This window comes from Cornus florida, unplaced genomic scaffold (genome assembly GCF_030987335.1).
Source record: "Cornus florida cultivar Cherokee Brave unplaced genomic scaffold, ASM3098733v1 CherokeeBrave_3.0.0_Hap2_Chr06, whole genome shotgun sequence".
In the NCBI taxonomy this organism is placed as follows: Eukaryota; Viridiplantae; Streptophyta; class Magnoliopsida; order Cornales; family Cornaceae; genus Cornus; species Cornus florida.
In genome coordinates this window covers 17,100,725-17,172,813 of record NW_026775576.1, presented here as the reverse complement: position 1 = coordinate 17,172,813, position 72,089 = coordinate 17,100,725, and the positions used below count along the sequence as shown (strand labels likewise).

The 72,089-nt window shown below is 37.6% G+C and overlaps 1 protein-coding gene, 1 long non-coding RNA gene and 1 pseudogene across 2 annotated transcripts; all 3 read left to right on the top strand.

Moving 5' to 3' along the window:
• The first annotated feature begins 16,283 nt into the window (after positions 1–16,283).
• LOC132311131 (ubinuclein-1-like) lies at positions 16,284–54,556 on the top strand (annotated as a pseudogene).
• Positions 23,488–28,039, top strand: LOC132311133 (uncharacterized). Its single transcript, XR_009482863.1, has 2 exons — positions 23,488–26,395; positions 26,491–28,039. It is a non-coding gene; the product is annotated as an uncharacterized LOC132311133 (long non-coding RNA).
• A 449-nt stretch (positions 54,557–55,005) lies between the features above and the next one.
• LOC132311132 (uncharacterized) lies at positions 55,006–56,700 on the top strand. The gene is made up of 5 exons (XM_059808873.1): positions 55,006–55,327; positions 55,406–55,442; positions 55,591–55,633; positions 55,974–56,064; positions 56,243–56,700. Exons 1-5 carry the CDS (start codon positions 55,016–55,018, stop codon positions 56,318–56,320), a joined length of 561 nt encoding a protein of 186 aa, XP_059664856.1. The 5' UTR covers positions 55,006–55,015; the 3' UTR covers positions 56,321–56,700.
• Positions 56,701–72,089: the final 15,389 nt, after the last annotated feature.

Genomic DNA, 72,089 nt, shown 5'->3' with positions numbered 1-72,089 from the left:
AAGAAAAGAGCAAAGGGGAAGTAGAATGAAGCAAAGTGTGGAAATCAGCAAGTTCGATTGATCTCAACATCACTTTGATCAATCGAAGAAACATTGATCTGGACACTTCAAGATGGATCCAAGCCATTGTCCTTATTTAAAAGATTCCACAATGTTTGATCGATCCAACCATTCTTCGATCGATCGAACACATTTGATCTTATCCACACCTACCACCCCACCTACCACTTTTGTCTCTTTCCCAAAATATCTGAGAGATTTGTCTTTATTCAAAAAGGCGCTGCCAAGGATGGATCGATCTCTGCAGCATTCGATGGATCTCAGCACAATTCGATCGATCTCAACATAGTTCGATCAATCAAACTTCCTCAAGTCCGAAAAAAAATAAGTTCCAGCTTATTAAAAGTTGACTCATGGTGCAATCATTGCAAGGACCCTAGAGCACGAATCCAGACCATTGGGTGTGACACTTGACCTACCTATATAAGGATTTTGAGCCTCTTTTATAAGGGGAGATACATAACTTATACATATCTCATATATCATCTCATAGAGTTAGAAACATTCTTAGAAACATTCTTAGAGAGGAAGAAAAGAGAGAAGGAGAAGCTAGAGACACATCTTTGGGAATTATTCCATTCTTCTAGGGTTTCCATTAAGAAGGAGGTCATTCCTACCATGGAGATAGCCCTTGAGGGTTGGATGACTACTTCAATGAGTGGCTAAACATCTTCTTGGGGCTAAAGTTAGCCCTAAGCATGCCTTTTAAACTCTAATGCTTTGTATTTTGAGGGGATTTGTGTTATAATCTTGCTTTGACACTTATTTTTATATGAATCTTGTTTATTCAATGATTTTTGTGGTTTAATACTTCAATTGATCATTTCATTCTATCCATATGTCTATGTATGCTAGAATAGATGTTCATGTGTTTATCTCTAGCTTTTGTGTTATTGATGTATGTCTATGTGTGTTGATGCTATGAATCTGGAGATTGTCATGGCATAGTGCTTAATAGAATACTATTGTAGTTTATTTGATGGTTCATACTCATGTCTTGATGGATTGTGCCTCTCCTTTAGTTTCTTTAGTTTAATTTTCATGTCCTTAGCTTAGTTGTAATATAGTTGCCTTAGTTGTTAGATGGGAGGACAATCCATGCTTGTTGTTTGATGTTCCATGCTTATGAATGCAAGTAGTATTATTCTCTAACCATGTGATGTATTTGGATTCTGAGCTTAAAGGAAGGATTAATGGCTTAGTTTGATGTATGCTATTCACTAGGTTGCTTAGACAATATATGCTTAATTGGTTATCCATACTTGTTGAAACAATCAATCACACACTCTCAAATTGCAACACATGTTTTCCCTCATTAATTATGCATTGAATGTCTAGAATGGTGATGTTTAGTGGTGACCTCTAAACCCCATGACCTCACTCTCTTGTTTTCTCTAAACTTCATTTAATTTGCTTATTCTACATTGAACTTGTTTAATTTAATTTGTAGTCTACTCAACCAAGCACACCATCTCTTGATCACTCGACCTACTAACCCTATACATTATTTCCATTACAAGTACGCCTAAAAATCCCTTGGGACGATCCCTACTCACCCTAGCTATCTTTTTAGTTAGAGGTAATAGTGGCATTTATAAATTTAAAACTTGGCCTGTAATGACCCAGGTTTTTATTCTACCCGGTGAGTCAGTGATGAACCGTAGATTGACCCAAAAACGGATCCAGATGCGGAAACAAGAAACAAGACAATGGTCTCCCAAGGCATAACACACCTCTAAGGCACTAAGATGACCCTCCGTGAGGTCAAGGAACTCAATGGAAACAAAAATGTGGGAGCAAAGGCTAAACCTAAGTTTCTAGAGATGCGAACCATCCCTAAGACACCAAAGTGACTTTCCATGAAGGCACGGATTTCAAGGAAATAACCGGAAGTGAATTAGAATGAAAAGGGTCAAATGATACCCTATGGCACCAATGACACCCAAGGGAACAAGATCTAATTCAAACTAGATCACGTACACCATTAAATGGCTTGAACAAGATCAACAAGGTCAAGTGGGAATGAATAAAACAAAGTTAACCTGTCTTGGCAACAAACCAAACAAGGCCCATAAGGCAGCTCCATTTTAGTCGACTGAAATGGAGCTTCGGTCTACCGAAATGAGCCAGGGAAAAAAAAAGAATGAGCTTTCAGTTCGGTCAACCGAAATGACAAACCGGTCAACCGGTTTGTGGCTCTGAGACGAGAAAGGTGCTTCGGTCGATCGAAGTAGAGAACTGGTCGACTGAAATGAGCCTCAATAGTGAAATTGGCTACTGGAATTGGAGTTTTTGCTGAACAATTGAAATCCGAAAGGGGTTCGGTCGACCGGAAGCCTTCAGTTCGGTCGAAGAATTGCTGTAATGGTAAGCCCTGGACTCGGAACGCTCTTGTGGGTGGAAAGGGTAGCACTAGTCTCGCAGAATCTGTGTAATGAGGGGAGCAAATGGAAGATACTTAGCCCGTTTGGGCTTTGCCTTACTAATGTAGTCTGTATAAAGCTTCATCATGACACTCTAGTAGAGTGCCGGAATGGAGAACCCACTACCCGGTGTAAAAAGCATATAAGGCTGCCAGGAAGTCAGAACACCGCTGGATCTTCATTACTTGTTCAAATGCTCTCAATCTAATATATGTCAATGAACATATCAAGGGGTAATATTCTATCATGCCACATGTTTAAACCAAGTTATAATTCACCGGGAAAATGAAATCTCATACAAGAAAAATAAATAATAAAACTCTAGATTTGATATCAAAGCAAGTAAACAAGTTGTATATGCATCAATAGCAATATAACAAGAAAATAAATTATAACACCCCCTACCTCCATTTGAGATGAAGAAAATAAATTATAGCATGCAATCTCAAATTCCCACCGAAAGAAAAATGCTCCGAATCCGACGATACTCCTAGGTTATGTCGGGGACAACGAGAGGAACATTAAACACAAGGAGGTACCATGAAATCCAAACTTGAACTTGAAACCCGAATTGAAAAATGGTCAGAAATAGGTTCTAATAAAGGGGAAAGATGCGCGTCGTCAAGGCAAGCAATAAACACTAAGGCACGACGATGTTTCGCTCGAGGGAAGTGGCAGGAAAAGGAAGAAGAAGCATGGTCGACCCTTGACTGCCATGGCTGCCGGCCAAGAGAGAGGAGGGAGAGAGAAAAATCTGATATTTTCTCTTTAAGTCCCTTACTTATAGAAAAACCCTAAAAGTGCCCCGAAAGGGCCCCGCCGGGTCTGAAAAAGTGATTTTTGAGTAGACGCGCTCAAATGATGAAACTCTGTGAACAAAAAAATTCAAAATGAGAAAATTTGAATAACGTAAGAAACGGCGTCAAAAATCGAGTCCCGAGCTGAGAGATATGCCCTAAACAAGTTCAGCAGCAACTAGTGTCAGAAACCCTAAAACTGGAGAAAAACGACCAGAAGGAAATTCTAAGAGTATATGACTTGACGAAATGTGAAAATGAATCCTGTACGAGGATCCAGGCTCAAAACAAGGTATTTTGCAATAACTTTCATTAATTGCACAATGACCCTTACAAAAAGGGTTAACTGCAAAACTGCCCCAGAATGAAAATATCTTCCAAAAGATATTTTCTTAGATACCCCTAAAATAAAATATCTTCAAAAGATATTTATGAAAAACACCCCTAGAAAAGTAAAAGATTCCGAAGAATTGTGCATCTATGCCCCTATGTACACCGAGAGTAACCAGAGTACTATTCTGCAAAATTGAAGATACGTATTTTCTGAAAACCACTCAAGATGAAGGCACGTGAAGTTAAAAACCAACTCCGAGCATGAAAAGTGAGGTTATGCCAAAAACTGATAAACGGAGATAAGACGAAAAAGAGAAAAGGACGAAATAGTGCATAGTGTCCGAAAAGTGAAAATGTGGAAATGACTCGGTCCTCAAAGGAAGTTGTCAATACACATGAAAGAGTCTCTGAAACCATTTTCGAGCACTCGAGACGACACTATGTGACAAGAAACAAAACTCGAAAAAGAAAACTAAACGGAAAAAAAAATATCCGTAAAATTTCAGAAAAAATAAAGGGAGGGAAATGACCGGGTCATTACATGGCCACACTATTTTATTGCAAATTTGGGTGCAACCGACAGCATCACACCAATACCACCAAAGCTAAGAAATAAATTGCACCATCTATTACATAAACCTTTTCTTTTCTTTTCTTATTCCGAATAAGCTCTAAACAACTCAATCTTATTTAATACTCTTATTAATTTAGTAGTAAAACTTTTACAATTATGAATTTGTTCAATAATTAATTGTAGACGTGTTGAAACATTTTTTACTAGCAATTTGGCAATTTTGTCATTTTATGCTTTTTATTTGTTAAAGTAATTATTTTTAATAGTATAACAAATATTTTTTTTGATGCAAGATTCTACCATGATTGAGAACAGCGTCATATCTGAAAGAGAAGAGGGATCGACTTAAGTGTATGCAACAATCAAGTTAATACTATATTGGGAAAGCAAAAGAAGAGGAAAGATCCTTAGCCAGGATTTGTGTCATGCCTTTTTGAATTGACTTCTTATAGGAGTATGGCTGAGCCAAGAGAAATATAACACTCTCAACTAACTTTTATATTAATTTTCATTGGCTGGACATACTAATGGTAATTCTATTAACAATGTTGTGACATGCTCAACGCACCTAATATATCCTATTTTTATAGGGAATAACATTCAATTATTCCCTTTAAAACGTTATTTATTATCCTCTTATTGTAACCCATCCAACCTCTTAGTTTTCATGACAGTCTTATTGGGTAAAAATTGGGTATCAATTTCTTTTTTAAAATGATAATATTTTATTTATTTTTATTTTCTTGAGACAATTTCTTAAATGTCATAACGTAAATAATAGAATTTAAAAAAAAAAAAAATTTAGATCCTTTCCTGCCTTTTTTATCTTCTGCATTCTTTGGAATAAAATCAAGCGGTTTAAAAATGGCTACATTGTCTTATATATAATTTTAACAGCAACAAAATTCTAACTGCATCAGGGCATGTTTATAATTATAATGTATTCAAATTATCATGTGGTTGATTTTAAGCCTTCAGATTGAGTTTCACAAAATGGTGGAGAGAGATCTTCAGGAGAGGATCCTTGTTCTTTAATAAAATGACTACAATTTTTTAAAGGGTAACACTGACCTTATTTGAGTTTTGGGCAACTTACATACGGGTAGTGTAATACCCCTAATTTTAAAAGGATAGTCTCGGTATTTATTATTTGTTTTAATTGCATTTTTTATTATTTAATTGATTATTTGGCTAATTGCTTATGTGTTTAATTGATTTAAGTGTTATTAATTTATTGGCTATTTGTCTATGTATTATTTGTTTAATTAAATTGTGTGCGTAAATGATGTGAATTAATTGTAATTTTATTTGGTAGATTAAATGGTTATTTTATTTTATTTTTATTTTAAAAAGATGGATATGGTTTGTAGTAATGGACCAACCAATTGTGTCATATGAATTACTTATAATGGGTACGGATATTTACTCACGGATAGTTTTACATATATATATGGGTATATATGTATATAAGATTATTATATTTATTAGTATTAAAATAGTAAATATTAATAAATATAGTCAGTTTTTATATATATAGTTATAAAATATACAGTATACTCATATATATGTATATCACGTACGGATTTAAATATTATATATATATATATATATGTATGTATGTATATATGTATTCTATTATGTTTTTAATTTTTCTTGTTGTCAGACTTGTATTATAATTGGGATTAGGGTTAAATTTCAGAGCCTATATATATTCATTATAAGTCTGAGGAGGAGGCTATGATATATTATATACGTAATATGTTATATACATAGAGAGAGTTATACAAAAAGTGTTGAGAGAAAAACGTGAGGAGAGAAAGGAAGGGCTCGACCAAGGATTAAGGCCGGACCAAGAAGGAAGGAAGAGAGGCTGGCTTGTGGGTTGAACCAAGAGCAGTAGTAGGGTCTTGACGGCAGTCACGGAGTCGTTGAAATAAGACGAAGAAGGAGGTTTAAGGTTTTAATTCGAAATCCTTAAAGACAAGTTCTTCTCCTACTCTCTCCCTTTGATTTGTGTTTCTATACATGCCTAGAAGATTTCAGGATACTTAAATAATATAATTAAACAATTATGCATGTTTGAATTGGATTAGAACAGATGATTTCATAGTTTTAGTCACCTGTTTTTGTTTTGTTTATTATTAGATTTATGTTACATGATTTGTTGTTTAAGTTTGATCTTTACATGTTAGGGCATCTAAAATAAATTATTATGGGAGTATGGGACTTAGATCAAAGGTTAGAATTTTTATTAATGGAGGTTGGACGGAAAAACAAAGGAGTTACAGTAAGAAGTAGTTGACTATATTGAAGGGCATAGTAGACTATGCATAGTCGACTATATTGAAGGGCACATTGAAGTTGTAGTCGACTATGTACAATAGACTATCTTGAAGGCACAGAAGATTACGCACAGTCAACTATGTTGAGGGCACAGTCGACTATGTTGAGAGTAGTTTTAGTTGTGATTTGGGTTTCTTGGTTATTTTGCCAAAAATGCTTATTGTTCCATTTTAATTGCTTTAAATGATTTAAATGGACATATTAAATACCAGAATGCATAATTCACATTAATATGCTAAGGATTGGAACAATATGAAATTAAATTTGCAAGTTGTTAATGGTTAAGGAAGATTTAATTGCTGATTATTTTAACAATTTATATAGTAGTATATGATTTTAATCATGCATTGGCAGTATAATATAATCATGTACTATTTCTGATTTTATTATGCTAGGGATTAATCAGTATGAAATTCTAATTGAATTTGTATGTTGATAATGGAGGATTTAATTGCTTAAAATTGTTCTAACAATTTAAATGGAGGTTATATGATTTTAATCATATATTCATTTGTTGGTTGCATAATATGATTCTTTATATCTTATTATTGTTATACTTATTCCTGGATTTATTGATGTATTGTTTTATTTCTTTCATCAATAATTGGATTGTATGAATATAATGCACCGATATGGAACGGTGACATTCTAGGAATGGATTAACTTATCAGTTAAGTCCTACCTATTTTTATAAAAGGAATGGATTAGCCAAGAGAATGTTAAGTCCTACCTATATTCAAGTCTGGTCAACTGAGTAAGTTGAATGGCTTATAGAGGATTACTTATAGAGGATTAATTTTAGAGGATTATTTTTTACTGGATAGGATGGTTACTGGATTTTATATATATAATTATGGTGCCGTGATATGAGCTTGAGTCTCAGGATCATGGGTAGGGTGCGTATATTGCCTAGGATGGATAAATGAATATAGTAGACATCTGGGTGCCCTGGTAGGTCTAGGTACTCATGCCCACTTTATGTGCGATTTGTATGTTACCTTTTATTCAGGTTGAGACAGACCTATAGCCCAATGAGTGTCCTATAGTGTGTATCTATATATATACGGACTACTAGTTATTGTTGGATTGACTAGGATGTATACGTTTATCGGATCTCTGCTTGGAATGTAGTAGAGTAGAACTTGTTTGTGGGTCTGACCTACCATTATTTTTCAGGTGTTCGTTAGGAGTAGAGGTTGTTCGTGCTGAGCAGGGATCAGTCTACTTCATTCATCCGATTCTACATAGGAGATTTATTATGTTTCAGTTTTCTGTTATAGACAGTTATCGCTGTCATTCATTCAGTTGGGATTTTCTAGGGTCCACATAGTATGGATTCCCGAGTTGTATTTAATTGGAGGATTGGATGTATCAGAATATTTTATTATTTAATAAAAATTTATTCTACGAATTTTATTAATGGATCATCATTTTAGTTTCGTTCAGCAATTTATCTATTCTTAGTTATCATATTTGTATTATGTATTCGATTATTATCGATTTGTTTTTGATATCTTCGGGTATTCAAGCGTGGGCATGGCGAACCCGCATTCGGGAATCCGGGGGTATCACAGGTAGACTGTTCAATATTTATTATTTTGACCTTTCCTAAACCCATTCTTCAGTGGTCGAAAGCGACTTTGAGTATAAATGATGAATGCAAATTTCTGAAATATGTTGTTGTTCTTTTACACTTCGTGCAAAAATAATAAAAACCTACAAATACTTGACAAAAATGGTATAGGATGAGCAGGGTCGAACCACTCTCAAGTTAGATTCTGAACTCAAAGTTAAAACCAAAATTTATTGAATTAAAAATAAAATTTTAAAACAATTTCTTGAACTTTTGAATAATGAAATTAAATAAAACAAATAAAAATAAGATGAAACAATTTTTTTGATCAAATAATGGACAAAGTCTCGAGGGATGAGAATTCACCACCGCGGATCCATATAAACAAATTTCTTTTATTCTTGTCAATTTTTCTATTATAAGCAATTCACTTCATCAATCTAATTACTACTTAGAAAGATTAAGGAAAATATAAAGTTAAATAACACTTATTTATATATCGAGAGAACATTTTTTTTATTTAATCTGGTATATCTTTAGTAAATAGAAGTAGACATTCTCCAAATTATCATTAATTGACAAACATGAAGAATCCTCCCTTTATGTTTTTTATCAATCTAAAAACAAATAATAGAAGAATAAAAAACATGTTCTAAAGAGAAAATAAATCAAGACATGAAAGAAATTCAATTACATGTCAGCCATGGTAGCTTCATTTTTCTCTCGAGATGAGGTGTTTAAGCTAAAATATTAATAATAAAATAAGAGAGGTCATATTTGCACTCCACTTTTATACAATTGCACTCCAGTTTTATAGGAAATGACACCTCTAACCCTAACTTCAAAAATTAATTAATAATTATTTTTTACAAATACCACACTTACCTTTTCCAGTTATGGTAAGATATTTTTATCTCCCACTCTTTCCTTACTTTTCCCTAATAACATTTTTAGTATCTTGCGTTTATTTGTTAACTCATTTTTATTATTATTATTATTATTATTATTATTTTATCTTGCTTCTCGCTTTTCTAAACTTTTTATCTATTTTGTTATGAGTTTAAAGGTGTTCTGACCATGTTTTCTTTTTCCCTTTTCGATTTTTTCGTCATTTTTAAATTTATTTTATCATTATTAATTATTTAATCATTTGATTTATTCTTTTTCTTGTGACCTGAGGGTTTTGTTTGACCCGCGATAGGTTTTAGTGCTCGAAAATGATTTTCGATACCACGTGCATTATGTTATTCTGTCTTTTACTGGCCGCGTAGGTTTTCATTTTATATGAAAAGCATGTTCGTATATTTATATTTTTGTAGGGGTATGGATACATAGTTTCTTTGGAAACATTTTCATTTTTTTGGGTGTTTTGTGTAATTATGTTTTTGAGATATTTTATCTTAGGGACTTTTGTGCAATTACTTTTGCTAGATATTTAGGGGAAGGACTAAGTTGCACTTAGGGGAAAGAGTGACAAATGGCACTCTCCCATTGGACCATGTGTTGACTTTCCATTGGATACACTTGGATGTTTAGGATGGTGACAAGTGTAAAGCCTTGATCAAACCTTATAAGGAGGCCTAGATGGATGACAAGTGGAGGGTGTGGATGTGTGCGTGTGAGAGAGGTAGTGTTGGTGTGTGTGTGGTTGGCCAACAAATACTAGGGTTAGTGGGAAGGTTAGAGAATTTTTCACAATTCCTCTCAAGGCTCCATTTAAGCCAAACAGAACCTATTTTGGCACTTTCGGATTTTGAACCCCTTGCCTTGGGATTTTGATCTTGGGCCTTGACGTTCATATTTTCCTCTCTTCTTGATCTAGAACATCTTTTCTCAGTTTCTCCATTGGAGGTTGTTTGCCTTAATTTCCAGAGGGGTGAATCTCATGTAGGCAGTTTGAGGAATCCCGAGAGCCTCTTTGCCATTTTCAGTTTTTGGACCCTTTACCTTGGGAGTTTGATCATGGAATTTGAAGATCGTATCTTTCTCTCTCCTTGATCTATAACACCTTTTTCCATTTTTCCATTTTGACCTTGTTTGTATGGGATTCCAGATGAGTGAATCTCAGGTTGCCAGTATGGGGAATCCTAGGAACTGTTTTGCCATTTTTGAAATTCAACCTCTTTGCTTGAGGAATTGGGTCTCCAACATTGAAGATCATATCTTCCTCTCTTCATTATCTAGAAGACCAATATTTTAGTTTTGCATTTTAAGCTTGTTTGCCTCGGATTCTAAATGGACAATCCTCTAGTGAGGTAGGGGTTGTAGTATGTTTGTACTCTTGTAGTTTAATTTGTATTCGAGGTTTTATATATATTGAATGCATGCTTGCTGAATTATAGGAGTGCATATAGATGTAAATTTGATGTCCTTGACTTAGGGTTTAATGATTCAAAGTATGTGGAATATATATATCTTGTTATAAGTAAATTGTTTCATTTACTAGTTTACAAATTCTAGAGATTCTTGTTATGATAATGAATTTTTGTAGAGTACTGTTGATATTTACCTTGTGAGCATATTACTATATTGTTGAAGACTTAGTAATTGTGGCTTTTTATGATGATAAATTGATTTAGCATGATAGGAAATATCATTGTCCTATGTGGCTTATATATACACCTTGTATAAAATGTATTGTTCATTTAGTTATTTACTTGATTCTAGAATATTTATCTTGTTGCGATAATGAACTCATGTGGAATGTATACTAATGTTTACCTTGGAAGCTTATTACTAAATTGTGGAAAATTTAGTATTTATGGCTTAAATGAGGGTAACTTGATTTAGTTGGTATATAGTATCTTGTATTGTGTAGCACATTCACATGTTGATACTTGACATTTTGTATGCCATTTTAGAATTGAAATCCTATGACATGGATTGTGTGGTTTCACTCTACTTGTGCATGGAATGTGGTTTCGTGCATTATATAATTCAGTATGAATTATGAATTTGTTGATTTTGGAAAGCTTGTAAGGACATTGAAAAATGTGATGGCTAGGGTTTGGCTCTAGTATGGGAAAAAAGTTCTCCCTATGTCATAAATGTGCATTAGGTAGAACCTTGTGGGTCGTAATTACCCGAAACAACTTGCTTGGTCTAGAGACCACATATCCTAATTTGTTCACCTACTTGATTTCACATTCAATTCCAAGTTGTTAATCATGGATTACTTGTAGCTTGTGATTTGGTGCGTGAAGTTTCATTTATGTTTAGTACACTTGTGCCTAGTGTGCTTGTGCATTGTATAATTCATTTCAATATTTTTTGGTATACTTGTACCTTATATACTTGTTCCATATACATTTTGTTTCAATATTGTTAGTATACTTGAGCTTGTATATTTGTATATGGTGTATTTTGTTTCGATTTTGTTTAGTATACTTGTTCATTGTATACTTGCGCATTGTGTATTTCATTTCAATTGCTAGTTGTAGCTTGAGATGATCCCTTAGTTCACCTTGCAACTTAAACGTTAGGTGGAATGATCCATTGTATTCGTCTATATTGAACGTGCAAGACATTTAAAACTTTAAGGTATACGTATGCTCTTCTTCTTACGAGTAACTTTGGTTGTTCACCCTAGTTGTTTAGTATATTTTCAAGTGAAGCAACCTAGTTTTGGGATGCACAACATCCTTTGGTTGGCTTGGTAGCATTGGAGTATTTTCGTGTATTTTTACAAGTATGCAAGTGTTAGCATGTCTTGACCTCTTTTTGATGTTGTAATATTTAGCTTAGTAGAAGCATGTTTAGCTTCTTTTGATTTGTGTAATACTTGTTTTGACACTTTCTTATGATGTATTTAACATGTATGTAATGAGGCCAAGGGCCATTTACTTTTATGTAATGGAATGTATGCAAATCTTCAGCTTGTTTTATCTTCTATGACATAATTTCTGTTGGGGGCATTTTTATCATTTTGTATTGTTTTTCAACTTTAGTTTGGACCATGGTTGATTAGAAAACATGTTTTTTAGGCGGGGCGGGGGGGGGGGGGGGGGGGGGGGTTACTTTACAAACCTTTTCCAAAAAACTTCATTTAAGCCTTGAAAATTGCATTTTCTAATAGCTTAGGTCCTGTTTGGGTCATAACCGGACGACCGATTTCCCATTTCGGATGACCGAAGCACTTAACTTCATTTCGGCTGAGTCTTCCCCTCATTTCAATTTGCTGAAGTGGTTGGGTTCATTTTGGTCGATCGAAATGTTATTTCGGTCAACCTAAATGCCTCAGACTCACCTGCCTTTTAGTTTCTGTATCAATTTTGTCTCACTGACTTCGAACGGCCATATCTTTCTTATTCCTAATCTAAATGGGGTCATTCTTGAGCCTATCTTTAAGGATTTTGAGTCAGGTTTCCAATAGTACCAATTCCATTCTCAGATTCAAATCATAGTGGGAGTTATTCATGTTTTAGTGAGACAGTATCGGATTTTGCTTGAACCGGAAATGGGTGTTTTATGGGATTCTTGGCCAAAGTTCTTTGAACCTCTTGGAATCTTGTGTTATGATTAGTCTAGGTTGCATGGACCTCATTTGACTTGCTTGGAGTCAAATTTATTTATTTAGTTGTGAAATGACCATCTTAACCTTGATTAACGAATTTTGCCCGTTTTGACCTTTGTTTCCGTTTTAGTTTCTCTCTTGAGTTCTGTGGCTTTGTTTAAGTCCACTTTGGGTCTTAGGGTTGGTATCAATCCCCAGTGACCATTTCCTTTTCATTGCTTTCGCGTTTCGAATCTGTTCACGGATCAATTTTTTCGGTCATTTACTGACGCACTGGGTTTTGTAAAACTTGGGCGGTCACAAAAGGCTTTCTTGTCATTTCCTTTAAAGAAAAAATAAATATGGAGTGCAATTGTACAAAAGTGGAGTGTGAATATTGCTTCCCTAAAATAAACATAGAAATAAAGATGCTCTTCATTGAATAAAAGAACGAATTACAAGGAAAAAGAATCCAATATAATATAAAATCTCTAAGTCTCTTTCTATTTTCTAACCCTTACCTCCTCTGCATATGTCCCTATTTATAGAGTTTATTTGAGAGGAATTATAAGGGGAAAAAAAAGAATTTGAGAATTAAAATACAAGAGGGAAATTAAAAATACATAAAATCTTTTTAAAATCTTGCTACTTTCCAATTTGAAATGATATTTGCTTATTAGATGGAGCCAAATCTGAATTTGACTGACTATGCTGCAATGAAGTCTTAAACTCAAGACCTCTATTAAAGTTTGTTATGCTCTGAACCATCTCTCTTACAAATCTTCTAGTTGTCTTTTTCAGAAAGAAATAAACTTTTATCCTTATGCAGCCGTAAATTCTCTCATTTTTTTTTTTTTTTGCCATTTTTGCTTATGTTCTTCTCATTTCAAATTTAATCCCTATAAAACAGGAAAAAATAATAACATTTAACTAATAAAAAAATTAATTAACTATTTATTTTTGAGTATAAAATATCAAGTTTTGTGCCCTTAACAGCAAAAAGTTAGTAATGCCCTTATATTATAATAATATGTTATATTGCATTGTCATTTTATAAAATTTGTTCAACAAGTCTGCTGGAAATAAAATAGTAGGGGTGTTGTTGAACACATGCACCAAATCTCGTGGGAAGAAGTAATAAACCTTGAAGGGTATGCTTGTGTGTAATTTGCCAAAATCTCAGAGAAGATCAGTATAATTTATCTAATTTTTAAAGTCTAAATATTTTTCTTTTCATATCTTTATAAGGGTAAAATGGTTTAAATTTTTATTTCCTTTCAAAAAATTTATTATATCCAAGCATATAAAAAAAAAATTTAAATAAAATTTAATTTATTTCAAACACATAAATAAAATTTCATTCTCTGTTTGTTTTGACATAAAATGTTTTCCTTGTAAAATATTAATAAAATATTTTCATATAAAATGTTCTTTTTATTTTTTATTTTCTGGTGTCTGACAACGGTGCATGAAATATTTTCTTGATCCATTTTTGTGCACAATTAACTTTCTCTTTAGTGTTCCTCACCAATAGGGAATAATACGCGATGAGGATAAAATAATTTGAAGTTGACCAACCAAGATAACAGCGAAATCCGTTTTTCAAATCCTAGAATGCAAGAGGCAAATATGATGACGACTCTATCATTCAGTTGGTGAGTGAAGATCACGATCCATCTCATTCAAATATTTCTGATCGACATTTGTGTAATCAACCTAATCCCGATGATCACAATAAATGCATCATGTGACAATTAATAAGGTATGAGAAAAAAAACTCATGAACATTTAATAGAGAATGACTTTTATGTTATACGATCAAGTACTGACTTGATCGTCGGAGGATTCTCAGTGGGCACCCCACCGGTGCCATCCGATGTGACATAATCTTCATTATTTTGTAGGTAAACGATATCGTTCCGGGTCGCGAGTATTTTTGCATCAACAGTACCCCCTAAACCATTTCCCCCTCTCTCCTTGTTACTTTCTCTCTCTATACTAAATTATCCCTCCCTCTCATCGTTACTTTTTCTCTCACTCTCTCTCTATACAAGAACATGCTTTTGACCCAAATATGTTCCTTGACCAATCCAAATTTGTGTCCCTCTTTCTCTCCTCCCACTCTATGTATACATATAGAAAGAAGATTGAAGATTAGATTCGGAGGATTGAAAAATAATAGTTGTTAGAGGGACATAGAGGTTAAATAAAAATATGGATGATTAGATAACTCAAGGTAGTAAGTGAGAAATGACTTACGAAATTTTTTTTAGTCAATCATTTTAAGACATTTGGGGGTAAAATGATTTACATGAAAAATAATTTCCTAACTTTAGAATCTCTCAAACATCAAAAAATAAAAAAATAATTTTTGAAAAATATTTTACTGTCAAACAAACTACCCTTAATTCTAATCAAGTTACTTGCCGAATTCTACATCCAAAGAATTCGATTCTAAGCAAAGTGTTGTCTCCTTGCTCACGTGCGCTTTACACCCCTATGATATCGATATAGTGTGTATAACCTCCCATTGTTTGTTCACCTAGCTCCCCTATACTTTAAAAATGGTGCAGATTAGTGCCTTTTAGGCGTTAACCTCTACTGACCGGTACCGGAGCTACAAAAAGACTAAAATAACCCTCTATCTATCATTTAAAAATAATAATAAAATAACAAAAAAATGGTAAAAGACTAAAATAACCCTCTATCTATCATTTAAAAATAATAAAAAAATGGTAAAAGACTAAAATAGCCCTCTATCAATACCACATCGTTTCAAGTTAGGGCATATTCACAGTTTACATACTTGCACTTTCTCTTTCCGGCAAATCAATTCAGCCTCCCCAATCACCTCCATCTCTATTATCATTCTCGACTCTGAACTTGCCCTTTCTCTCTCTCTTTGCAATTGCAAACTACAAAATATACAAGAATCAGAAGTTCAAAACCCATATATTTCAATTTATCTATCTGTCTGCGAGAATCAAAAGTTCAAAACCTATTACCTATATCAAAACCCATATTGACATATCATTTCAGATTGTTCAAAAAATCAAAACCCATATCTTTCAGTTTCTATAGCCCGCTGTTCCAGTTCGGGCTCGCCGTTCGCAAGCTTCAGCCGCTTGCCAGTTGTCTCTCAACTCTCAAGCTTGCCCCCTCTCTCTCTAATTGCAAACTACAAAATCTACAAGAACTAGAAGTTCAAAACCTATATATTTTAGTTTATCTATGGGTTTTGTTTTATTTATTTATTTTCTAAATCAACTAATTAAGGTTTATAATTATTGTTTTGCAAACTAAATCCCATTTGGTGAAATTTTTTATGATCTTTTTTATAATTTTTTTTTGGGCAAATCATTTCAGCCTCTCCTAGCGCCTCCAACTCTATTCTGTTCTCAACCCTGAACTTACCCTTTTGCTCTCCCTGTGTAACTGCAAACTACAAAATCTACTAAGAATCAAAAGTTCAAAACCCATACATACTGTATACAAATATATATATATATATATATATATGGAGTAGTAAAGATATATAAGAAGGGTAATTTTGAAAATAGTCATCTACATGGCACATGACCAATTGACCTCTAATTTTTACAAAAATTCTCACCAGAGGAACTTAATTATACGTTTTTATAACTAATATGAATTTATATAAATAAATTTAACTAAGAGGTGTAATTCGCACAAATTGAAAAGAATAGAATAGAATAGGAAAGAGAGTGAAATGCTTTACCCGTGGAAGATGGAGAAGACGGAAAAAGAGAAGTTGATTTGCGGTTAGAAGTTCCAGACGTTTCAATATCCCGCGCACACCACTCCTCTCTCTCTACTCTCTAAGCATTTCATTCCTTCAATCTAGGGTTTTTCCACCCCTTCTCTCTCTAAAATCTTGAAATCCTAGATTTTGTACCTCAAATTCCGATTCCATACTGTTCGATGGAGGAAGAGAAGGCCGGCGGCGCTGGAAGTGGCGAAGTTGCGAGGGTTTCACCGTCTTTCGATGCGGTCGGTGGCCGGCAGAGGTTCACTGTCGAGCTCAGACCTGGGGAGACCACAATTGTTTCTTGGAAAAAGCTTGCGAAGGACGCCAGTAAGGTCAAAGGATCTAAATCGGCCCCTGAACAAACGCCCTCCATTCCTCTCCCAGCTCTGGAGTCTCGCATTGCTCCGGTAAGAGTCGGTTTAACTTCAATCCAATCAATATTGGGTTTGTCTCTGAAGTTGGTTTCATTAATTACTGTTATTAATTTTTTTTTTTTTTTTTTTTTGATAATTAGTAAGCATTGTGAATTGTGTTTATTAGTTGGACTAATATTACCATTTGGTGCTCAATGATGCAACAATTGTGGTTGTTTGTTTTGGTAGGTTAAGGTTGTGTTATATGTACAGAGAAATTGAAGCTAAACTATTAAGTATTTAAACCCTTTGATTTCGTTGAAGAAGTTCAAGTACAAGATATATTGAGTTTTTCTTAATACACTAGTACTTATTATATATATGGAATACGTCCTATTTCACTGCTTATAAACAATTGTAACTGATTTCTTCTTCATCTCTTTGATAACTAAATTCTTATTATAAAAGAGAGGATGCAACTCCAAGCACAAGGGCAATTGGAAAAATAAAAATAAGGAAAGACAACCTAAAAGATTAAGAAAAGATTCATTTCTTTCATACTAAATATTTCACCAATTCTTCAGCAAGTCCCTCGTTGAACTTGGAAAATTCACATCAGAACAAAAAGAGAATAAAAAGCTCCATATTTATCAAGCCAGATCACAATGAATGACAAAGGCTCCAACCGACCCTCTTACACATGCAACATCACTTCATTAGAACTTTTCCCTTATTTCTCTAATCATCAAATATTCAAAAATGACATTCAAATTAAAAAAAAAAGAAAAAAAAAAGCAACCTTTATAGGAGCCTTTGAGTGCCAAATAGCTTTCCACACGAAAGAAGAATCACCTTTGCTACAAACTTACAAAGCATCTCATACTATTATTTAACACTACCTCCAAGTTGCTTGCTCGTTTCCATATGTGGAGCCTACTCATCCTCCTGAATGCTGACCCCATCAAAGTTTCTCCTGTGAAGAGACAATTAATTGCTTGAATTCCCTTTCCTGAACGGCCCTGTAAAAATTGGGGCTTCAGATGCCTTCCAAAATTGTTATGGATTCCATGGTGGATGCCTCATTAGTCCTTAACAACCACCAACCTGGAAAGAGCTTGGAACCTCTCTTTAGAACTATCTTCTTGCTTCAGACATCACCTGGGAATTCAATCCTCTAATGAATAATGATCACCCAACCTGAAAAACTGATTAAGCTAGAGAACTGCCCCATCTGTGAATAATCTCTAGTTTTTTTTTTTGATAAATAAAAAGTAACATATCTCTGTGAATAATCTCTAGTTGGCCTGTTGAAAATGGTCTGATAGTCAAAATCCATGTTAACAAGACCCCTGAAGCTGTTTTGTTGTATTGGAGTTTCAACATACATTTAGTAGCCAGTCCAACTCATCAAAATGAAATGGTGTGATGCTTTGTTTGCCTTCTATGTACATAAATGACATAGCCCTTAGTAGAAATATAAAAAGGAGAGAATTGCGTAAAGGCTTGACTGATATGAATTACTCATTCACAGCTCTAGTATGTGATGCTTTGTTCAGAGTACATAAATGACATAGCCCTTAGTAGAAATATAAAAAGGAGAGAATTGCGTAAAGGCTTGACTGATATGAATTACTCATTCACAGCTCTAGTATTTATAGATAAAATGAGCACATGCTCATATTACAAGAAAGGAAACTAAATCAAATCAAAATCAAATCACAACTTATTCTAAAGCATATTCTATAGCATATTCTATAGTATAGTCAAATCTCTGCTATTATGGTAAGTCATACCATAAATCGTGGTATCATGTATGCTATTATATGCATAGTCAAATCTCTGTTATTATGGTAAGTCATACCATAAATCGTGGTATCATATATGCTAACACTCCCCCTCAAGTTGGTGCGTGGATATCTCAAACACAATCTTGTTGACGCCCTTTGTAACAATGTCTGCAAGCTGTTGAGAGCTTGTGACAAATGGAGTGCAAATTTGACCAGAGATGATATTCTCTCGAATGAAGTGACGGTCCACCTCTATATGCTTAGTCTTGTCATGGTGAACGGGATTTGCTGCTATACTAATGGCAGGCTTGTTGTCGCAGTAGAGTGAGAATGGAAGCGACACTGGAAGGCACAAGTCTGTTATCAAGGTTTTCAGCCAAAGCAACTCACCTATCCCAGGAGCCATAGCCCTATACTCTGCCTCTGCACTAGATTGAGAGACAACATCCTGCTTCTTACTGCGCCAAGTAACCAAGTTACCACCAATTGTGGTACAATAACCTGAAGTAGACCTCCTATCTGAAATTGATCCTGCATAATCAGCATCTGTCCAAGCCTCAACATGTAAGTGACCATAATTGGCAAACAAAATACCACGGCCTGGACACTCACGACACTCACGGCATAAGCAATGTCAGGTCGAGTCATGGATAAATAGATGAGCTTCCCCACAAGTCGTTGATACCGACCAATATCTGACAACAACTTCCCCTCAGAATCAGCCAACCGATGATTCTGCTCAATAGGAGTATCTGCAGGACGAGCACCAAGCTGATCAGAAGCAGAAAGCAAGTCAAGAACATTCTTGTGTTGAGAGATGAAAATGCCAGTCTTGGAGCGAACCACCTCAATGCCCAAGAAGTACCGTAGGGGACCAAGATCCATAATCTCAAACTGACGGCCAAGATAGCTCTTAACCTTATTAATTCCGGTAGTATCATCGTCGGTAAGAATAATATCATCGACATACACAATGAGAGTAACTGTCTTATCGCCTGAATGACGTAAAAATAAGGTATGACCAGCTGCACTTTGATGGAAACCAAACTTGAGCATAACAATGCCAAAGCGATCAGACCAAGCTCGAGGAGACTGCTTGAGGCCATACAGAGAACGATGAAGACGACATACTATACCAGAATGAGCAAAGGAACGAAAGCCCGGAGGAGGAACCATGTACACCTCCTCCTGCAAATCACTATTAAGAAAGGCATTCTTGACATCTAACTGAAATAGAGGCCAAGATTGAATTGCAGCAACGGAAAATAATACACGGATGGTATTCATCTTGGCAACAAGGGCAAAAGTCTCCTGATAATCTATGCCATAAGTCCGAGCATAACCCTTAGCAACCAATCGCGCCTTGTAACGAGCAATTGACCCATCTGGATTATGCTTAACTGTAAACACCCAACGATAACCATATCCCAAGTCTGATTTTTCTCAAGTGCTTGTAGTTCCTCTGTCATAGCATCACGCCATTGTGGTTGTGCTAGTGCATCTGCAACACTAGAAGGAACAGGAACCGAGGCAATAGAAACAAGAAAACTCTGATAGGAGGGTGAGAGAGCATAATCAGAAACAAAATTAGAAATAGGGTAAGTACAAGAATGTTTACCCTTTCGAAGAGTAATGGGGCGATCATCAAGCGAAACAATAGCTTGAGAAGGCGGAGCTAGTGCCGAAGGAACAGGGCAGTCGATCGTGGGAGTAGAAGCTTGTACCTGTTGTCTCAGACTATAAACCTGTGAAAAAGGAACAATTCCCCCTGCTGGAGGGGTATCACGAGGAGGAATCATAGAAGAAGAAACAGGTAATGGTAGAAGAGTTAAAGACGGAAGAAGGTGATCATCCATTATATGCAATGGGAACCATTCACTCTGAGAACCAACTGAACCACTATAGTATGGTGTATGTTCAAAGAAAGAAACATCCATGGATATAAACCGTCGACGACTGGGAGGATGGTAACACCTATTACCTTTTTGAGAGTGAGAATAGCCCAAAAAACACACACTTCAAAGCCTTGGGGTCAAGTTTTGTACGAGTTTGCCCCAACTGCTGAACAAAGCGCACACACCCGAAGACTCGTGGAGGAATAAAAAAAAGAGATGAATTGGGATGTAAGATTGAGAGTGGGGCTGCAAAGTTAAGAATCCTAGAAGGAGTCCTATTAATGATGTAAACAACGGTAAGAACTGCATCTCCCCAAAAAGACTCGGGAACATTCACGCCAATGCAGATTGCTCTGGCTAAGTCAAGGATGTGGCGATTCTTTCTCTCGGAACGACCATTATGTTGAGGAGTTTTAACATTAGCCATCTGATGCTCAATCCCAAATTCTGTACATAACCGTTGTACCTCCCCATAAGTGTACTCTGTACCCTGGTCAGATCGGAATTTTTTAATGGTACGACCATATTGAGTCTGAACCTTTGTCATAGAATTTTTAAAAATGGTGTATACCTCATTTTTGGTTTTCATAAGATAAACCCAAGTAACACGACTATGATCATCAATGAACAACACGAAATATCGAAAACCAAGACTAGAAGTAACTGGGCAAGGACCCCACACATCTGAATGAACAAGATCAAAAGGTGTTAAAGCAGATTTATTACTACTAGCAGGATAATTGGAATGAACATGTTTAGCCATATGACATGTTTCACAGGATAAATCTGACATTGCCACGTTACAAAATAAGGAAGGAAATAAACGACATTTTGTCTCCTTTTCCACCCAATAGATTGCTTTGAGTCAACCATCTTTGCAAACCTTAGTTGTGCTTTTCCTTTTTAGGGAGAACCTGCTGAAAGTGAAGTGAAGGATGAAAACCCTGCTAATCATCGTTTCAGTGCTGTTATTGAGAAGATTGAACGCTTGTACATGGTATGCAATGTTTCATTTAATTTAAATTTTCATTTGTACGATACTCCTGTAGGCACATTGTGTTTGCACAATTTTTTTTTGATATTTATATGTATTGCAAATTACAATGTTTGAAATAAACTGGTAATGTGACAACTTGTACTATTTAGGGTAAGCATAGTAGTGACGAGGAAGATCTCAATGATGTTCCTGATGATGATGAGTATGACACAGAAGATTCTTTTATAGATGACACAGAGCTGGTTGGTATTGTTACCTGTTATCTATGTATTTGGCAATGGTAGTTGTTATTTTTGTGGCACCACTTGGCCGTACTGTTTATAACAAAATTTGCATGTAGTAATGATACTATTCATTACAGTCCTTGTTTCCTCGTTGTGTAGGATGAGTATTTTCAAGTTGATAATTCAGCAATAAAACACAATGGATTCTTTGTTAATCGGGGGAAGTTGGAACGCATGTGAGTTTCTCCGAGCCACTTTGTTAATTACTATTTCTGTTTTGATATATTCGTTAGGTATATTCTAGTTTTTGTCTGATTTTCAGCATTTTTGGTCTAGTTAGATGTGTAATGAAAAATATGTAACAAGACATCAAACAATATATTACCTGTGATATACCTTGGATGCGACCTAATTTGGGTTATCTTGAGATTTGTAGTTCTTATGGAGATAAATGTTGATCGAAGATATACATATATATTGTTCACAACCATCTACCCTAAAAGTTGTTAGAGAGGGTGTACCTTTAATATTTTAATCTTGCACGTGTGACCTTTTTGGTCCAACGCGTGTTTTTCAATTTTAATTTTCAGGGTGGTAGTGAGGTTTGAATTCGAGACCTTTGGCTCTGATACTATGTTAACAACCATCTACTCTAAAAGCTTAAGCTGTTAGAGAGGGTGCCTTTAATATTTTAATTCTTCAACATATATATATCTTTAATATTTGAGTTGGCATCTGGAGCTTCCCCTTTTTTATTCTCTGTTTTTGTTAATAAATAAGACTGCAGGAGTGATGCAACAGAACAAGAACAGCAGATTAATTGCATTATCTTTTCACAATGTATGGGATTGTCAATATAAAAAAACAGGGAGTGAGTCATTGTCATTGTTATCGTTGACAGTACAATGATGGATTTATACCCTTCTCCTTAGCTATCTTAAAATTGCTGAACTGTTCAAAATGTGCTTCAAGTGATCAGGGTAGAATCCATTATTCATTGTTGATGGTATAAAAAATCCACTTTTACCTATTAGCTTCTTTTTTGTTGTACATTGCTTTACATTAAACTTGATTTGTTTCACTATCTTAAATTCTTTTAGCTTCTGGGAAATTTGTATGGTTAGATTGTGAAAGCTATATTTGTCTTGTGTTATGTAATACAGTCTTCAATGAGTTCCCATTCCAGATGGTCTTATTAGATCAGTGGATTTGTTTTGGAATTTTTTCTTTCCTAATGCAATTTGTTCTGTTTTCCTAGCAATGAACCTATCTCGTCGCCTCACGAGCAACCGAAGAAGCGGAGGAAAAAAGATTTGGCAAAAGGTTATGGTGAGAATAGTGATGGTGAACTAACAAATAGACCACCAAAGTGGGGAACAAGGCTGCTGGAAGGTCACTGCCATTGGCTGGGAAGAATTCTTTTAGTCACTCTCAGAGCGTGGCTGTACCAGTTGAACATTCTGACGATGTGAAATTTCATAATCAGATGAATGCTGCTGTAATATCTTCTAAAAAGAAATCTGGTTATAATAAAACTACATTAGATCCCAATTTTTCTAAAGTGTCAAATGGTGATGCTGCTTTGTCTCTAGCGGGGGAAAAGGATATTGACATGCCGAATACGGGAGTGCTCGTATCTAAAAACTACATTAACAAATTGAAAGATGCTAGTGAATTTAACGATCCTTCCTATCAGAGATCGCATGAGAAAAGTACTTTTGCACAAGTCAAAACTCAATCTGGAAGATTATCGAACAACGTTGATGGGTTGGAACAATTAGTTCAGCGAAAAGAAAAAAATGGTATTCATGAACAGCCTGAGATCAATGTTCCAGAGGGCAAGTATTCCATGCAAACTACGGTGAGTAGTTCTCTGTCACTTCTTTTTCCCCTCTGTGTTTTCATTCCATTTTGTTGTGTGCTAGATGTTGTGAATGGTTGCTATGTGCTTTTCCTTTTAGTTTGATTTTAAGCAATTTGTTATTTTCTATATTTTGGTAAGCAAAATTTGATTTGTCAAACTTTGCCTCAATGTAGGTTTGAACTTTGGTATTTTATTTCTGTTAACTACCCATCTACTCTAAAAGCTTAAGCTAATCGAGGGTGCAAATTTAATATATTTACCTTCAACACGCCCCCTCACGTGTGGCCTTCTTTTTGGTCCTACATGTGTTTTTCAATTTTTAATTAGGATGACGGTGAGGTTTGAACTCGAGACCTTTGGCTCTGATACCATGTTAACTACCCATCTACTCTAAAAGCTTTAGCTTATAGAGAGGGTGCAACTTTAATATTTATACCTTCAACAATTTCCATTTGAAGCATTATAAGGCACTGATTGTTGCTCTAGTTTAGCACAAGATATTTGAATTTAACACCTGTGATGTCTCAAATTTGCTTTCTTTTATATGCATTGTCATAATCATTGCTGCAAGTGATAAGTGTTTTAAGACTTCCGGATGTGTCAAGAATATCACGACGGGGAGGGGAAAGGCTTGGACTGAGCTATCATGATAGGACCCCACAAAAGAACGGGTGATATTGAGAGGTTCCATATTGAGCCAAAGGGCAGTGTCAATTTATGTTTACTAATTTTAATTAGCTATTGTGTCATTTCCCTGTCGTTATTATCTCTTATTCTAACTTTATCATTTCCTGTTACTTGTGATATACCTTATGGTTATCCTCTGTGTACTGTAGTTTATACCTTTAAGGTTGATGGTCTACTCCCCTGCGGATCAATTTGAGGTTGTGCAGGAACTACTCTTAGGAACATGGATATATTTGTGATCTCTAGGTTATATTATCCAAATATTTGTTTGATCTTGATATTCTTATTCTGCGTTTGAAGATGCAAGAAATTTTCTTTTCTATTATAGAAAGTTTTTCTCACACTCCAAACAACCTGCCTCTTTTCTCTCTCTAACTTCTATTTATAGAAGTTTACATTTTACCCTAAACTTCCTTCTTGGTTTCCAAGTTGGGAGCCGATGGGCTGGATTCCTCCTCTCGGACCATGTGGCTTGGAGGCCCGCTTCTACTACGGTTCTGGCTCGGCCTGTAGGCCACTGAACATTATTCTGAAATAAATGGGTTGGGCTGGATCTGGCCCATTGGGGTTACTAGACCTCTCACCTGCCCCTCAGTCTCGCTATAATTAATCAGGGATAGATTGATTGGTGTTGATGTGCGTGAAGTTGGCGGCTTTATGTGACGGCATGGGGAAGTGCGAACGGATGGCACATGTGTCTATGTCTCGGAATCTACGACGTCACCATCACGATGCGGTTCCCTATGCCGTTTTGTTTCCTACGCTTGGTTAACTTTAAAAACTTGGTACGAACCCAACTACCTCCCTTCTCTTGTCGATTGCAACTTTAGCATCCTCTTTCCCTCTGACACTTAGTCAAAAAAGGAGATCTCCGGCAAGGTTTGGGTTAGTAATCTTCCTGGCAGCATCCTTATTCGTTCTACACCTCCATCTCTTCGTTCTTCGAGGTCAGTTCTGTTCCTTTTTTTCTGCAAAAAAATTTCTTTTTCTTTTTCTTTTCGATCATTTTTGGGGGAATCCCCCGTCGTTATCACCATAGTACTTGATCTCGACACCCTTCGTGTCTGGTGTGAGATCCTCGACAATGTTTACCTTAGACGTTGACCTAGGAACGTTGATGTCAAGACCGGTGTTGGTCTTATAGAGGGGGAGATCCTCTTCTCTACCGTTCACCTGAACGTGATCAGGTTTCTTTTACACACCTTTTTCATGTCGTTCTCAACAAATTGAATCTTTCACCACTGCAAGTAAATCCCAACTTTTTTAGGATCATGTCAGTCCTTTTGATCCTAAATCAAGAAAGGAATCTGAAGTTAGACATTCTGGACCTTTTACTTTTCTATAAGATATGTAGGATACGGTAGAACGAGGGGTACTACTACCTCTTCCCCCTTCCCAATCGGTCGTTCTGTACCGGCAACCTCGATTCTGAAAGGGATTGGAAGAAAAATATCATAGCTGTTAGGGAGGGCTTGGCAGGTTGCTGCTTCTAAAGATTATCCCATTCCTACCGCCTTTAGTGACTGCTCTGTCCCTTCGTATTTTAAGTATTAAAAAATATAGGAGCAAGTGTATATGTGAAATTTGCCTTCCTCGCTTTTGTATTTTCATCTGCCATTACATTAAAATCCCATGTGACCTTTTGGACTATAGCACTTGCATTCGTAATTTGGAATTGAACATGTGGAATAATGTCCCATCAGCTCCCAAGTTGTTAACTGCATAAGCTTTTAACAATATTTCTTTTGAAGGGATCTGCATGGATGAGTTACAAATTCCCTCGTTTGAAAGGAACAGGAGTTCCCTAAGGCCCGATCCTGCCACTGCTTCCGGTTTTGCCAACTCCTCCCACACTCGGGAGTCCGCCCAAGAGAGGGCATATGGAAAGAGGCCCTCATCTGAGAGGAGCAGTGACGCCGACCTAGACAATGTTCCCTTGTCCCAGAGGGCAAGGGTCTCAAGCACGATCGGTCTGACCGCTCGGACTGACGCGCCAGCTTCGGCTGGTGCGACCGGTGGGGTGGAGGGCACTTTATCCGTTCCTCCCACTGTGGCCCATGGGTCTGATCAGGGCGAACGGTTCTCTGGTCCAATGACCATGTTCAAGCATGGACCAACTGCTTTGGCTTATTACTCGCACATGTGGTCTCCTCGGGACGTGCAGGTGCAGAGAGAGATGTCATGAGCACAAATGTTTACTCGGTTTCCCGTTTCGGCTATGGAGGTAACTTTGATTTTGATGTTCTCATTTTCTCTCCTGATCGTTTGATTTTATTTTATTTATACTGAGTGTGATAGATGCCCTTTATCTCCATTCAGACTCTGTTCGGGATGGTCACTATGCAGAGGGCTCTCAAGATAGCCGATCAGAAGGTGATCACCCTTTCTTCTAGCTATAAAAAGTTGTCTAACGACCAAAGGAAGGCCAAGGTAGAGCTGAAAGAATCATAAGTCAAGCGTTCTGGCCTTGAGAAGGAAAAAAATAATCTTTAAGGCGCTTTGGAGGTGGATGAGCACACTGCTCGGTCTGCTCTGGACAAGAAATCTTCTGAAGATCGTACAGCCCTTCTCGGTGTGATGAGCAGGGTTGAGGGTGGTGTCAAAGCCCTCCACGCTCGCTTCTCTCGTGCTGGGGCCCTTAGGTATGCTCAGGGGTATAGAGATGGATTCACATATCGCTCCCCTCCCGAAGGGCAGAGAAGGTCTTATGACGATCCAGATGATTGTGATCGTGATCTCAGGATTGAACCTCTTGGAAACTACACCGATCCTACAACCGATCAGGCTGAGCTTGTCTTCCGGGAGTGCAAGGAGATCGTCACTTTTGGGGTCATTCTCCCCCATCTCGGTCGTCCAACCTTTCAACACTGCATCAGCGGTCTCGCCTCCACAGATTGGGATGCCAGCTGGTCGTGCTCCTGATGGTTAACCCAACTTCTTATGAGAATGTTGTTGATTTGGATTCTCCTTCTCGCGGAGACGATCCTCAGGATGACGTGGAGCACTCTTGGGAGGGCGACATGACCGTTTAGGGCTTGTTTTCTTTCTTTTTGGGGTTGATTTTGTAATGTGAACGTCATTTGTAATGTAAACACCTTTTTGTGCTTTGATGAACGATAACGAAATATTTGGATTTTATTTTGTCTTCCTCTCTCTTCTTTAATTTTTTTTAAGTGTTTGGTGATCGGCAAATAACGCCATTTGCCATTGACTTGGTCAAATGCTTGGCATTCGGCAAATAGAGCCACTTGCCACTAATAATTTTTTTCTGTAAATTTTCACAAGTGTTTGGTGATCGGCAAATAATGCCATTTGCCACTGACTTGTTCAAATGCTTGGCGTTCGGCAAATAGAGCCACTTGCCACTAATTTTTTGTAATTTTTCACAAGTGTTTGGCATAGTTGTTAAAGGCTCAAGGCGCACTAAGGTGCAAAGGTGCCTTGGAGCTTGAGGCGCAAGGCGAGGTGCGCGCCCGACTGAAGCGATGCGCAAGTTGAGAAAAAAAATAAAAAATAACATCTAATAAAGATGCAAAATCGTGTAAAACAAATACATAAGTTTAATAATCAACATGCTAACATAAAGATGCAAAAGCAAACTAAACCAAATATTGGCGTTCAATAGTCAACATAGTAACATAGTAATTACTAACATAAAGATGCAAAAATCAACTAATTAAATAAAAAGTAAAACAAACATAGAAATGTTCACTTCATCAGTTCATCCTAACTCCTAAGAAGACCACCAAAGGATCTAAATATCATCGGATCATCCTCATCATCAATAAACATAGCACCATCTTGATCATCACTTAAAAAGTGCAACAGGCATTTTCACAGCAAAGAAAAAAAAAAAAAAAAAAACAAAGGCATTTACAGGCCACAGTCCAAAGGAAACAATAGCAGGCATGCATTTTCATAGCTAAAATAGCAACATTAGGAAACAATAACAGGCGTTACAGGCATGCATTTTCATAGCTAAAAAGCCTAAAATAGCAGCATTTCACAGGCCACACTCCAGATGAAAAACTAACAGGCATGTTGATAATTGATAGCTAAAATAAATAAATAATTAAAAAAGAGAAAAGCAAGAGCAGAAGGAAAAAAGAAAAACAGAGAAGAAGACGGAACAAAAAAAAACAGAGAAGAAAGAAGGGGGGAAAAAACAGAGAAGAAAGAAGGGGAAAAAAACAAAAAACAGAGAAGAAAGAAAAAATAAAAAAAATAGAAAAGAAGAAGAAGAAGCTGGTTGCCAGAGAAGAAGACAGACAGAGAGAAAAGCAAGAATAGAAGGGAAAAAAGAAAAACAGAGAAGAAAGATAAAAAAAAAAAAAAAAAATAGAGAAGAAAGAAGGAAAAAAAAAGAGAGAAGAAGAAGAAGAAGGAAAAAAGAAATCAGAGAAGAAAGAAGGAAAAAAAAAAAAACAGAGAAGAAGAAGAAGAAGAAGAGAAAAAATGGTTACCTGGTTGCCGGAGAGAGAGCTCGCCGGAGAGAGAGCTTGCCGGAGAGTGAGAGAGCTTGACAAAGAGACCCATAGCTCCCAAATATTTCGTACAGCAATTGAGCCTAATTTGGGTTCCTTGACTTTTTTATTTGGACTGGTCTTTTAACTTTTTTGGTGGTAGTGGTAGGGACCACCCACCACTTAAAGTTACTTTATCACATCATAATTTATTATATAAGAAGAAGAATGTGAAGTCTGAAATTCTGAATACAACAAATGTTTAAAAGGCAAAAATTAAAGGAAGAAGACAAAGGCTCGCTCACCATACTCAAGGCGCAGAAGCTGCGCCTTGATGCGCGCGCCCGGTATGCTTTTAACAACTATGGTGTTTGGCGATCGGCAAATAACGCCATTTGCCACTGACTTGGTTAAATGCTTAGCGTTCAGCAAATAGAGCCACTTGCCACTAATTTTTTTGTTAATTTTCACAAGTGTTTGGCGATCGATAAATAACGTCATTTGCCACTGACTTGGTCAAATGCTTGGCGTTCGGCAAACAAAGCCACTTGCCACTAATTTTTTTTGTAAATTTTCACAGGTGTTAGCGATTGGCAAATAGCGCCATTTGTCACTGACTTGGTTGCTTGGAGTTCGGCAAATAGAGCCACTTGCCACTATTTTTTTGTAAATTTTTACAAGTGGTTGGCGATCGGCTAATAACGCTATTTACCACTGACTTGGTCAAATGCTTGGCGTTCGGCAAATAGAGCCGCTTGCCACTAATTTTTTTGTAAATTTTCACAGGTGTTTGACGATCGGCTAATAATGCCATTTGCCACTGACTTGATCAAATGCTTGGTGTTAGGCAAATAGAGCCACTTGCCACTAATGTTTTTTTATTTATAAATTTTCATAAGTGTTCGGTGATCGGCAAATAACGCCATTTGCCACTGACTTGGACAAATGCTTGGCGTTCGGCAAATAGAGCCACTTGCCACTGATTTTTTGGTTAACAACTTAGTAGGTTTCTTTCCTTCAACAATGTCCCCTTTTCTTTTTCATTCATGCATTTGGTGCAAATACATAAGGAGAAAACCAAAAAACAAACAATATTAAAACCAAATGATAGTGTTATTCTTCTGATAATACCTCGTTAGATAGTTTGCATTCCACGACTTGTCAATTTGCCTTTTGGCCAATGATTCCAGCCTGTATGCCCCTTTTCGTACTACTTCTGTGACTCTGTAGGGTCCTTATGGGGACATCATTTTTTACGATGCCCACTACCCTTTTATACTTGTTCACCGAGGGCAAAGCTTTTATGCCTTACCCTCTTATTGTGACTATTCGCGAGCGTTTGCTGGTATGAAGCAAGCCTGGTTGCTGTCGAATCCCTCCTTTCCTCTATTAGGTCGAGGTTGAGTTCTAGCATTTTGTTGTTCTCCTTTTGGTTCCATGTTATGCTTCGAGCAGTTGGTACTGCTTGCTCGGTCGGTATCACATATTCCGTGCCATATGCTATAGTAAACAGACTTTCATCGGTTGGCCATCTTGGGGTCATTCGGTAAGCCCACAGGACATTCGGGAGTTCATCTAGCCATTTGCCTTTCTTATCCTCCAATTTTTTTCTTTATGCAACTGAAAATAGTTATGTTTGTGATTTCAGCCTGTCCATTTCCTTGTGGATGGCTTACCACAACAAGCTTCTAATTGATCCTATGCTCGTCCAACAACTTCTTTACATGTCGGTTGTCCGACTTTGTATTGTTATCCATGACGATCGACCTGGTAACTCCAAACCGACAAATTATGTTGTTCCATATGAAGCGCCTCACTTGTGTGTGTGTGACGCTAGGATAAGGTTCCACTTCTACCTACTTAGTGAAGTAGTTTGTTGCGAGCAGGACGTACTTATTTTGTGATCTCGCCTTTGGTAGTGGTCCATAGGGTTGCAAACGAACCTAGCCGAGCTGAGCTTGGGCTTGCTCAGGCTTGGCTCGTCAATTTCAGAGAGGTGCTCGGGCTCGGCTTGGGCTCAGGTGAGCTTGGCTAGGCTAGGCTAGGCTCGGGTTCGGCTCAGTAGAGATTCGATGAGCTCGGACTTGGCTCAGGCTCGAGCTAGGTTGCGCACCCAAGTGACCAAACAACTATCAATTCAAGAAAATATTGTGATTTCTTTTATGAAATTTGATTTTAATCACCGACGAGAAAGACATTCAACCGATTTTCATCTTCGACAAGAAGAAAAAGAAACAATATGTTTATCAACTCGATCTACAGATAAAATCAAACCTTACAATGTTTTGTAACTCCATCTACAAATATGTTGCCTCCTTTACCTTACGATCAGTTGGAGAGAGCGCGCTCTGTGTAGCATGTGCAGGGTTGCCGACGAGATCGTAGAGCTGAAGAAGAAGAGGCGTGCCGCTGTAGACTTTTGTTTTAGGTTTATTCTTATCTTTAGAGAACTAATGGCTATGATGTGGTAAATCTTGTGGCTGGGGTTAAATCATATTCAGATGATGGGCTACTTAAATTATAATTCTTGGGCCTTATTAATGAATAGAGGTGGGTTCGGCCAAACTTATATTTATATGGGCTTAAACCTTTTAAATGCAAAATAATAATATAAATGGGCATTTAAGTTAACGAGCTTGTTCACGAGCCTAACGAGCCAAGCTAAGTGTTACTTAAGCTCGGCTCGTTTACTAAACGAGCCTAAAAATTGAGCTCGAGTTCGCGCTCGTTTGCTTAATGAACGAGCCCAAACCGAGCTGTGCATGAACAACTCGTTTCATTTGCAGCCCTAGTGGTCTAACCACATTCATCCCCCACTGTGCGAAAGGCTATGGGTTGGCCATTATGTGTAGGTGCTCAGGTGGTTGGTGTATCAGTGGTCTGAACCTTTGGCACTTGTCGCATCTCCTGGAGTATTCTTCGGCATCTCATGACATGTGTGGCCAAAAATAGCTTTGGGTCATGGTTTTGTGCGCCAAGGATCTGCCCCCCGTATGATTACCACACACCCCTTCATGAATTGTGCCCAGGACTTGTCTGGCTTTCGATGGGGGTGACGCACTCTAAGTAGGGGCCTAAAAAGGATCTTCGATAGAGCTGGTTGTGAAGGATTGTATACTTCGCTGCATTGGTTCGCATTTTCCTTGCTTCATCTCTCGGTTCAGGTAGCACACCATCCCTTATGTATGATATGATCAAGTCGATCCAGCTAGGCTCATACGGTATTACAACACTTGTAGACGATCAGGGCTGAATAGCGTTTCAAGGACGGACGGCTGGTACAACACGTCTACCGATATTACCCTAGTTAATGTTTCGCCTGAACTGGATGCGTTGCAAGCGATTCGATCGGCCTCATAGTTCTCTTCTATAGGTATCTGTGTGAATTTGACCTGGTCAAATCCTTTCACCTTTTGTTCGACAATAGAACGGTAGGCCTCCATTGTGCTATCCCCGGTGCTATACTCCCCCATCACTTGCTTCACGATCAGCTGTGAGTCGTTGAAGACGCTCATACTCTTAATTTTGAACCCCTTGGCAAGCTTCAATCCTATCAACACTGCTTCATATTCTGCCTTGTTGTTTGTTGCCTCAAATTCAAACTTAATTGCCTGGTGCAGGCTTGTGCCCTCGGGAGTTTGTAGTTCAACGCCTACGCCTGCCCCCATTTGGTTTGATGATCCGTCAACATAAAGCTTCCATGGTGGTTCCTCCACTACCTCTTCTTCATCATCTACCTCACATTCTAGCAGGAAATCGGCTACTGCTTAGCCCTTTATGGTCGTTCGAGGTTCATATGTGATGTCGAATGAACTCAATTCGATCGCCCATTTGGTGATTCTACCTAATAGGTCGGGCTTGTGTAGGATGACTCTGATCGGATTAGTGGTGGGGACCACAATCGGATGGGACTCGAAATACTGCCGGAGCTTCCGTTTGGCATGCACCAACGCAAGTATGACTCGTTTTGCCTTCGAATTTCTTTTCTTGGGGTCGGCTATTGTTTTGCTTGTGTAAAATATGGGGTATTGCTTCCCTTCTTCCTCTCTGACCAGGGCGGCACTTGTTGTAGACTTCGACACCTTAAGGTAAAGATATCGTTCATCCTGCTTTGGTGCAGAGAGGATTGGTGGACTCTGCACGTATTCCTTCAGTTTGGACAGCGCTTGTTGCTGTTCACTCCCCCAGGTCCGCCATCCGTTACTTCTAGTTGTGTCAAAGAATGGCCTGCATCGATCTGACAACATCAACCTGCTAAGCGCGGCTGTTCTTCTTCTTCTTTTTTTTTTTTTTTTTTCCCCTCCTAGTTGGTACTCACACACGCACGTCTCTTCTGAGACTTGAACCCCTGACCTCCCTTTGGGAGGTAAGTGGCCAATACCGCTAGGCTACTGGCCGTTGGTGCCGGCTTTTCTTCATGTGAGAGTCTGGACTTCTTTGAGGGTCCTCGGCTCCTCGCTTTGCATTAGTGCCTCAGCCTGGGTAGGGCTCACTTCGATCTACCGGTTGTTGACAATATGCCCCAAGAACTGTCCGGAGCCAATTCCAAACGAACATTTGGAAGGGTTCAACCTCATGCCATGCTTTCGCAACGTTTCAAACACTTCTTGCAAGTGTAGGAGGTGATCCTTCTTCTTCTTACTTTTTACCACCACGTCATCAATGTATGCCTCCACGGTGTTGCCCATTTGGTCTTTAAAAACTTTGCTGACCAACCTTTGGTATGTGGCTCCTACATTCTTTAGGCCGAACGACATCACCTTTTAGCAATAGATCCCTTGTTCTGTCACAAAAGATATATTTTCCTCATTGTTCGGATGTATGGGGATTTGATTATAACCTGAATATGCATCTAGGAAGGTCACACGTTCGTACCTAGTGGTTGCATTTGGTTAATCTTTGGTAGGGGAAAATTGTCTTTAGGACAAGTCTTGTTTAAGTTTGTGAAATTAATGCAAACTCTCCCTTTTCCATTCTTCTTTTGGACGACCACCACGTTGGATAACGAGGAGGGGTATTGCACTTCCCTGATGAATCCTGCTTTCAGCAGTCTGTCCACCTCTTCCGCTATGATTATTTTTCGCTTTGGCGCGAACCTCTTCTGCTTCTGCCAGACAGGCTTGAAGTTTGGATCAACGTTTTGGCAATGGCACGAAAGGGATGGGTTGACTCCCGGCATGTCTAAGTGACTCAAAGTGAATACATCTATGTTTCTGGTTAGGGTTTCAATCAGTAGCTGGTTTTCCTCTGCGGTTTGCATTGACTTTATCTTCATGGTTCTCCCAGGTATAGGGGGTCGATCTACACTTCTTCTAGTGGTTCCATCATGAGGACTAGCTCCTCTGTCCCGATCTCGACCTTTTCGGGCAAAAGGCTCTGTAATTTCTATTTTGGTTTTGTAGGATGGGCAGTTGGTCGCCGTGTATGTCAACCACCTCGTTCCTATCTGGACTCAAGCACCTCATGACCTGGTGTAAGGTGGACGGGACTCCTTGGACTCGGTGGATCCACCCCTCCCCCATCAGGAAGTTGTAAGAAGGGTGAACGTCCACTATGAAAAAGTTCTCTTTCAAGTTTCTTCATGCGTCACACACTAGCAGCTCAACCACTCCAATGGGTTCTACTCGCTTTCCGTCAAAGCCTACCAGGGGTTCCTGTGGGTTTGACCTGCTTCGGGTCCACCATCAATTGTTCGAACGCCGCCTTCGTTATGATGTTGGTGTTACTGCCTGGATCCACTAAACCTTTCTTGATAAAGTAGTTTAGAGTTAGGGATGGTCGTTATGTGAGGTTTTGGAAGGATGTATGGTGTGGGGATGTGGTGTTGGCTTGTAGGTTCCCTAGTCTCTTCAGGATGGTTGAGGATACGTATGTTGTGGTTGCAGATTATTTTCGGCTAGAGAATGGGAGAGCTAGTTGGGATGTGAGGTTCCGTAGGAACTTTAATGATTTGGAGCTGCTGGAATTTATAGATTTAATGGGATTAATTTATAGTCAAGTGGTGGAGGGGGAAGGAAGGGATGAGATGGTGTGGATAGGGGGTTCTAGAGGGGTGTTTGAGGTGAGGTTGTTGAACCGAAGCCTTATGGATTCGGTAAGCAACGGTTTCCCTTGGAAGGCTGTATGGAGGACTTCAGCTCCACTAAAGGTGGCTTTTTTCACGTGGACAGCGGTACTTGGTAGCATTCTTACTCTTGATAATTTTCGAAGAAGATCCCAAATAATAGTTAATTGGTGTTGCATGTGTAAGATGACGAGCGAATCGGTTAACCATCTCTTGTTGCACTGCAAAGTGGCAGCGGATGTTTGGAGTATGGTACTGAATGTTTTTGGGGTAGATTGGGTAGTGTCAAGGAACACGATGGATATGTTAGAGGCTTGGAGAGGGAGACCTATACGTAGCCGGGTTAGAAACTCTTGGAGGGTTGCCCCTCTGTGTTTGGTGGGGGCTGTGGCTCGAGCAGAACAGGAGGTCTTTCGATGAAAAGGAGTCGCCGACGTGGGTTATTAAGTCGCATATTTTGCATTCTCTTTTTTCTTGGGTTAATGGGATAAATTGTTCATCTGTGGACAGTTTGTTGGATTTTGTTGACTACTTATTGTTGTAATGGCACCTTTTGCATATTTTGTTTGTTTTGTTAAGAGTTCGCTCCCCTTTGAGCGCTTTTGTTAATATATGTTTACTTATATATATAAAAAAAAGGTAGTTTGACGCCATCAAGCTAATCACTAACCGGTCTTCTTGCGGGGTTTGAACCCTAAGAAGACCAGTCTTGTCAAATCTGATCAGGGCCATGTCGCCCTCTTGGCGGACTGTGTTGACGTTGCTGAGCCTTCTCATCGTGTGAGCCTGCCGAAGGCGTGTTCGCCGTAGTTCTTTTGATTCATCCTCAGCTTTTGGTCGCCATGTATGGCATTAATGACTCGGACTGGCTGCCCCTCTTGAGGGTTCACCCTCGGATTTCTCCTTGTCTGATCGGCCGGACGGTTTTGTTCCTTGGCCTGGACATAATTGGCCATCTCCGCTTTTGCAATCAGCGTTTCAACCTGCCTCCTCAGGTTCTTGCACTCATTTGTTTGGTGCCCAAAATCATTGTGGAACGCGCAGTGCTTTGACTGGTCCCTCTGCTCGAGTGGTTATTTGATCGGTTGAGGCAATCGGAACATCCCTTTATTCTCTTGGTACAATCGCGCCAAAGTGACTCTGAGGGGGGTCATCGTCTCGTCTTTTTGCTGCCTCTTCTCAGTCTTCCAAGGAACTACTTGCGATTGTGCTATTGGAGACCTCTGGGTGGTCATTTTGGCTTTTGACTTGTTCTCCACTGTGACCATTGTTGTCTTCTTTGTATTGACTGCTTCATCCTCCTCTTTCTGCACGTAGCCCTACGCCCTAGAATTGAGCTTATCCATAGTTTTGGGTCACGTCACCACTAAGGATGTGTGAAACTGAGTCCCTCTGACCATTGCCAGTTTGAATGCTTACACTGTTGAGGACGGATGGCAATAAATCACCATGCTCATCTCCAAATTAAATCTGGTGAGGAAAGCTTGAGGTGCTCACTTTCCTGTTGTCGCATGGTGAACAGACATGATATGTCCTTCTCTATTCGCCGGTTACCGAAGTACTGACCAATGAACAGATCGCATAGCACTTGGAAACTTTCCACCGATCCCTTTGGCAGATGCTTGAACCAGTTGAGCACGGGTCCGGTAAGGCTTGTTGGGAAGACCTTGCACATTAGGGCATCATCTTCGGTGTCTAGGGCCATTTTGAGATGGATTTGGTATACGTGTTTGGTTGGATCTTTAGTTCCATCAAATAGAGTGAACATTGGCATTGAGAACTTCCTTGGTTTTGGAGATCGGAGGATCTCTTTTGTGAAGGGAGAATCGATCGTGCGAGATGACGTCCGAACAACCTCGTTGTTCATTGGGGGCGCCTTCTGGCCCATTTGGGTTACTGGACCTCTCACAGTTGAATAAACTCTTATGTGGCTTTCAGTTGTCCATTGGTGAATAGCCTTTATCACTTGAATGTTACTTTTGATTATAAAATGTAGAAAATAAGCTTGGACTTTCTTCATTTTCGCTACAATCGGTGTTCAAATTTTTGAGTGTGTCCTTTGCCAATCAAATCTCTATGAAGTAAATTATTTCTGTAGTATTAGAAAATTTGGGGTCAAGTTGTGTGATAGTATGACCATCAGTATTTTAGCCATCTGTTTAACTCCACTTCTCTGCACACTATACAATTTTCTCTGGGTCACAGGGTTAGCATATGCACATCGTTTTGTGATCAGTTATCTACTCTTACTATCACACTATTATTCCTATCTGATGGGACTGTTCCTTGGGATGGCAATGCTAAACCTGGGCCTGGCGTGCAATTTTTTTTTCATTGAGGCTTTTAATACTCAAGTCTTCAGGATAAAAACAAGCATTAAGTAGTTTTTATACTTTGTTCAGTTGTGGTAATGAAGGGATAAAGTGAAGTTTCCTTTTACACTTGACCTAGGCATGATTTGCAAGACTACTACTCTCTCTATTCCGTATTAGACGTCCGTGGTTAGCTTTTGATATTTTAAAAGGGGACAATGCATTAATGGCATGTCCCCTTTTAAAATTACTCATTTGTCCTTTTTAGTTTAAATGTATATATTACCAAGTTTGAATTTTTTTGAAAACATAAAGGGTGATGATGGAAAGATGACACTTATTTGCTTTGACTTTTCTAAGGGGACAATTAATTTGGGACATCCAAAAATGGAATAGTAGACTACTAATATGGGACATAGGTAGTACTGCACATTTTTTAGTCCAAATGATTACACAAAAAAAGAAATTTAAGATAAACATGAGGTTGAAAAATGTAAAAAGTTGAATTTCTCCATATCAACTGTAGAGATTTCTGTGTGCTTAGTAAATATGTTAAAATCAAGTTCAGGACCCCGATTGTGGAGTACAATTTTATTTCATTTATTTTAGTGAACATACCGATGAATCATAACATACCGATGACTCATTCTTTCATCAAGTTCAATCTCCTCATTTCCCCTGCAACTTTCCTGTTTTTTCTTTTTTTATTTTAATTTTTTTCTTTTAAAATGTTGCACATTCTGCAGTCTAATTTGCATTTTAAGTGTGCAATACAATCTCATACTTTGAATGGCTGAAAAAACTTGCAAATAACTTGTAATAAAAAAGAAAGAGATATTTTTGATGAAGCATGGGTTCTGTCAGTACAGTGAGGTGGTTGAGATGTGGACTCATAATGTAACTAGTAGTGCAGTCCAAGTGCAATTCCTTTGCAATTGTGTGTATTACGTTTTGTTCTCTACTTCACCTTGACATCACGTAAAATTCAAGATTAATTTTATAAGCTTTGGAGAACTAAAATATCTGAATCAATTAGAGCTGTACAACTTTGTAGAAATTCGAAGGTTGAGACCTCTTTGGTTAAACTCATTCCCGAGTTAACTAATAAAATCACATTCAAAAGACAATGTACGGCAGCATCTTGTTAATGAAGGGGGAATGCTGCATTCAGTAGAATATTTGGTGAGCTTAGGCTATGAAAGTTATAGAAGCTTTTGGGCTTGTGGATGGCTAGGGTTTGGATATGGCAGTGTTTGTCATTGGAAGTTCAGGAGAAAGGTTGCTGGAACTGGCGGACAGCAACCTTTTTGAAGGTATTCGGTCTTAAGGAGGAAGTTTCTGTGGTAGCGAAAGGTTTAGGTTGGTAGGCTTTTAGGTTGTAAAGTTAAACAAATTGGTGGCTGTTCTGTTAGATTATCTCTTTTTGATTTTATAGTTTTGAGTTGCTATAATTGAATTATCTGCAAAGAAAAAGATTGTAAACTGAATCTTCTGAAATCGTAAGAAAATGTTCAATAAGGTATGCTTGTAGGTTAATATGGTTGAAAAAACAAAAGCAAATAAAAAGGGGGATAAGGTCAGCATGTCAGCTAGATTCACTTATGCTTAAGACTTAGAATTAGGATGACATCACACTGTCCCAGGAGAGCATCAAAAGCTTCTGAAAGTTACCTTATCTTGTTTACCATTCATTTGAAAGCATCATGTAGTTTGTATAGACTTGTAGGTAATTTAGGCGTGACAGCTTGATTCACTTATGCTCAATACTTGGAATTAGGCATGACAGACTTGTAGGAAATTTATTTAGGAATTTAGAAATACTTGTAGTTTTGTACAGACTTGTAGGTAATTCTGAATTTATTAGGGCTCGGACTTCCGTATTTAGAAATTTAGAAATTTAGAAATTTTGACTAGTAAAATGCTAACCCTAGGGAATTTTCAAGGTAACTGCCCGATGCATGTGGGATGGGGGGACTGCATGTGCCCGTTGATGAATTATGGGGTGCCAGACACCACCACCATCGTTGACCCAACAAAAAAAAAAAAAAAACCTACATATGCCCAATCATAGTTGTTAAAGGTGCGCCCCAGGCGCATCAAGGCTCACCTTTTGTGCCTGGGCTATGCCCAGGTGAGTCGACTTCAATAAGGCGCGCGCCTTTGTTGCAGGCGCACCAAGCGCAAGGCGCAACAAAGGCGCGCCTGATTGAAGAGTCGTTCGTTTTTTAATTTCCCAACTTGCTTGTTTGGTTTTTGTATGTAAAAAGCACTTAGCAGTCAAATTGTATAAAAGTGGAAGTTTACTACAATGAAATTGTATAAAAGTGGAAGTTTACTAGTTTACTAACAATGAAATTCTATAAAAGTGAAAGTTTACTAACAGTGAAATTCTATAAAAGTAAAAGTTTACTAACAGTAAAATTCTATAACAGGAATTATAAAAATAAAATAAAAGTCAATTGTACCAATTCCCAACCCAAATCAGTCAGTTCTTCTTCTGCAGAATCTGTTCTACGCTTCTGTTTCTTCCTTTTCCCACCCCCTCCTGTTCCCTTGGCAGCTACACTCTTCTTCTTCTTCTTCAAAATCTGTTTCTGTCATTTATTTATTTATTTATATTTATTTATTTATTTTTTTCGTTTTCTTGTTTATTTCTTTATTTTATGTTAGTATGTTAACTATTGAACTTAAGCATTTGGTTTGCAATTCTGATTACTGTATTTGGCTTATGATTTATAATTTTATCCAAAAAAGGTGGCTGATTATTAACTATTCAGCTTAAGGGTTTGGTTTGCTACTTTGCTTACTGTATTTGGTTTATGATTTATTATTTTCTCCAAAAATGGTGGCTGCTTATTGTACTTGGTTTGCTTGGCAGCCTTGGCTGGGTTGCTTGTATTGCTTCTGGATATTTTGTTAGGAACTTAAGAGTTTGTATTGCTGCTTGGCCATAGTGCTTATTGTATTTGTAAGCTTTATATTGCTGCTAGCTTTCGTTGTTGGCTGCAAATGTAATATAGTTTCAACTTGCGCCTCACTTAAGTCAGGCCCGTGCCTCGGCTTGCGCCTCAGGCTCCAGGAGACCTTGGTGCTTTAGTGCGCCTTGAGCCTTTAACAACTATGGGCCCAATACCATTACTTGACCCAAAATATGACCCATGTATCGCTATTACAGTTTGAATTGCAAATACACACACACACACACACACACACACACACACATATATGTATATATTTATCAGAACAGCCTTGACTCCTAAATATTGGAATATATTTAAGACTAAACCAAAACAAATTAACTCAAAAAGCATAACATAAGATTTGACTAGAGGTAAACTTGAATATTGAGGGGTCCAAGCGGGCATATCTTTTGAACAAATTTCCATGATCTCTCTTCTTCAAACTTGCTTTTCTTGAGCTCTTCATAGACTGCATTAGATGGATAGAAAATCTTTAGATGCTTTATTATGATGTTGATACACAAAAAATTACTCCTTTTAATTCCTTTTTATGTTTACGTTCAATACTTCCCATGTTTTTAATATGTATTCATAGACATAGTATGAATCATAGTTCTTTTGCATACAAGCAGAATTTGATATATTCTACACTGTTGTGCTTATAAGTTATACTTCACATTCAGTATTCGTATCACTCATGTGGATATATGTTGCTAAGATTGATTTTGTATCTAAAACGATGCAGAAGGCTACAGTCATGCATAGAAGGGAAGGTCCTAGTGTTTGGCCAAAAAGTACAATGCTTGAAAAGGCTATCAAGGAGTTGGAGAAGATGGTTGTAGAATGTATGTCCAACTGTTGTTTTGACAATTATGGTATGTATTGTTGATAATTTGAAAAAGTTCCTCATGAATTGATTAATTGTTCCTTCTTAAAAACATAGCAGCAAGACCACCAACTATGGAAGTTCCAGATGCAGATACTTCGTCCCAGGTGGTAAAAAGGAGATTACCACATGAAGTAAAGCAGAAGCTTGCCAAAGTTGCTAGACTAGCGGTAATGATGAATAATAACATAACCATTTAATTCTTGGATTTTTGTTTTGATGGGATTATTCTTGCTCTTACATTTTTATTCTCCTCTTTCTCAATATGAAGCTTTTTAAAAGAAAGTTAGCCTTATTTGTTTTTGGATGGTTGCAGCAGGCAAGCCATGGAAAAATATCGAAGGAGCTGCTCAATTGTCTTATGGGTATTCTTGGTAACTCGATACAGCTAAGAACATTAAAGGTATCTCTTTTTGATGAGTTATTAATATGCTCATTCACACATGTTTCTTCATTTCCAAATGCTTTTCAATTTAAGATTTCTGCAAAAGCTGCTTTATTCTGCTGAGGCTTGGTAATGATCATGATTGTTAAGATATTGGAACTGGTTAAAACATGTCAACTCTACAAAATTTAGGTGCTAGGATTGTTTGAAATCAATATGAAGTATAGAACACCAAAAAGAATCCTGGGATCAGCTTATGAATACTTTTGGATTTTTGTCTGAATAATGAATATTATTAGGAGGAGAAAATGCACAAAAAGTTCCATGTGCATACCAGGTACTCCAAATTACACCGCTTCAATTCACTGAACCCGGGGACTTGATGTAAAAGTGATTCTTCCATTCCCGTAGAATATCCTTAGTGATAAGTCTTTTGATTGAATAGTTTTCATCTAAATCTAGAAGAATAAGAAGCTAAGAAAAGAGAATACCCTTTTCTTGAAAGATTTTCTCTTAAGTGCACCAAAAGTTAGTGTGAGATGCACTGTTGCAAATTCTTATGTCCTCTTACTTCCCAACTCCAACCCCATCCGCAAGTGAATCGAGGTCCCATTGTCACGCCCCGCCAACTTGGAGGGAGGCTGCGCCCCACAGGCGACTCACTGAGGACTCTATATAGCGTTTGCATGGCATGAGGAGAGTAGAGTTCTAGAGTCTTTCCAGAAGATTGTGGAGTGTTGGAGAAAGTTGGGAGATTCTAGAATGTCGGAGAATTTGTAGAAGCTAGTAGGTTCTAGAATATTCTAGAAAAATGGAGAGTTTTGTAGAGTGTAAATATGTAGGACATTTATGTAGAAAGTTTTAGAAGGTAGATAGGGTGTCTATATAAGAAGAGGATGCGTCATTTGTAATCAACAAGCTTTTGGAATGAGAGAGCCTTGTACAACGTATATTTGAGTAGTAATAAAAGTATGTTATTCCTCTTGCCAACCAAAGTGACCAAGTGTGTGTGAATGTGCGAGCCAGAGTGAAGGCGAGGGCCACTACAACACTAGCGCGAGGTACGAGTGAGTGCAGGAGTTAGGCTGACCAAGGTCTTGTCACAAGGAGGGACAACACCTTTGCCGGATGGGTGTGGTTAGAGTATTGGAGAAATTGTGGTTAGAATAATAGTCTTTACGTACCCGTGTCTGACACACATTGATTCGACATGGCATGGGTGGGAGTCCGACACTTTTTGTTGGACATGTACTAAAAAACCATGTCCAATAATTCAATTTTATTATATTATTGCCTCAAAAATGAGTGAAATGCCAATATTGCACAGTATGTTACATAAAGACTATTATTTTACCTAGAAATAAAATAAAAATATAAAATAATATAAATATTTAGTAGTGTCCATGTGTCTTTTTGTTTGGGGATTTGACACATCCGACACGTGGATATATACCTGCACCCGATACACGAACCTCAGTTCACTAACTCCACCTCTGTACCCATTATACGTCTGTTTGGGATAACCCACTTTGTAGTTGTCATATTAACAACTACGAAGCTTATACTCTAAGCCTTCATCCCAATAAGAAAAGCAACCTTTACTAAATCTTCTTCTTATTCTTCTTTGAGCAGATGAAAGCTACACGCTTTTCGGTGGGAAGCTGATATCACTGTGATTAACCGACAGACTGTGATAAGATTTCTGGAATGTTTTTGGAACTCTTTGACTATAGTCATATATTTAATTGTTAGTGGATTAAATTTCAGTTTTCATCAAATTATGCTTGTATGCATGGTCTTGATGAAATAATGGCAGGTGCATTGGTTTAGTAGAATATCATTTATTGCTCTCAAAGTATGCTTGTGTTACCTTACCATGTGAAGAATTTGCGATAATTTGTTATCTATGTTAAAATTGCGTGAAGTACTTATGCCAAACAGAATACCATCAGACATGGGTATTGGATATATGTCTTGCACGTCTAGTTGAACATGTACCTAAGAAAAATATCCAATAATTGAAGTTTATCACTATATTCTATAAAGCTCTCTTAATATGATCCATGCATTATTGGTTATTAAAAAAAAAAAAAAAGTTCCATATATTATTGCTTCAAAACAGTGAAATGCCTATGTTGAACACTTCGTCTTACATAAACACATTATTTATTCTAAAAAGTAAAACAAGAATATTTAGTAGTATGAACATGTAGATGTGACACCGTGTCCTTGTGTTTAGGAATTCATAAATCTGATGTTTTGGATGCATTCCTAGACCTAAAACTCGTACCCATGTCCATGTAACATAGTTTGTGATAGAGTTAGACACAATAAGATTATGGGATGCTTTTACGGTAGAACGTAGCATTTGGTCACACTGAGTATGGCAAAGTTTATATAATCTCTTTTATTTATTTTGCTTATTTATCAAAAAAAAAATTCCCGTTGGGAACAATATTACCTTATAGTCAAATTTATGTTCACTAATAATGTGTTTATTGAACAATATTTTAGTCATCATCATTATTTGGCACGGGTGCTTTCTTTGCAGTTATTACATTGATTATTGATCAATGCAACATGTTTTTGCCACAGAGAAACTTAAAGGTCATGGTTACTATGGATTTGTCAGCGAAACAGGAGAACGAGGGTAGGTTTCAGCAGATTAAAAAGGAAGTTGTTGAGATGATTAAAGTGCGGGTTCTTTCTCCGAAGCCCAAGGTATTGTTGTTGTATTTTTGAGGCATACAGTGTCCTTTTTGAAGTATTTTTTTAGTGAATTACCCACTTGTTCCAAATTAAAAAAATACTTATTGGACAATAGGATTTGTTCCTAAGTGTGTGTTCGGCTGCATGGAATTGGAGCCTTGAAATTGGAATTGGTGGAATTTGAGAAAATTTTGGTTTAATTTTCTTAGTTATTTTTCTCAAATTCCACCAATTCCAATTCCAAGAATCCAATTCCATGCAACCGAACATGCCCTAAAAGTATTTGACTTGGAATTAGTGCTTTGTGACCAAAATGTGTTTATCTTAACACTTTTTGTTATTTTCTTGGTGTTTCTTATAATAATGACAAAAGTTGGTATAATTATATACTGATACATAATGTATGATATTTCAGGCAATTGAGCAACAAGCTGCTGTATCTGATGATTTTCAGGAAATTGGTAACCAAGAGAAAGAAGAAAGAAAATGTGGCATGGATGATGCATTGGAGGAGAAGATATGCGATCTCTATGACCTTTATGTTGAAGTACTGTTTTCTGTCTGGAATATATGCTTTTGGATGTGTTGCTATGTTGGAGAAATTCTCTTGTGCTATATCTTATTCAGTATTTATTATATGTATCTAGGCGCTGGATGAAGATGCAGGTCCGCAAGTCAGAAAGCTATATGCAGAGGTAGTTGTCTCGAACATACTTTTCTACATCATGAGAGAAAGAAGGGCTATTGCAGTATTTTTCCTGATTTCATGGTGTCTCATGTGAAAATTCACATGATGTATTGGGTTGCCATGAAAGAAGATAAAACGGTTCTGGCAATAGGCTTTATTTATTGTAATCGTTATTGGTTTGCTAAGAAGCACGGACACTTCTATGAGGTGATGTGTCCGTGTCCGACACCGACAATCCATGGATACTCAGCTAGACACGTGTCTAACACTTCATGGCCACGTCCATTATTTTAAAATAAATTTTACTATTGCGGACACTTGGTCGTTAGATTCTGGACACTCGACCAACACATCTTACACTCTTCGTCTTATATAAAACAAATACACGACAATTCTGGAAACAAGATTATGAACACACATCAAAATGGTTAACCTCTAAGGAACAAAAACATAACTATAATGACCAAATAGGGTAGTAATATATATGTATATTATATAGCCTATTCTTTTTTTATATCCGGGCATCATCTTCCAGCTTTCTAGCTTATGTAACTCTAGTATAGAATTTATAAGTTAATTAAAATCCTATGATTATCTCATTCAATGGATATATAAGTGTAAATATATATATGCGTCCTACTTTTTTATAATTTTATATGTCAGCGTATCCGTGTTGTTTCGTGTTCATGTCCCGTGTCCGTCTCCGTGCTTCTTAGTTGGTTCGCATCTCACATTCTATTAATTAAAATTTCATTGGTGAGTGTCTTTTTGCCTAGAAGGATATGAAATAATGTATAGTGCTTTGTCTCTGTTCTTGTTTGAATTTGCTATCTTTTTGAGACTTTGAGTTCATTTCTTGGAAATTGTTGGCTGTTATGTCAAGCCTTCTTCAGCTATGACTATAAAGCTTCTTTGACTATTTTTATTTGTTTTAATCTTCTCCAATGCAGCTTGCAGAATTGTGGCCAAATGGATTAATGAACAATCATGGGATTAAACGCGCTCTAGTTAGGGCAAAAGATAGGAGGAGGGCACTGTACAGCCGGCAGAAGGTATGGATGTTGTCTAACTTTCCCTGTGTGCGCACATTCCAGTATCATCTTGAAGTGTTGTTAAGATTTTCGTAATTCAGAGCGTCTGCATTGTGTATGTGAGATTTATCCAACGCTTGTTTTCGGATGGGAGCAAAAGTTACTAAACTTCTCACAGGAGTTTGTAAGAATACTTGATTTTGGAGATTATTTAGGTCCCAAAATTCATATAGGTCTAATTCTGTGCATTAAAGAAAATAAAATGGATTCTTCTGGTGTGAACATGGATTGTTTGCATCCTACTCCCAAAACACAGACGTGAGTGCACTCTGTTTTCATATTAATCAAATGGAACGTATGTGTATGCGTTGCCATGCATATATGATGTTAGCAATATGGCTTGTCCTTAATGCATGATGAATTATAGGTAAATGAGAAATAACATTGTTGAAGTTATGTAATGAAATTGCATGATTCATTTATTATTATATTCAATCTTTAGATGAATAAAGGCGGATTATCTTCTGGATGCTCAACAATTAATTTATTTGCTTATATTGATGGGAGAACCCCCTTAAAACCTTAGAGCAGCTGGTATAGCTTGCTATACCGGCTGGCTATGAGACAATTGTGGCTAGCCACGTCAGCAATTGGGCTATTATGGCTAGCTACAAATACAATATGTGGGCAGCCAAGCTGCACTGTATGGTGCTGGCTGGGCTAGCCACTTTTTATATTTTATTAATATTTTCATTTGTTTTTATATATATTTAAAAAAAAAATTCTAAAAAATTTGAAAAAAACATATTTTTTTAGCCCAAGCAATGAAAGACAGTACATATTTTCTCACAAGTAAATAAACTAAAAAAAGACTTTACATATTTTCTCACATATAAATAAAGAAATAAAAATACATTACATATGGAAACAAAGAAGCAAAGGAAAAGGAAAAATTGTTTAGCCCAAACAATGAAGGAAACCAAAAAAAGAAAAGAAAAGGAAACAGTGTTTATTATTAATATATATATTTTTTTGACGTGAAAGGCAGTTGGAAAAAAAGAAAAGAAAACCCAAACAATATGGAAACAAAATTGAATAGCCGTTTAAAAAGAGAAAAGGAAAGAAACAAAATGCATTTTTTAATATGGTTGGGGGCTTGAGGCTGGCTATACCACTCGCTATTTGTTGAGAGTGGTTTATCCAGCACCGGGGGCCTGCACTTGTCCAGCCCCACACGGGTATGCTTCCTGGCCAAACTGGCGGTATGGCTGACTAAAAGCCAACCATACCGTTTGCCCTTAGGAATATGACTAGTTCTTTTTTTAGTTTTTATGGATTAAAATTAGTCAATGTTAAGTGGGTTTTTGACTATCCATATGCTAAGTTCTCTACATTTTGGAAATTATGAATGGACCAGTCACCTGTCAGATTTGTCATGCTGTGTTATGACTTCTCACAGGAGTTTGTAAGGATGCTTACCATATTCTGTTTCTTGAAGCTAATGAAATGGCAATAAGGGTTACATGATTTTTGGAGCTTGGTGTTGGGGGTGGGTTTTGGGGCGGTGGGGGAGCAGAAGGGTTTGGAAGACACCGCAGTCAAAGCTTAATCAATAGCCGACCTGGCAAGAAGTTAAGCACGGTTGATGTTCACGTGTGTCTTTTTCTAGTACTCCCTCTGTCCCAAAATAAGTATCCCTTTTTGGATCTAACTTTTTAAGGGAATGGTTTTTATTATTTTTTTTATTGTATTCGTAGTGAATGAATTACCAAATTTACCCCTAGTGGATCCACATTGATGTGATGGTTTACCTTTTATAGGTTCAATGTAAGAAGGTTAAATTGGTAATATTATAAAAAGTAGTACATTGACTTTTCAAATGGGACACTTATTTTGTGACGGATAAAAATGGAAACGTGGACACTTATTTTGTGACGGATAAAAATGGAAACGTGGACACTTATTTTGGGATGGAGGGAGTACTTTTTTCAACACTCCGCAAAGGGGCAACACTGTGTGTGTGTGTTGTTAAGCTTATGAACCTTTAGTTAGTAACTACAATTACTACAAGGATGCCTAGCCTTTACCCATTCTAGTTCTTATATTATCATTTTAGCAATGTCTACTGTTCACTATGTTGTTTTTTATTTCTCTATATCCTTTCCATTAGTATCTTATACTTAATAGATGGCGCTATCCATGCTCTACAAAGAGCCCCAGGCACCATTTATTTACAAAATAGAGCAAATTGCAGTTACCCTTTGAACATTATTTTTGTCAGTTTTCCTTCATATCTCTACCCTACAAAATCTCTCTCTCTACACCCCCAAAAATCAGAGATCAAACTGTTGCTGCTGATCAATAGAGTTGCTGGATTGCTGCTGTAAGCTCAGTGTCGTCAACCATTATAGATCTGAAATGTTAAAAAAATGTCTAGGAAATAAAAATCCTGAAATCCCAGTTGCATAAGAAATGAATTCCCAAATAGATATTACTTGATATGGCATTGTTGTAATCTATCTTAGGATTATCAAAATGACCCCAGATGTTACTACTGAAAGAGAAATCAACAGTGGAGATTAGCCAATTTGATGGCTTATTCGCAGCAAAGATGATGTAAGAAGTTTAATAAATTATTGTATAATGGCCACTCTCTTACGGTGATTTTTTTTTGTTTGAAAATTTGAAGAAATTCTCAAATCATAGCTATACAGCCAGTCTCTCTCGGAAGAAAATGCGCAAGGGTCCATCAGTGAATCTACAAGGTGACCATCACCATGGAATAATAAGAGATTGTTAAATCATCCTGGTCAAAGATCTATCTCTCGTTATCATCATGCACATGACGCTAATGTTCATGAACTCATAGATTTCCAAGAATAACTTACAAATGGTTAGATGTATATTCAGTCTTGTTGAATATTTTTGCATCCACAGGTCACAGGTGTAAGAATTGCAGCTATAAACGGAAGTGTTGAGAATCTCTAATTTCAGATTATTTTAATGTTGTCTATCAAAAAAATTTTGGAGTGTTTCTCAAACTTGTGTGTGCAAGAGAGGCTTGGTTTGGAGGAAGGCTAATGCATCATGGGTTCTATACTTCTGTGTATGTGCTTAAAGAGATGAATATGGGGCATCTAGTCTTTTCAGGTTTATTCTTTCTTTCAGAAAAGAGGGTAAAGCACCAAGGCCTTGTTTGGAGCACCAAAAAGCCACTTTTCTGATAGATATAATCAAAAGTATTCTTGACTAAAGAGCATGACAGAAGATGCCATCTAAATCCCCAACGAGAACAACCCAACCGGCCTGGCTTATAGCCTGAGCTTGGGTTGAGCAATCATGGGGTGGGCTGTGGGCACCTATTTAACTGCTACAATTAGGCTTTCATTGGCCTCAAACTTGACCAAACTTCTCATATGCTACATATATCCTTTGAACATAATTTTGCTTATTCAAATCGGAAGTATGATGTGTATTCAAACGTTGCCCAAAGAAAGAACTGCTTAAATTATATATTCTTAATAACGACAAATAACAAACATTATGCTGCTTTAAACCTTATACCATTTGAGGTTTGATATCTTGCTCCCTTCACATTTTGCTGGTTTATTTGGAAAGAAATAAGTCCTTAATTTCTCAATGTCAAAGACACTCGGACAGCCTGGTGGAAGTGTTTGAAAGATTGAAAGCAGAATTTTGGTTGCCTCCTATTTTAAAGCTTGTTTTTTTATATTGCATTAATGGCTGTAGTTGTTATGTGATAATATTATTGATGTTAGTAAATGCATATGGGAATGGGAATCCGTTACTGGGAATGTGATTTTTCCTTATTATTATTATTTTATTTTTTATTTTTTGGATGGTAAAGCAAACACACACACACTTTTTTGCCCACGCCGGGGCTCGAACTCCTCCCCTCTGCTTTGAAGATGAGAATCCTCACTGAGAATGTGAAATTTTCTGTTATGCTAACAATTTTAAAATTTTAATAATGCACATGTTTTACTCTATAATTTTTCCTAAAATCCCAGATGATTTAGTGACTTTTGACTTTTGACACCTAAAGTCTAAACACATCACTTGTTGTGGTAGTGTTTTAAATGGGTTTTTAAGTTAATCTTTCTGCTATTGACCTCTCCTATACTTTTCATGACTAGGATTGTGATTAACATAAAAAATTCGTAAATTTAATTAAATAGAGCCAAATATTTATTGATGGCACAACTGAATATGATTTTTAGAAGATTGAAACAAAATAAAGATAGGAGTTTCCTAACTTTAGAATGATAGAAGGGGTGGAAAGATGAAAAATTGATGTTTACAGATGTTCTTTAATGTACTTGTCAAATTCATGTTCTGTAATGTGTTAGTGGCCTTGCGTGTGTGAGAGAGATGAGATAGTGACTTCTGTTCCTACGGTATAAAGATATTTTGTGTATAAATCTGAGGTTTGGAAGTAATCAGCTCTTCTTCGTTTATAAGGAATAAGTTGTTTTGATTGCTAGGAGGTTTTTTTTTTATATCTTCAAAGATGTTACTTTACCCAAAATGTTCAAGGAAATATTGTCTTTTGACGACACATATTATGTTAAATCATATAATCAAGGCAGGTTGGGTTTAATGCAGGAGCGCATCCGGTATAATGTGTGATCAGTTTATCCTGTTAAGCTTGAAAGGGTAGTTCTATAAATTAGCTACTAGACCGGCTGTATTTTATGGGATAGAATGTTGGACAACTAAGAAACAACTTATGCATAAAGTGAGTGTGGCATAAATGCGAATGTTGCAATGAATGTGTGACAAGAAAAGAAAGGATAGAATTAGAAATGAGACTTTCATGAAATGGTTGGAGTAGCATCAATTGGAAATAAATTGAGAGAAAATTGATTAAGATGGTTTGGTCATATACAAAGTAGATTTTTTTAAGTGCGCCAGTTAGGAAGAGTGACATAGGCCACGTAGAGGGTACTGCTAGAGGGAAGGGAAGACCAAAGTTAATGTGGGTAGAATTAGTAAGGAATGATTTGTTAACATGTGGTTTGACTAAAGATCTGCCTTGGATAGAGCGGAATGAAAACATTCAATTCACATAACTAACCCCAAGCAGTTGGAAAAAGGGCTTGTTGAGTTGACTTGACAACATGGTATTAAAATGGTCATTTTCGTGTTGTCCCGTCTACATGAGGTATTGGGAGGGAAAAGTGGAGAGAGTCCTAATATTTGACAATACCTTGCACATGGTGGCTGCTCTCAAACCAAAACCAGCATCCTTAGATATATATATTTTGGTAAGAGCGAAACATTAACAAAGGCCAATAGCCAAATTACAGAGGGAAGGGATTAAATCCCATTCTGTACAAAAAATCTCAGAACCCCCAAATCCACCAGTTTAGCAGCCAAAAACAAAAGAGCCAGTGGGTTAACAAAGCGAACAACTTAGGAGAGAAACAAATAATCCTATCGATGGTTCTAGGAGTAGTTGAAAACTCTCTGTAATCAGTATACAAAAACCTAACTAGCATAAAGGAGAAGTTTCCGTATGCTGTTCAGGCTGTTTTGGCTAGGGTGACTTCTGATCACATTCCTTTGGTCTTGGATTGTGGAGGATTGAGACCTCATTGTACTCCCTTCAGATTTGAGAATATGTGGATTAGAGCGGTTGACTTTCAGGGGAAAGTGCGGTCTTGGTGGCAGGAGGATATAGTGGTGGGAACGCCGAGTTTTATTTTGGATGGAAAATTTCGTCCCCTGAAGAATAAACTAAAAAGATGGAATAAGGAGGTGTTCGGGAATTTAGAGTGGAGGAAGAATAGGCCTCTAGCTGATATTGCTGAGATTGATAGATTGGAAGGGGTGGGTAGTATTGTTGAGTCCCATCGAGAGATAGTTGAGTAGCTTGTCAGGCAGAGATTGCTGATATGGAAGAAATTTCGTGGAGACAGAAATCTCGGGCTTTATGGCTCAAAGAGGGAGACTATAATACGAATTTTTTTCATAGACTTGTTAATGCCCATAGGAGGGGTAATCACATTGTTGAGTATGGAGGAAGAGGTGCGTGGGGGGATAGTTTCGTTCTACTAGCGGCTCTATTCTGAGCCCCTACGTCGGAGACCACGACTTGATGGCCTTCACTTTGACTTTATTTCTGTAGTGGATCGGGATGGGTTAGAGATTTGCCTTTTCGGAGGAGGAGGTTTTGAAGGCTTTGAAGAGTTGTAATGGTGACAAAGCTCCGGGTCCGAACGGTTTCACAACGACGTTTTTATTGGAAAGCTAGGAGGTGGTGAGACAGGAGAGTATAGGCATTTTTCACGAGTTCCATTCTAATGGGAGGTTCGAAAAGTCACTGAATGCATCTTTTATTGCCCTTATTGCTAGCGAATGTGTGGATTTTAAGCTGAGTAGCGGTGTTCCTGGAGTTGTGTGCAGGCTCGATATTGAGAAAGCCTATGATCATGTTAGCCATAAAATCTTGTTCTATCTATTAGAGAGGATGGTTTTCAGAGATTGGTGGAGGAGATGGATCGAGGCGTGTGTTTCCTTTGTCAGATTTTCTGTGTTGGTGAATAGGTCTCCATCCAGGTTTTTCGGCAGCTCTCGAGGTTTGAGGCAAAGGGATCCCCTCTCCCCTTTCCTGTTCATTATTGTTATGGAGGCCCTTAGTAGGTTGATGAGAAGGGTAGTGGATTTAGGCTTCATCAGGGGTTTTAGGACGGGTCGATAATTGGTTTAGCAAATGGAGATCTCTCATTTGTTTTTTGCAGATGACACCTTGGTTTTTTGTGAGGCAGAGGTGTCCCAATTGAGATATTTGAGATGTGTTCTGGTTTGCTTTCAGGCAATTTCAGGTTTGAGAGTTAACGCGGGAAAGAGTGTGCTCGTCCTTGTGAGGGAGGTTCAGGATGTGGCTACAGCCTACTCTTGCGGCGATTTTATGGTGTGGAATGAGCTCTTTCCCTATTTTGTATTTGGGTTTTCCATTGGGTGATTCGTAAAAGAGAGTGGGAAGTTGGGACCCGGTGATAGAGCAATTCGAGATAAGGTTGGCTGGGTGGAAAAACCAATATCTTTCGAAGGGCGGGAAGGTTACTTTGGTGAAGAGTACATTGTCCAGTCTTCCAACTTATTATCTTTCGATTTTCCAGATTCCTTCCTCTATTGCTAAAAGACTCGAGAGTCTTTAGTGAAACTTTCTTTGGGGCGGTCGAGGGGAGGAGTTTAAGTATTTTTTTGTCCGGTGGGAGCAGGTTTGCAGGCCTCTCAGTTGGGCGGCCTTGGGGTTAGGAAGTTGGCCCACAGAGCGCTCCTTGGCAAGTGGTTGTGGGGATTCAGTAGCGAAAGACACAGGTTATGGAGGAGGGTTATTTTGTGTGGTTTTGGGGAGGAGAGAAGGGGATGGACATCTAGGCTGGTTAGATCTGCTTTTGGCGTGGAAAATCATTCGGAAGGCTGGGATAAGTTCTCTAAGCACATTAGATTCAAAGTTCGGGAGGGAAGGGACGTCCAGTTCTGGGAGGATCTTTGGTGCGAAGATCGCCCATTGTTTTGTTTGTTTCCAAGGTTGTTCAAGCTTGTTGATAGACATGTTTTGGTAGCCGACTGTTTTCGGCTTGATAGCGGTAGGCCTACTTGGGACGTGTAGTTCCGGTGATCATTTCAGGATTGAGAGTTAGACGACGTGACTGGTTTGCTGGAGATTTTGTATAGACAGGATGTGGATGGTACTCGTTCGGATTTCTTGATTTGGGTGCTTTCTTCTTAGGGGATGTTTTAGGTCTGTTCCTTTTTCCTCTGCCTCTCCGGGTTTCACGGTTCCTACTTCCCCTGGAAAACGGTTTGGCGCTCTAAGGCTCCTCCTAGGGTTGGCTTTTTTTGTTTGGATTGCTGCTGGGCAAGATTTTGACTCTAGACAATTTGAGAAAGAGAAGATCACAGTAAAGTTCTATGTAAAAATGATAGAGTCTGTAGATCACCTTCTTTTACATTGCCTTGTGGCTCATGAGTCTTATTTTTGGTCTGTTTGGCATACATTGGGTTATGCCTCGAGCTTCAAGGGATTTGATTGACGCTTGGAGGGGCCAGAGGGTGGGGGCCCACGCTCTTGACTTTTGGAGGGCGACCCCCTTCTGTGTTTGGTGGAGTGTTTGGTGGAGAGTGGAATAGAAGATCTTTTGATGGGGAGGAATCCTCCATGGGGCGTTGAAATTTTCTATTATTTTTTCTCCTTTTAGTTGGGTGATGGGGATAAATTGTATATCTATGGATGATATCTTGTATTTTTTGGGTTCTTTGGATCCATAGGACTCCCCTTTTGGCTTCGGCTTTTGTTTAGCTCTTGGGATGTGTTCCCCTTTGAACGGTTTATACACTTGTAAAAAAAAAAAAAAAAAGAACAAAGCAGCCAGTTTTTTACTTTTTGAGTTTTCTGCTTGAAAATAATTGTGTCAAGGAATTTTAATAGAAGGCATATATGCCTTGAAATTTTTCTAAAAGTTTAATCAATATCAGAAAATTGCTAACTTTTTAGTAATATTTTGGGTTAAAAGTCCCAAGATCTACTAACATAGAGGAAAAGGGTTGATTAGGGTGGAGGGAGGATTTAATATGCAAAGACACTAATTTTTGAGCTCTTTTCTTTGTGTTTGGGGTGAGGTTGGGGTGGGGGTGTATCCCACTTTGCAAATGCTTATATATGTGAGGCTTCATGTATAGTTTCTCTAAAACCCAATCTTCATGTTATCTAATGGCCATATATTTTCTGTTATGTTTAGGATCAGGAAATAATCAGGAGTAAGAAATTGTTGACCCCAAAGACAGAGGAGACTATTCAAGTAGAAGCTAGTTCTATACCTCAGCCACGATGTACAAGACAAGTTGGTTACTGATTCAGGTAACCTTGGCATCACTTCACTCAATAGGCCAGTGGCCAATACAACAACATCATCTATTTCTGCTCGAATACCCAGTACCTTAGTGAATGATCCAGGCTTGAACCAGCCAAAACAAGAGAAGGTCAAAGGAGGAAATTCAGGTAATTCCAGTGACACCAGGATGGTGGAGGCTTTGATGAAGGAAAAGGTAAAGAGGAAGCCAGAATTGGATGTGGGAGAAGCTCACTTCCGTCCGGAGAAGTTGACTTCTCCGCAGGGAGAGGACAGACACAAATCTAACAAGTGGTTTCCCGGTCTTCTCCAGAAACCTAATCTTCAGTCCGCTCCTCCTCCTCCTCCTCCTCCAAGCTTTGAACAACAGAGCTGACGAGATGTAGCTCAATTATGAAGTTTACACCCCCGAGATATAATTCGTGTAACAAGCAGTTTCTCAGTATCCTTCACAATCCATTCGAATGATATCTGGAGATAATGCATCCCAGTTTCCAAGTCAGTCCCAGGACCCGAGAATTCAAACTCAAGGTATTGGTAGCAGAAGTGACAGCTTTAGGGAAGAGTTAAATCATTCAAGTATTTGCAATAAGAAGGCAAGGCTTCTGGGAGATGACAGCCAAAGGGGTCTACTATCTTGTGGAGTTAATCGAAATGATCCTATCTGGAGGATGACTTCCACGGAAAACAACATAGCAGAAAACATTGAGGAAGTTTCTCATGCCATACCTTATTTAGCTTCTGCTATTGAGGATTTGTTAGAGCAAACGAGTAAGGTAAAAGATGACGACTTTTCTCAACTGTATTGAGTCTGTTGATTGGTGACTTATCGATTGTCTGGTTTTTGGTATTAGATTCACGATCTGAAGTCACCAGAGGGGACTGCATGTGGTAGAAGTCTATCCTTGTGTTCTTTTTAGTTTTGATCGTTATGTCTTTTCTAATAGTGTTGACATTCGGTATTTGCACAAGTTTCAATCCATGACTGTAAAACAGCTTTTCTCATCTGATTGTTCAATCATTGGTCGAGATCCTACAGATCCTCAGTCTGCTTTTGGGTTGTCTAAGCACTGGATAAACAGGTGACTTTTTTTATTTTATTATTATTTATTGGTTATCTTTACTTTTATCTTTGCTATAAACAGTTTCTTTATTTGTAATGTTCTGTCCAAAAGACACCAAAAAAAATATAAGAGAAGTTTGAAGCTAAATGGTATTGGCATTTTTATGCTCTTTTGTTATTGCTTGCAAAATCATTCGACTTTCCATCATAACCTTACTAGAGATTATTTGCACCGAGAACTTAAGCCATGAAATAGTAAAATAATTAGTTATAGAACATCAAAATCAGATGAGTAACATTTATGTGCTTTCTCTTGCTCATTTTCTTTCAACTGAGTCTTTGGGCTTAATTTGCTTCAGGGCTGATAAAAAGGACGACATCCGCAATCATTCTGAAGATCTAAATCCCGGCATTTATGATGGTTTTAGCGAAATACAAACAGAATCTCAGGTTTCATCTCATCTTTTGCTGTTGTTTTTGGTTGTTTTTATAATTGCAATTCTCCATAACCTTGATATTGTGTGAAAAATGCATCTCCTCAAGAAGGAATAATGTAAATGAAAATGAGACGAAACTGATCTGATCCCATTCAATTTTACATGACGATTGCACTGTGTTTCAAATGCAGGTTGTTGGTTATGAAGAGGATTTGTCTGGCAGGCAAATGATAATAGATAGGGTCTGGACGCGGAGTAGCATGACTTGAACCCCCAAGATCTCTTCATTGGACAAAAGAACGAGAGGCAAAAACCAAAGGTTACCAGCACAGAGGAAGCTGGTGAAAGAGCATGCTGAACTGAGGTTCTGAACTTTGAAATTGGCTCTCCACTTTCCGAATCCTATGCGCTGATTGATTGATGTTTCTTCAACTGCTTTTGGCCAGTGCAGCGTAAAAATTTCTCATTTTGCATTCTTCACTTGAAGGATTTACATGCCAATGCCCTTAAAAGGAAGGGTTTATCTTTTAGGGAGTTGATTATACTGTCACAACTGTATTGCTTGTACCTTCAAATGCCATGTTTGTAGAACATTTATCTAATATTGTAAGCTTGTTAGTAAGCATCTAATGAAATTCAGTTCCAAAAATTTATTTCAATTTCACCACCCCACCTTCCCCCTACCCCCCAAAAACGCACACAAGCAAACACACACACACAAGCATCACTTATTTTTCTGTTCAGTGTTGCACTTTATATTCATTTTTGAACTCGAATCGCTCTTGAACTTAAAAAATTGGAACGTGATCCACAATTTGCTTTTAAGCAAAGCCGATTCTTACACACCACCTGAATCCACCATGTTAACAAGAGTATCGTAGATGGCTCAGCTGTCAGGCAGATATGGTTAGGGTTATATGTAACAATGTCAATGTCTATGCATTAAGCAACTTATTTATGCCCCATTGGGAACTGGAAAAATAACTGATTTACTTAGATGAAAAGTTCACCTTTTTCTTGGGAATTAAATGAACTTATTAAGAGTCCCAAGTCGAACCACTCTGTTCTTCAATACGAGGTCAATGTGCTTTCTATTAAAATCTTTTCAGATGATCATATAGACACTCTTACATGCTCACTTTAAGTTTTCTAACCCTGTTTTGTGTTCACTCTTATATGCTCACTTTAAGTTCTCTAACCTGCTATGATGGTTCAGCCACAAGCATACACACACAACATAACTAGAAAATCACAGCTTTTATACATCAAAAGACCAAGTTGATATTTTACAGAGATTTACATAACACACAACTGTACATGGTTACAACTTCGACAAGCCAAGTGTTCATTCAACTGCTACTTGTACTTCATTACAGAACTTCAAAAGTAACACAAAAGAAACCAACAGCTAAACAGTTCATCGACAATAGCTAGTGTGAGATATAAAACTGGTATTGGCATATTTTGGCGAACAAAACGAAGTCCTAATCGAGTTGGTAATATTTCCTTTTATTTGAGTCTCAGTTTCGGAAGCGAAAAATTCAAGTAAAGTTACTCACGACAATGGACAACAATTAGTGTAACTGTGTTAGTGTGATACCTCTGAATTTCCACGTGTAGGTTGGCCAAACCCACACCCAAAGACCCAATGATACAAAAAATAATTAGGTAATAAACGAACAAATAATATAAGAGGAAATAATAAAATAAATAATAACGCTGAAAAGGAAAACTAAATTAATAAATAAATCTGAAATCCTTTGACATCAATATTCTCCAAAGTACAAATCGGCATGCAAACATCATAGACCCCAAATAAAACCCATAACTGAAGTAACGTCCAAATCTACTGAACAAAAGATAAACAAACTAAATCAACCAACGAAGATGATCCTACATCAACGACTCCGGAAGAGTGAACATGAATGCTCTCTGATCAACATGAACAACATCCAAGTCTGGAATCGATTGACATTTGAAAAATATAACAAAAGTGGGTCAAAACCCACGAACAAGTTCTTTCTATAACGATCCAATCAGAGAATCGATAAGAGATACGTCCCTAGCCAACTCATGCACTATCTACATAGTCGATATATATATATATATATATATATATATATATATATATATATATATATTCACACTATGAGCTCTCAATGGACTATAGGGTAGTCTCAAACGGATAATGAGAATATCATGAAAATTGCACAAGCGCTAGATAATTTTTTTGTGAGGTTGATTTTGTGAATGGTTATGAACTAGATTTTTTATTTTATTTTATTTTATTTTATATATATTTTTTTAATATACAAGCTTGATGTTGTTATGATATGTAAGATTTCAATATTGACATGGCATGGAAAGGCACGATGCATTCATGCATGACATTGGGTAAGAAAAAGGGAAAAATTTGATTTGAAATGGAAAGAAAGAAAATGGTTTTGGGGAAAAGTTTTTGATGAAAGGTTTGCGAAAACTCGGTCGCCTAGGAGTTGCCTATGGGTCCACGGTGTTAATGGAACCTAAAGAGAACTAGGGAGACTGCCTAAGAGTGGTTGAGTTAACTGGGCCCTAAATGACACCCTGGAGTTGCCTTGTGGTCAGGGATAGTTAGCTAACCCTTCTCTCGTGCCTCCATGGAGTTGCCATGGGACGGGTTACACTAACGGTTTGGAAATGATGACAGAAAAAGGTTTTGAAAATGGGGAGTGACATTGCATTCCATAGCATAGCATGGTTCATTTATGACTTGGATTATTGTAGTTGTTATTGTGATTATATTTTTCCCGAAAATGGCATGATCCCGATTTCCTTTAACCTATGCTTTGTTTGGATTCACGGGTCATCAAGAGGTATGTCTTAGGCACCTTCTGATGAACGCTGAAAAGTGCGCATTTAAACCCCTTAAGCTTAGGTATTCTAGGACCTTTATCTATCTTACTTTCCCGTTTTAGACTAATTTTGTGTTATTGCCATTTTTAGGTGCTTATCCCCAAAATAAGCTAATTCAGCCAAAAAAGAGCTTAAAAGAAGCTAACTTAAGCTGGATGGAAGAAAGAAGCAAAGTGGAAGCAGATTGAAGCAAAGTATGGGATTCAGCAGGTTCGATCGATCACAAGTACACTTCGATCGATCGAAAGTTCATCAATCTAGACATTTCCAGATGGATCCAAGCTCTTTTGTCCTTGTCTAAAGATCCCACAAAGTTCGATCGATCCAACAATTCTCAGATCGATCGAAAAGATTCCATTTTATCCTGTTGTACCATCCTACCTACCACTTTTGTCTCATTCCCCAAAATATCTCATATCTGTCCTTATTTAAAAAGGCGCTGCCATGGGAGGATCGATCCAGCTTAAGGTCAATAAAGTGAAAAGAATAAGCGTACCTAGATCAATAAAGCTTTAATAAAAGGTTTACCCTTTGTCTTGATGATCGGTACTAGATTTGTGTGCTAGTTTGAGGGTAAATATGTGATCATTTCTTTAGTTGGCTTAGATAGCAACATACTTGATGCCGGTCCACTCAAAAAGGATTTTAGTGTTGTTTTGATTTACATGATCATTTTCTTGATGTGTGGAGGACTATACTTGCTTGCTTGATGTTGAGATTTTGGGAGATTGCTTGGAAAGGGTTGAAAAATTGCATACTTGAGTTATTTTTCTCCCAATGTTTGTTTGCAATATTGGTGCCTCTTTTGTAAGAATGAGCTTAATGTTTGTGGGTATCATTTCTGGAAACTCTCACGAGACTTCACTCTTCCACTAGGGGTAACCTAGGGGTTTAAAAGACTTGTTGCATATGCTAAATGTAATCGTGTTCCCTACGAAAGTGGCGTTATCCATTTATTGCTTCTAGTTCATAGTTGTATAGTTGTTCATTTCATTTCCTTACTTTGTAGTTCATTGCTAGGGACTAGCAATATTTAAGTTTGGGGGTGTGATGAGCGCTGAAAAGTGCGCATTTAAACCCTTAAGCTTAGGTATTCTAGGACCTTTATCTATCTTACTTTCCTATTTTAGACTAATTTCGTGTTATTGCCCTTTTTAGGTGCTTATCCCCAAAATAAGCTAATTCAGCCAAATAAGAGCTTAAAAGAAGCTAACTCAAGCTGGATGGAAGAAAGGAGCAAAGTGGAAGCAGATTGAAGCAAAGTATAGGATTCAGCAGGTTCGATCAATCACAAGTACACTTCGATCGATCGAAAGTTCATCGATCTAGACATTTCAAGATGGATCCAAGCTCTTTTGTCCTTGTCCAAAGATCCCACAAAGTTCGATCGATCCAACAATTCTCAGATCGATCGAAAAGATTTCATCTTATCCTATTGTACCACCCTACTTATCACTTTTGTCTCATTCCCCAAAATATCTCAGATATGTCCTTATCCAAAAAGGCGCCGCCATGGGAGGATCGATCCAGCTTAAATTCGATAGATCTCAGCCATGTTCGATCGATCTCACCACAAGTTCGATCGATCGAACTTCCCCAAGTGTAAGAAAATTCAATTTCCAGCTCATTAAAGGTTGTCTCATATCCAATCATTGGGAGGAATATTGGTGTACGAGCCTAGGTCATTGGGGGTGACATTTGACCTACCTATATAAGGAATATGAGCTATTCTTGAGACATACTTGAAAGAGACTTTTGACACAATTTTCATATCATATTCTTAGTAAGGAAGAAAAGAAGAGAGGAGGCTAGAGACACAAGCTTGGAGTTCTTCCATCAACCAAGAAGAGGAGCAATTTCTACCATGGAGTATGCCTTTGAGGGTTGGAGGACACCATCCATGAGTGGCTAGACATCCTCTTGGGGCTAGAGTTAGCCCTAAGCATGCTTTCTACATCTTGATTTATGTATTTTTGAGGGGATTTGTATTGTTATATATGTTTTAACATTTTTATATACATAGATTTTGTTTATTCAATGATTTGTGTGGTTTAATGCTTCCAATTGATCATTTCATTCTATCCATATGTCTATGTATGCTAGAATAGATGTTCATGTGTTTGTCTCTATATTTTGTGTTATTGATGCATGTCTATGTGTATTGATGCTATAGATTTAGAGATTGTCAAGACATAGTGCTTAATAGAATGCTCTTGTGGCTTATTTGATGGTTCATACTCATTTCTTGATGGATTGTGCCTCTCTCTTAGTTTAATTAGTTTAATTTCATGTCATTAGCTTAATTGTAGTGTAGTTGTAGTTTAGATGTTAAATGGGAGGACAATCCATGCTTGTTGTTTGATGTTCCATACTTATGAAAACAAGTAGCATATGTCTCTAACCTTGTGATGTGTTTGGATTGTGAGCTTAAAGAAAGGATTAATGGCTTAATTTGATATATTGTGCTATCCACTATGTTGCTTGGACAATATATACTTAATTAGTCATCCATGCTTGTTGAAACAACCACACACACATACTATTGTTGCAATACATGTTTTCCCCCTCATTAATCATTCATTAAGGGTGTAGAAAAGCTATGCTTAGTGGTGATCTCTAAATCCCAAGATCTCTCTCTCTTATTTTCTCTCTATTGCATTTAATTGTTTACTTTAGTTTAAATTACATCTAAGTATAATTCAATCACCAACCAATCTTTTGATCACTCGACCTACTAACCCTAATCTCGATTCCACAACCTAATACGACCCAATAATCCCTTGGGACGATCCCTACTCGTCCTAACTATATTTTTAGTGAAAGGTAATAGTGGAAAATTATAAATGTAAAACTTGGCTACACTCATCTTAGTCCACTCCGCAAGCTTTGGGGGTGCTCGATGGCGAGGCCCCACCAAGTTTTTGGTGCCGTTGCCGGGGATTGATTGAAGGCAACGTCGTATTTGTGGAATCAATTAGGAATTAGTACTCTTTTGATCGTGTCTTTACTTTATTTTCATTTTTATTTTGGTTACTTATTGTGTTGGTTCTTGTTTGACTAGTTACATTGAGCTAGAAGGTGAGCAAAGGAGCATTTTAAGCAAGGAGCTAAGCAAAAGCAAGGAAAAAACTAGAATCTAAAAAAATTTGCAAGGCTAAAATTGAAAATTGAATTGAAGTGCTAAAGGACCCTTTGTGAGCTCTTTCTTAACTCAATCTCTAGTTAAATCGTCGGTCCGCGTGGAGGCTTGTATTTCATTTCTTAGATAAATCGTGAGCCCACGTGGAGGCAATTTTATTATTTTTTGCATATTGTTGATAGCATGGGAGTATGGGATCATTATATGTGGTGGAGATTTGTTGATTAATTTGTTGCAGGGGCGAAGTGTTTGCTTAGTTGATTTCATTGTTGTGTTTCTTGAATTTCATGCGGTCTTAACCAACCCCATCATAACCAATGGAAAATCTAAAGGGTCATCTTGGTTATTTAGACCCGAACTTCATGGTGCATCCTCCTTTCAACCAATATCCTCCCGGAGTTCAAGCTCCAATTCCTCCAATGATCCTTCGTGATTATTATAATTTTCATGAATACCATGCACCAACTTGTATCATGCTTCCTAATTTTGAGGCCAATCAATATGAAATTAAGCTCGAGACCATTCAAATGTGTCCATTCTTTTATGGCTTAGATGGTGAGGAGCCATATAAACATCTTGATAAATTTCTTGAAATATGCTCCACCGTGAGGTATATGAATGTCCCGGAGGAAGTCCTTAGGTTACTTCTCTTCCCTTTCACTCTTAAAAATAAGGCTAAGCATTGGTTCAACAGCTTAGGGGCAAATTCAATAACTTCTTGGTTACAAATGCAAAATGAATTTTTAAAGCAATTGTACCTCGTAAGTTTGACCAATGTTATGCGAACTTCTATTTGTGAATTTTCTCAAAGGGAAAGATTACATGAGGCTTGGGAAAGATTGAATGACTTGCTAAGAAAGTGCCCACATCATGGTATTCCAAAATGGCAAGTTGTCCAATATTTCTATGAAAGCCTATCTGACACTCACAAGGACATAGTTGATACCTCATGTGGAGGATCATATTTTGGGAAACATGAAGATGATGTTTGGCACCTTTTTGAGAAAATGAGTGAAAATTCATTGCATAAATATCACACTTCTCAGTTGAGTCATGATTCTAATAACAAAAAGAAAAATTTGAAAGTGTGTCAAATTGAAAGTCCAATGGATATTGTTGTCGAGGTCAAAACTCTAACTCAAAAACTTGATCAATTTTTATTGAGTCAAAAGCCGGCAAAACAATCACCTCCTCTTCTTAATCATCATCTTCATCATTCTTGTGAGCCATGCATGAATTGTTCAAGTGTATTACATATTACTTCCAATTGTCCCCATGGACATGTACTTGATGAACACTATGAACAAGTTAATGCCACATTTGCTCACTCTCTTCGAATGCTTATGTTCCGATGTGGAGTAAACATTCAAATCCTATTCAAGCTAAAATTTTTTCAAAACCGGTATGTTCCTCCTCATCAAAGAAATAGAGGCTCAAAAGGATTCATCTCACCTTATTCTTTTCATCAAAGAATGCACCATTTCTCTCATCCTCAAGTTTATAATTCTCAAAGTAGCTCTAATCACCCTCATGCACTTTCTAGCAACCCCACATTTGAAGATAAGGTCTTAGTAGCTTTGGGTAGTTTGGAAATGAACACTAATTTGTTGCATTCTCATTCTCAATCAATATCAAAGCTTGATCTCAAATCGGGATGATAGCTAATGCATTGAATGCGAGAGAAATTGGTAAATTGCCGAGCCAACCCGAAAGGAACCCAAAAGCCCAATATTTTGTGGAAGCAAACTCCACATCGGGGTGTCTTTCCCAAGAGCAAGTGCAAGCTATTACCAATTTGAGAAGTGGTAGACAAGTTGACAATAGGGTTGAACAACTGTGATACCCCTCGGATCCGAGACACGGGTTGATCAGGCCCAGGCCCAAACCCGAGGGAATACCAAACAATTAATATTTTATAACGAACACGGAATACAAAATGAATTAAGAAATGAAAGTTTAAAGCTGAAAAGAAAACTAAAAGAAAATCCTTAAATAATTAAATACTTAAATTTGATAAACCAAATGTCCATAATTTGAACAACTCGGGAATCCATCTCCAGTGGACCCCTAATAAAAATCTCACACTGAATGAAAGTAAAATGAAAGATAAAATCCAAATCCAAGATCTGGAAAGAAATCCTACATTGTCGGTAGAATGGAAGATCGTCTCTGCACAGCACGAACAAGCTCAAGCCTGGAACTGACGTACACCTGAAAAATAGGAGTGGGTCAGGCCCACGAACAAGTTCTATCCTACTACAATCCAAGCAGAGACTCGATACGCATGTACATACTAAATAGTTCAACAATAACTAATAATCCGTACATAAATATATCCACACTACTGGACTCTCGCTAGGCCATGAAGGGGGTCTCAACCTGGATAGAAGGCATCACACAATACGCACCTGAGTGGGTATGAGTACCTAAACCTAAACAGGGTATACCTCAACCTTCACAGTCAGCTACACATCCAACTGCATATACGCACCCTAACCGTCGACACTGAGACTCAAGCTCATGACACGGTAACATAAAAATATATCTAAACTCCGTTTTTATCCATCCACAAGAAATCCAGTAAGTCACTCGGCGTATTCAACCGTACCGACTTATATATATAAGGAGGATTGTATTTTATAACCCGTGCCCTTACTCCAAAATAGGTAGGACTTAGCAATTTGAGCTAATCCAAACCTAGTATGTCACCGTCCCATACCGGTACATACAATCCAATCCGTCCAATAGTTGATAAAGCATCGTTAATAATAACAACAATATCAACAATTCCATACTAAACATAATAGAATGCATTAGCAACCATTCTTAAAAATACCAATAATTGATTCACATTGAAAATATAAATATCAATGTCAACTACTCCTTACTATGCATATTGAAATAGATAATCAACATGCTTATTTACATTCACAGTTGATAAAATAATGACCATATAAATGTCAATACCAACAGTTCAAAACTAAACATGTTAGAACAGATTAACAAACATGCTTAAGTAAGCCAATTCAGAATCCATAATTTGATCATACAGGGCTTTATTTGTAATTATGACCTATTCCCAGTTTCCATAGAATTAACAGAGCCTAAATAGATATTTTCCCACTCAAATCTATAGCATGCAAAATAAATATAAGTAATCTATTATACTTATAGTTTCCTGTCCAACAACTTGCCGCACTAACCGTTAAATTTAATCATCAACTAATTTTCAGTGAAATATAAATTTTTAGCATAATTTCTATTTCCATGAACATATAATTCGAGTGGACAAGCTCTCACAGAAAATTTCTAATATAATTAAGAAATTAGAAACTCCAAATCCACACAGTCTACAAGACATTCGTAATTAACTCCATGTAATCCTAATGATTAATGCTTTGTGTCCAATTCTATGTTAATCTGGTCTTTGCATATTTACGTTTACCCTAGACCACTCCTAAACCATCCATTACAGTATTCATTCTCCACTAAAACATATTAAAACAATCACTAGGAAGCCTAATCACTGAAAAATTGGAAAAATAACCAACAGAACCAAAAACCCACGAATAAACAACCTGGAGCCGGCTCCAGAATATTGGAGCCGCCTCCAATGGCCCTGGAGCCGGCTCCTAGACCATTGGAGCCGCCTCCAGTCCAAGGAGAGCCGGCTCCAATCCAATAGGAGCCGGCTCTCTCCCTCCTCTTCTTCGTGTTCTCCTCTCCGGTCGCCGTTTACGCCTCCGATACTTCACAGTATAGGTTTTCAGAGAGTTTAACTTAATCCCAGAAGATTCCAACCCTTAATTCAGTCCTTATTATGCTACTAATATGGATTAAACCAAGAATTAAATAAGAAAGTTCAAAGTTTAAACAGTTTACAATTTTAAAGCAAATTCAGTTTCAGTGAAACTCTGAACATGAAACAGCTAACGTTTTTAGTTTTTTTAAACATGTAATTCATCCTGGAACTATTGAGTATGCAAAGAACACGAGTATAAGGGAGAGAGTAAGGTTAGAACTTGCCTTTGAGATCTTTGTCCAAAAATCTCTACGCCGTCTTCTACGATCTCCGGCGATTCCTCCTACAACTTCCTCTGTTCCTCGTTTTTAATTCCACAGACGTGTTTTGGTTTTATTATTTTTTTCCTAAGCAGACTTATCTTATATATTTATAGGCAACCAAAACCCTAAGTCCAATTACATCTAAAGTCTGAAACGCGGCCCATAAACACAACCTAGTTTATAAACCCTGTCGGCGCATTACATTAAACCTAAACAGAACTAAAACCCTAACCACACTTTTATACCTAGTCATAAATTAAAACATGTAATTACTAATTCAATTAAAGAAACAATAAAATTCCAAGTTAACGTAAAACAGAAAATAACATACAATTTACAAAAAATTAAAGCCAAATAAATAATTAAAACAATTAACTTAAATAATTACAATTAATGTAAATAAGTCAAATAATTAGTTAAACCAAAGAAAACAAATAAACCAACTAATTAATTCAAATAACGCAAATAAGTCAAGAAAAGCAAATAATTAAAAAGTCAATTAAAACATAATTCAAAACAATTAATGAACCAAAAACAATTAATGAACAGAAAACAATTAAACAAAGTACCGAGACTATCCTTTTGAAAATTAACAAAGTACCGAGACTATCCTTTTGAAAATTAGGGGTATTACAACAACCAAGTGAAGATAATGAACTGATGCAACCAAAAGTTGATACCCGTCCCGTTTCCAATCGTATTCCTGCTTCCTTGGATGAGCATGGCCCTAGAGGGAATTCTCAATCTTCTTCATCATCCCTTCAAGTTTCAAGGTCTTATGAGCCAAAAGCTCCATTTCCTTATGCTTTGAAAGAAACTTCGCCTTTTGGGAGGCAAGAGGGAAAAATCCATGACATGATGGAAGTCTTCAAACAAGTTAACATAAATCTTCCTCTCTTGGATGCAATTAGACAAAGTCCGCCTTATGCAAAATTTTTGAAAGACCTTTGTACACAAAAGAGGAAGAGCAAGGGACGGAGCAAGTGAGCTCCATCTTTCAACATAACACTCCACCTAAGTTCAAAGATCCCGGTGCTCCGACCATCTCATGTGTAATTGGAACCCATGAAGTTCGTAGAGTTTTTCTTGACGTAGGGGCAAGTGTTAATTTGATTCCTTACTACATGTATGTCCAACTAGGTTTGAATGAATTGAAGCCAACCTTGGTGGTGCTTCAATTGGCCGATAGATCCATTAAAACACCTAGGGGCATGATTGAGGACATACTCATCATGGTTGACAAGTTTTACTTCCCGGTTGATTTCGTAGTTCTTGATACCGAACCAGTTGCAAATCCCACCAATCACATCCCCATCATCTTAGGAAGGCCATTTCTTGCTACCACAAATGTTACCATTAATTGTAGATCTGGTGTTATGAACCTTTCGTAATATGATGTTTAAGCTTAATGTTTTCAATGCAAGTCGATATCCCATATATGAAGACGAGTGTTGTCTCATAGATGTCTTGGATGAGGTTGTTGAGGAGTCTATTCCCACCATGGTCATGAAACAACCAACCGAGGGTGATCTTTCATATCTTCTTTCGGAGGACCCCCTTACATCTTGTCTACTTGAAATGTATGGTAATTGTGGGTTTGATAGTGAAGGGTCAATGAATGAAGTTAATAATCTAATGGAATCCGTTGCAAGTTTGGATTTTCCACCTTGGAAAGATCCAAAAGAACCTCTTCCTCCACTCTCTAGCACTCCACCGGTTCTATCTCTAGTTTCTCCACCAACTCTTGAGCTCAAAACTCTCCCTTCTGATCTTAAATGTGCCTTTTTAGGTTCGAAAGAGACTCTTCCGGTCATCATCTCTTCAAATCTTGAAAAAGATCAAGAGAATTCTCTTTTGAATGTGCTTAAGGACAATAAGGAAGCCATTGGGTGGAGTGTGGCGGATCTAAAAGGAATTGGCCCTTCCATTTGTATACATCGCATTCTTATGGAAGAAGATGCAAAACCTTTTAGAGATGCCAAAAGGAGATTGAATCCAAACATGAAAGAAGTGGTTAAGAAAGAGGTATTTAAGCTCTTAGATGCCGGTATCATTTATCCAATTTCTGATAGCAAATGGGTGAGTCCAACTCAAGTATTTCCCAAGAAATCGGGAATTACGGTGGTTAAAAATGCAAAAGGTGAGGCAATTTCTAAGCGTACCGCCAATTCATGGCAAGTATGCATTGATTACCGAAAATTGAATGCCGCCACTAGGAAAGATCACTTCCATTTGCCATTTATTCATCAAATCCTAGAGAGATTGGCTGGGCAACAATTCTATTGCTTTCTTGATGGCTATTTGGGTTACAATCAAGTAGCCCTTGACCCCTTAGACCAAGAGAAAACCACCTTTACTTGTCCTTTCGGCACATTTGCTTATAGACGGATGCCATTTGGTTTGTGAAATGCCCCTACCACATTTTAAAGGTATATGATGTCAATTTTTTCGGACATGGTGGAAGAGTATCTAGAGGTCTTTATGGATGATTTTTCTGTCTTTGGGTCATCATTTGATGCATGCCTCAAAAACTTGAATTTAGTGCTGAAAAGATGTCGTGAAACAAATTATGTTCTAAGTTAGGAAAAGAGCCAGTTCATGGTTTAAGAAGGTATTGTTTTGGGTCACATCATCTCAAAAAGGGGAATTGAAGTGGATAAAGCGAAAGTTGAGCTCATTTCTGAATTACCTCCACCTTCTACGGTGAGAGAAGTTCGCTCCTTTCTAGGTCATACCAGCTTCTATCGCCGTTTCATTAAAGATTTTAGCAAAATTGCTAGACCCTTGTGCAATCTTCTCGCCAAGGAAACTCCTTTTGTCTTTGATCAAGCATGCCTTGACGCTTTCCATAAATTGCGTGACATGTTATCATTCGCTCCTATTATGCAGCCTCCCAATTGGTCATTACCGTTTGAAATAATGTGTGATGCTTCAGATTATGCCATGGGAGCAATTTTGGGATAAAGAGTAGGAAAGCTTCCATGTGCCATATACTATGCAAGCAAAACTTTCTCGGGAGCTCAATTGAACTATTCCACTACCAAGAAAGAGTTACTTGCCGTAGTATATGCCCTTGATAAATTTTGGTCCTATCTTTTAGGGTCTAAGGTTGTTGTCTATTATGATCATGCTGCATTGAGACATCTTTTGACAAAGAAAAAAATAAAACCTAGATTGATTAGATGGATTTTGCTTCTTCAAGAATTTGATTTTGAAATCAAGGACAAGAAAGGCACCGAAAATGTAGTTGCCGATCATCTTTCAAGGTTATTTATAGAACCTTCCCCTAGCCCACCAATTCTTGATTCTTTTCCGGATGAACAACTCTTTCAAATTTCCAATGGACAAATGCCTTGGTTTGCCGACATTGTGAATTATTTGGCAATTGGCAAGCTCCCAACTTCTTGGTTAAAGAATGAGAAGAATCTTTTCTTTGCTAACATCCGGAATTATTATTGGGAAGACCCTGTCTTGTACCGTTATTGTCCGGATCAAATTATGAGGAGATGCATTCCGGAGAGCGAAATTCCAAGTGTTCTTGTGTTTTGTTATACACTTGCATGTGGTGGGCATTTTAGTGCAAAGAAAATCGTCTTGAAGGTTCTTCAAAGTGGGCACTTTTGGCCCACTATCCATAGAGATGCTTACAACTTTTGCAAGTCGTGTGAGAGATGTCAAAAGATGGGATCAATGTCAAGAAGAGATATGATGCCCTTGACCAATATCCTTGTTGTAGAAATCTTTGACATATGGGGCATTGATTTTATGGGTCCATTTCCTATGTCCTATGGTTTTCAATATATTTTTCTTGTCGTTGATTATATTTCCAAGTGGGTGGAAGCTTGTGCTACCAAAACAAATGACCATTCCGTGGTTATTCAATTCATCAAATCCAATATCTTTGCTCGTTTTGGTATGCCTAGGGCTATGATAAGTGACGGAGGAAAGCATTTTTGTAACCAATTCTTAAGGCATTTATTTCTTAAGTACTCCATTACTCATAAAATGGCTACTCCTTATCACCCTCAAACAAGTGGGCAAGTAGAAGTGTCTAACAGGGAAATTAAACATATTCTTGAGAAAACGGTTAACACCACCCAGAAAGATTGGTCATGGAAGTTAAATGATGCTTTATGGGCTTACCGAACGGCATATAAGACTCCCATTGGCATGTCTCCCTATGAACTTGTATATGGAAAGCCTTGTCATCTTTCGGTTGAGTTGGAATATAAAGCCTTGTGGGCGGTTAAAAAGCTCAATCTTGACCTTGATAAAGCCGGAGAGAACCGGTTATTATAATTGAGTGAGTTGGAAGAGTTGAGACATAATGCTTATGATAATGCCAAACTCTACAAAGAAAGAACTAAAGCTTTTCATGATAAGCATATTGTGAAGAAGTCTTTTGAACCCGGTTAAAAAGTTTGGCTCTTCAACTCTAGCTTGAAACTCTTTCCCGGGAAGTTGAGAACCAAATGGGAAGGTCCTTATGAAGTCATCTCTGTTGCACCTCATGGGGCGGTTGAAATTCAAAATTTGAAAAAGGGGAACATTTTCAAGGTTAATGGGCAGAGATTAAAACCCTACATTGAGGGACAGGTCTTCCAAAGACATTTAGAAGCTTCACATCTAATAGACCCTGTTTATGAAGACATCTAGGGTTGCAATGCAGAATGGAAAAGTTTTTGCCTGTTCGATCGATCTCAATGAACGTTCGATCGATCGAACATCATGCCTGCATCCAATCACCTCTTTGTCCAATCGTGCGAAGGAAACCTGCATATTTTAGCTCTCAATTTGATCGATCGTAAATTCTTCGATCGATCCAGATTTTTCTTGGATCGATCTGCAGTCTCAACACTTAGAAAAATTTTGAATCTGCATCCAAAGACCTCTCTGTCTCATCGTTCGAACATGTTTGCAGGTTTATGCATGTTCGATCGATCGAAAAGTTTTTGAGATCGATCTGAACTTGATCGATCTGAACATCTTTGGTTTGACTTTTTCTTCCCTTTTTGAATTTTAAGCTTATTTATTCAAAGCAGCATTATGTCTAGCTAGAGACGTTAAACTTAGCAATCATTGTTCATATTTTCTTACATATTATTTAATCTTGTTTTATTCAAAAAAAAAAAAAAAAAAAAAAAAACTGTCATATTTCTCCATTGTGCCCTTATATGTAGTCATGCTACTTTTATATTTTCTATTAGGCTTGATCTTATGTTATATTGCTTAGAAGGCATAATTTGATTATTCTTATCCCACTTGATATTTGATGTGAGTTTGCTAGTGTGGTTATTCAAGTAGGTTGTTCATTCCAAGTTTGGGAGAGACTCTTTTAAATTGGATCATTGCCGGGCTTTATGTCTTTGCCACCACGGTATACTCTTTCCATCTTTTTCATTGTTCTCATTGCACATTGAGGACAATGTGCGATTTAGGTTTGGGGGTAAGGAGTCTTTGTTGCATTCTACTTAAGTTGAGCTTTAATTGCATGATTGAGATTGGAGATCCATGTTAGCTATGATTTTGATCTTTTGAGGACTATATTGCATAAAATTTAAAAATTGCTTGACTTGAGAGTCCAATACTCCTTGTATGCCTTGTGGATGCCATTTAGGAGTAAATTTTTCGAAAGATTGATATCTTGCTTGCACTTGTGGTCCACATCATCCTAATTTTATGATTGTTTTGAGATTCACTTTAGGATTCTACACTAGCACAGGCGCACACTAGCATTCATTTGTGGGGTACATGCTTTGTTGATTATTAAATTGGTTATATCCCAATTGAGCTAGTAGTGCATTGAAAGCTTTCATCTTGATAAAAGTGGATAACAAACCCTTTTCATTGAGTAGTCGGGATTCTAGCCTCATCAAGCACTGAATTTCTCGTGCCGAAAGATGGAGGGCCCAAACTCTAGGTTAATAATTGAACTTGGT

Excerpts from the sequence above, each read along its gene's own strand:
- LOC132311132 (XM_059808873.1), top strand. The coding sequence starts at position 55,016 with ATGATATCTGGAGATAATGCATCCCAGTTTCCAAGTCAGTCCCAGGAC. Across the intron at positions 55,328-55,405 it reads TGTTAGAGCAAACGAGTAAG|ATTCACGATCTGAAGTCACC; the intron begins GTAAAAGATGAC and ends TTTTGGTATTAG. Across the intron at positions 55,634-55,973 it reads TCTAAGCACTGGATAAACAG|GGCTGATAAAAAGGACGACA; the intron begins GTGACTTTTTTT and ends AATTTGCTTCAG.